The sequence below is a fragment of the Trachemys scripta genome, chromosome 9 (assembly GCF_013100865.1).
Source record: "Trachemys scripta elegans isolate TJP31775 chromosome 9, CAS_Tse_1.0, whole genome shotgun sequence".
NCBI lineage: Eukaryota > Metazoa > Chordata > Testudines > Emydidae > Trachemys > Trachemys scripta.
In genome coordinates, this window is record NC_048306.1 from 51,921,981 (window position 1) to 51,994,069 (window position 72,089).

The 72,089-nt window shown below is 43.7% G+C and overlaps 1 protein-coding gene across 2 annotated transcripts; it reads right to left on the reverse strand.

The window, feature by feature from the left end:
* Nucleotides 1-3,256: 3,256 nt before the first annotated feature.
* CLDN18 (claudin 18) lies at nucleotides 3,257-42,728 on the reverse strand. 2 transcript variants are annotated; one of them, XM_034781901.1, is made up of 5 exons: nucleotides 42,466-42,728; nucleotides 11,211-11,375; nucleotides 8,125-8,233; nucleotides 7,127-7,237; nucleotides 3,257-5,848 (listed from the first exon to the last, which is right to left on the reverse strand). In XM_034781901.1, exons 1-5 carry the CDS (start codon nucleotides 42,683-42,685, stop codon nucleotides 5,671-5,673), a joined length of 783 nt encoding a protein of 260 aa, XP_034637792.1. In that variant the 5' UTR covers nucleotides 42,686-42,728; the 3' UTR covers nucleotides 3,257-5,670. The 2 variants fall into 2 exon arrangements, with proteins under 2 accessions (XP_034637792.1, XP_034637791.1); XM_034781900.1 differs by lacking the exon at nucleotides 42,466-42,728 and adding an exon at nucleotides 20,252-20,533.
* Nucleotides 42,729-72,089: the final 29,361 nt, after the last annotated feature.

Genomic DNA, 72,089 nt, shown 5'->3' on the forward strand with positions numbered 1-72,089 from the left:
TGGTTAATGGGAGTCATCAAGATTCCAATTGTCCTGGTTAATGGCCCACACTTTGCATAATTACAATAGGCCCTCAGAGTTATATTTCATATTTCTAGTTTTAGATACACAAGTGATACATTTATACAAATAAGATGACCACACTCAGTAGATTATAAGCTTTGTAATGATACCTTACAAGAGACCTTTTGCATGAAGCATATTTGTTACATTATATTTAAACTCATTAGCATATTTTCATAAAATCATATAGAGTGCAACATCACAGGACCAATGTTCAAAGCCTTCCCCCCTCCCCAGGTAGAGTGGTGACTTGAACCTGGGTCTCTCACATCCCAGCTGAGTGCTCTACCCGCTGGGCTAAAAGTTATAAGAAAGACATCACCTCCTACTTCAGATATTTTGTGTGTGCCAAGGCAGGTGTCTAATTCATTCCAGCAAGAAATGCCTTAGGCACTAAAGTCATCTGAGTCCAGGATGGTGGTTCCCATTTGTGGATTGCTAAGCAGAGCTAGGCAGCTCCCAAACTTAGGTATGGATCTCTGAGAGAGGGGCATGGCAGGGCTTAGCACTCACCCCTCTGGTCACCATTTCTCAATGGCTAGCTGAGGCAGCTCCCCACTTTGCATGTTGGCTTTTGTAGATCACATTCTAACATGCCGGTGTCTCCCCATTCATTGTATGGGGAGCGCAGGCACTGAACTCAGATTTGTGGATCACCCTGCTGTTCCCTGATTTTTCTAGGTACCTAAAAGTTGGGGGCTGTGACGCTCAGCGTTGCAAGGCCTAAGTCCTTTTATGGATCCCATCCCACATTACTATGGCTGCATCATGAAAGATGTAGCCCAGCCAGGGAGTGTGGCCAATAGTGGATAATGAGGCAAGGAACACCAGAACTACAACTCACATGAGGCACTGGAGCGAAATAGGCAGATGCAGTTTAATGTTGAACAGATTTGGAATGAAATATTTTGATACACCTCTACCTCGATATAACGCTGTCCTCAGGAGCCAAAAAATCTTACCACGTTATAGGTGAAACCACATTATATCAAACTTGCTTTGATCCACCGGAGTGCGCAGCCCTGCCCTCCCGGAGCACTGCTTTACTGCGTTATATCCAAATTCGTGTTATATCGGGTCACGTTATATCGAGGTAGAGGTGTAGTTTGGAATTTAATGTTTTCAGAAATTTTCATTTCATGAAAAATGTTGATGTTTTCATTTTTCCTCCTGATTCAGGACAAAAAACAAATAATTAATTGTTGGAATTTCCCTAGGAATGGAAATTCCACTTTTCACTCCTCTCTGTTTCATCCTCTGTGACATATCTGTTTATGTTCTTGTTATTCAGATACTGTACTCATTTGAATCCTATTCAGAATTTTGCCTCAATAATATCAGGGTCAGCGAGCACTTCAAACTAACTGTGTTGTGTAAAAAATACTTACTACATTTCAGTGTGTTGTCTTGTAATTAATTGGGTTACCCTTTGTTCTTGTATGGTCAAAAATTTATTCGTGTGATTATTCCATGCCTTTATTATATTCCATTCCTCATTATTTTATGTACCTCTGTCATGCCACCACTTATCTGACTGCTATCTAAACTAAACAGTTCCAGTCTTTTCAAGTTCTCTTCTGATGGAATCTAGCAGCAGAAGTGGGAGCATACCAGCAATTTTTGTCCCATTCAAAGCACAATGAAGTATTCAGAAGTATTTGTTTTTCTAATGATCCCTTTCCTTGAATGGCTATTGAGTGCAAGTCAGGGGCAGAGCCTGAACTGACTATGGCCCAATCCTGCAAAGATATTTAACTTTACTGCTGCAAGTAGACTCACTGAGTTCAATGGCCCTATTCACATGGGTTTGGTTAAAACCGTGCATAAGGGTTTGCAGGATCAGGACCTACATTTTCTGTGATTCAGGGATTTTTCACAGTCAGCTGGTCATTGGTATTTTTTCCCAACTGTTTGATCTGGTGCGGTTTGGAGACCAGAGGCCTAATTCACCACTACGCTACTTCAGTTCTATGCTGGGGTAAATCCATTGGTTTGCAGTGCTGACTCAACCCTGTGGCGTTGTGATAAAGTGACTTCTGCCATCTTGACGGACACACTAGGGCCTGAACTGGGAATCTCCACAGATAAAAGCATGAGCTGTTGTAGGTAAAGCTAAAGAGTCAGCAATTGCTAGTTTGGGCTGTAATACACTCATATCCTCTGCAGATTGGCCACAGAGGAGCCCATAACATATACTCACCAGTGGGTTACAGTAGCATCTGTTGGATTTTCTATTAGTGTACCAGAATATATTTTTAACCGTTCATTAAAGGTAAATGAAGTCTGAGCTAGGTTGTTTCTCATATTCATATGATGATGAACCATGTCAGTAACAGTACAACTGGCTGAAAGATCCACCCAATCTCTTGGAGATCGCAGGTTGTACTTTCCAGTTGTATAGGATTAGACTCTTTAGCTGCCCAACAGGAAATGACAAGCAAACCCAAAATACCTTTTGCACTTTCACATAATGAGCACGTGAACCAGACTTGTGGTGAAAACTAGCAGCCATCTGAACCTCCGTTATCAGAAGAAACCTTTTTTGTGCTTTGCCGTTGCAGGTTCTCTGTGTTTACACAGTAAAAGCAGCCATCTGCTAATATGTGACTTATTTGCTTTTTAATAAGAGGCGCCCAGCATGGCTAGATTTCCTGGTAACAGGCAGCAATAGATCTTCTAAATTTCTTGCAAAAGTAATATGAGAGTTCTTTGAGTTTGTTGGGCAAAATGTAGTCATTGGATCTGATGCTCTGATTCACTTAACTCTTAAAAGTGCAGGTGTAGATTCCTGATTTATCATTACAGATCCATATGCAGCGTTCTGTATGGAGCACATATTGGAGAACATATTATTGGAGCTCAAAGCAACCCTCCATATAAAACTGAATTTCCAATGTAACAACAGGCAGGAAAGAAACTTTGAAAACCCAACAACAAAACCCCTTCTAGTTCTTCTTTATACACCTAGAAGAGGCAAAAAACAAGACCCATTTTTCCCTCTTTTGCAGATCACACCCCTCAGAGCTTGAGGAGTTCAAAGCTGGAATGAATCTAGTAATGCAGGGAAATTAATGGCTCCTGTTTACCTAGCTTCAGGGAATGACAAAACAAAAGCCAAATAAATCAACTAACACTTTTCAAACTTAAAGTCACTTTCTTTAATATTCAAGTAACAAAAACATAATGGAGCACAATATTTCCAGCATGCAAAACACAGACACAAAAGCAAAGTATGTATCAGAGCTGTATGAAAATCTAGTCTTCAAAGTAACAAACACATTAGTTAAAAAAAAAAAAAATAGCAAACATCTTAGTGCCATGTAACTAAATGGGCCTGTAAAAATAATGCTCCCAAACCTCCAGTGGTGTAAATCAGCATATCTCCCTTGAATACAATATTGCTATGCAGATTTATACCTTCTGTGGTTCTGGGTTTAAGGAAGTGAGCATTCTTTGTACTTAATTGGTGACTTTCACGTACTCCCACCCCAACGCAGTACAATAAGGCTTTGTTTAGGGTTCTGCATTAGGATTAGGGGATGCAGTTCGTCTCCACTGAGCCTTGTGGCTTCACCACAGCGCCTGTGCTGCTGATGCCCTTCCACAAATGGTGCATCCTTTCTGGGCTTCTGAATTCTTGTGGCTCCACCCTGACCCACCTCCAAACTCCCTTTACACACTCTCCTATTTGGAGCTAGTGTGGAGATACACATGGGGTGCATAACCACTCCCCCTGGGGACCTATCCAACATGGGCTCACTGCGGGGCTTCAGTCTTGTGATGGGCCATGTGCACATATGTGTGTGGACTACACGCAGTGTGAGTACGGAGATTCATGATATACTGTGCTTAGGAGTTTAATAGACACACAATCAGTGTGTGTTGAAAGGTGATGCTGTCAATATCTCCAGACATTAAAAGGATCAAATTGTTGGGGAAATCTTCTGCCTTCATTTCTGTTCCATTTCAGTTGAGTTCACAAGCTAGTGGATACATAGAACTCAGACTGTTACCAAGAACGAGAGCAAAATCCCATCACAGATAGCTATCAAAATGGCTGCTTGGGAGGGAAGGGCTTCTAGGATCCCTCTTTTGCTTATCCCTTTAAACCATCAAAGCCCCTCATGAGAAGGATCCTCACTCTGCCAAGGAGTCACTGTTCAGAGACCCATCAAAGATATCCCTTGAGTCAGACTTGCTCAGGTGACAGATGATGCTTCCCATCCTCTGGACTGAGCGAGGTCTCTTTTCTGTGCTCTTGGCCTTGATGACTCAAGCAGATTGTATTGTCAAATTGACCACTGAGAAGATGATAGTGACCCTTTAAGGGGTTAATATTCAAATCAGTATGGGAAGAATTAATACAAGGAAGCTGTAATGTCAGTGAAGAGAGTTACACATCTAATGCTCCATGGGATTCCTGCTCCAAATGTGACTCTAATTAATTCTAAATGAGAAATTCGCCTGGCTTCATTAAAGATGACATCTGCAGAAATACCAGTTGTGCACAAAGGTTCTCAGCTATCACAGAAAATACCATGCCTAGGAATAACAATGGATTATGTATATTCCCCGATGGGATCAGAGGAAATAAATACACTTTGGTATCACAGGTTACATCGAATGTCTAAGTAAGGTAAATCAAATTAAATATCACACCAAATCAGCATTATATAATACATTACAGTACCAGGGAAGGAAGTGTCTGGGTACAAGTGATGACCAAGCACAAATGTGGGATCTGCCGAGCTATGCTCACTATGCTTAAAGAAAGGCCATTGGAATTTCATTAAAGCACACAGCATATAACACAAAAGGCAATGATTTTTCATCTCTTTAACCTGCTGTGGCAAGGCTGGGTTACAAAGCTAGGGCAAAGATACACTATCGTTTAAGCAAAGCACTGTCACTTTATCTGACCGTAACTAGAGGTTACGTTAAGGTCTCCGGGATCTGAAAAAAACAAGAGGCAACTCTCTATACCTTGCGTGAAATTGAATGGGGAGATGAGGAATGTAGTGGTGTGGTGCTGTTTTTACATACTGCTCTGTAATTAAGATTGGCCACCAGCGTTTTTGGAGACAATTGCCTTTTGTTACTAGTCAGCACAGACATTTGGGTTTAGCAATCTGACTTTCAAAGGCCTTTCATGCCTGCTCTCAGTGCTATTTAGTTTTTAGTCACAAACACAAACATGATCATGATTGATTTACATGGGATTGCAAACACCAGCTGTGTTCTGTTATTAAATAGAAATGTAAATCAATTAAAAGAAACAAAATGGTGCATGGGAGAACCACGCTTTTGGCTTTCATAAGCTGTATTTGAAATACTAACCATCTCTTTTAAGGATGAGAACAACTAGAAGAACGCGCTGCTTGTTTTATGGACCTCATCATACTGGGGACACCAGTACAAAGTCAAATCAAGGTCACATTAGCAACCAATGAAAATGCCCCACACCTCACCACAGTAAACCAAACAAAATAAGAAAGAGTGAACCTATGTACAGGCCCATATGCCTCTTGTTTGAGCACTCTTTTTGGTTTGTTTTTGGACTGCAAAGTGTTATAGAACAATAGTGTATCTTTGACCCCTGAAGGACTTCTAGACATAGTCATATTTTGAAGGGTATGAGCGTTTCCCGTCATCGCTACGAACGGTGTCATCGTATGCTGAGACTTTTTTACTTTTGGCTTCAGATTCATAGCCAGTACCAGCCTTATATGGCGCAGTCTTGTAGGAGATATTCCGTCCTGATGCATTGTAGGAGACTGCCTTGTAACTGAAAGAGAAATAAAATACAATGTCAGCAATGCAGACTCTGTGACAACCTCCAATATCCACTCCCCTCTGAACTTTATTCCCGTGAGTTCCTGGATTTAATGCAACTGATTAAGCACTATATTAATTCCTATTATTTGTATTATAGTATCACTTGGAGGCCCTGACAAAAATGAGTGCCAAATGTCCATAAACAGATTGCAAAATTATCTCCTTTAAATTTGTTATTTGAAATGCTTCTTTCAGTTTCTTCCCGAATAATTCCTGGCCTGCAGATTGTTTGAATTGCAGACTGAAAATGTAACAATGAAACATGCAGGGACAGATTTGCATCTAGTGTAAATTGTCCTAGCTCCTTTGGCTTCCGAGATTCTATGACAAGTTATACAATTTGCAACTCATGCTGTAATTTATGTAACAAAGTTAGCTAACCAACATAGTGCACATTTTGAATTGTATGTTTGATTGTAAAAATCGCAAGTCATACCTTGCTGACATATATATCATCCAGTCAGGGAAGAGAAACAATATCATGAGACTCATGTAAGTAAACAACACTATACAAGTAAGTAGTCTGTATTCTTAGGGGGCCCACAGATGACATGATTACAGCTGAGCAAATAATTGAGTTCAAAATAATTGGAGTTACAGGGCCAAAATGAAAAATCCCTCCCCCTTGCCTCCCGCCTATTTGGTTCAATTCAAATCCAAACCAATCTTTTTCTAAATGTTTCACTGAATTGAAAAACTTGAGAAAATTAATTTTTGTGAACCCATTATGAATGCTTTTTGGTTTTTCATTTGGGATCTTTTTGGCTGTTTTTCACTGTTGTTTGTTTTTGTTTATTTTAAAAAGTGGCCAAATTTCAAAATGAAACAAAAAGTTTCAAAACAAAAAAATCAAAAAGAAATATTTTTACTTAAAAAAAATCATTTTTTGGCCAAACTATGCCAAAATTTAGCCTGAATTTGCATATAGTCTGCGCCCCAAAATACATTTTTCAGTCAAATTACTATTCTCTGAAAAAAAATTGCCAAGCTCTAATCATTATATCCTTCGTAACCTGGGTGTGCCATATGATTGCAGCTACTGTGCATCTGGTCCATGGGCTATATATGTTTTGCACATCCAGTGCTTGCCAGGGTAATCTAAGCTAGAGATCTGTGATGTGCCTTAAAATATTGAACCCCGCAGAAGAGTGTCCATCACTTCCTAGTGCACAATCAAACACTATTTCACTACAAGCAAAGCTTCCAATTTAGAAGCATAGGGACTTACTTGGTTTCTTCTGGTACCAGTCCCCTGCAGGCAATGCACATCATAACGCCTCCTACCAGGGACAAGCCCCCAGCAACCCAGCCAACGAATAAGGCTGAACCAAAAGTATACCTACAAAATAAAAAGACAAAGGGCCCGTAATGCTGTGGGGGTGCAGGAACTCTCCATGCAATTTGTTTTGAAGTGTCTTTAACATACAGAATTCTCTCCTGGAGCAGGACCTCTCTTCTACCATGTTGGTCTTTCTTAGCAGAGGTCTTTCTTAGTTTTTACCTTCAGATTTCCCTCTGTCCCAACAGGAATGAGAGTGACTATATCCCACCCCAGCCACACAAGTGTCGTCCATGTTGTAGAGGGGACGGATGCGTTCTCCCTACTCCTTTGGTTTGGCTACGTGAACATGGACATCACTCAGTTACATTGTTCTGGTTGCTTGTTTATTCATTTCAGTCTTCAAAGTGCCCACTGAAGGCAATTGACAGACTACCATTAACTACACTGGACTTTGGATCAGATCTTAAAGCAGGACCTCCACCCCTCCCCAATCCCACTCCATGCAGGGGAATAATCAAGTAGTGTATCACCACTATAGTTACTTCTACATCATACCCCCTTCCCTACAGACATACTAGAAAAATGACATCACTGGGCAGCCCTGTCCCCAGCTGCTGTAATAGCCTCTGGGGACCATTAGCAGCTGGTACAAGTTACAGAAGGCTATGTGCTTGGGAAACTGGCTTTGGATAGAGTAGACCTGATAACACGGGACCCCCAGGATGGTTTAAAGCTATACTGTGCACTCATCATAGCTAAAGATCTGGCCTGATAAATCCATCTAGCCATAGCATCAGAATTGATCTGAAAACACAGACTAGATACCATCACTACATGCTTGTTGATTCTGGGGCAGCTGTGGCTACTGCATGCCAATGCTAACATTCTACTCCTGAGCTATACCGATCTCGCAATGACTGCTCTTCACAAGAGGAGAAGGTTACCTTGTCTGGATGGTCTGCATCGATCCTTGGTACATATTGGCTGTTGACATCCAGAAGTTTGTGACTAGCATGTTGGCAAATACTGACACTCCGGCAATAGCACATAGACCTGGGAACAGAGAGAATGTGGGACTGGGAGCAAGATTCCTCACTGCCTTATATGTCAGGGAGTCATTCAGATCTCTGAAAAAATGGGAGTAAAGTGCTACCTACCACTCCAATTGCAATCACTTTGCACAAGTTATACAATGGCAGTAGCATTGAGACCAAGAATTGTCAGGTTTCCATGTAAACTGCTCCACAATGGAGTGCTCCAGAATCAAAGCATTCATTACAACCCAGCCTTCCCCTTCCCCTACCCCAAAAAAACCTTCTCTAGTAGAGCTGGTAGATTTTTTCTGTTCAACCTTTTCTCAGTGGAAAACCATTTTGAGACATGTAAATTCTGATTGCTGAAAACCACCTTTTTTTCTGTTTTTGAGATTTCAGTTTTTCAATGAAAAACTTCAAAGAAAGAATTTTCATTGTCATTAAATTTTTCATGGAGAAAAAAATCTTTTCACAATCATTGGGATATTGGAAAAGGGTGCAAATAGCAGCTATGAAAGTTTTCTGGGGCTGTTAACGCGGAATCCAAACATCCCTCTTGCAAATCTGAAGTCACAGATATCCCTGCCCCAAAGCAGGAAGGAAAAAACTCAAACTCATCACATTACCAAAGTCCTCAAAAGTCCCCTGCTTGCCAACCAGCAACACTGACTCTGACACCTTCCAAAAGCCCCACCTATCCTTTATCCAGCTGCCATAGCCTCTGGCTACCCTACAAGACCCTCTATTTCCAGCATGCTGACAACTGAAAATTTGGGGGCTGTGGAAATCAAATGGGTTTTAATACCCAAATAAAAATGTAAGTAATACTTTATTGATGGCATGAGTGGGAGAGCTTGAGGAGCCAGGACCACAGAAATCAGTGGTGTTTCCATCTTAGGTATCAAATTACTCTCATTAGCCTAGTATCTGGGCATGTCACAGTCTTTAATGCATTTATCCACCTAGTGCCTGGTGACTTTGGGAAGTGCAATAATCTCCATTTTACAGAGAGTTACTTGAGGTCACATAGCAAGTCTATAGCACAGCAAGGAATCAAAGCCAGGTCTCCTGAAGGCTAGGCTAGATCTAACCATTGGACAATCCTTCCTTTCGACTTTGCTCACCAGCTCTAATATGCCACATGATAGCTGGGTCCTTGCCTGTATTTTAGATAGATAACTCTTCCATTCATTGTCTTTCAGTGATTTCATAAATGTAGAATATATGGGTGGGATTTGCACAGACTTTCACTGTTGGCCTAACTCTGCTCCCTGTGAAGTCAGTGGGTAAAATTATATGTATTTTAAATGCAAAAAGGAAGCCACATTATACGAAGCCCTTTCTTTCATCCAAACAGTGTATATTGTACATGCTTGAACTGTTTTATTTGAGGTCACTGGGACAATCTGCCTGAATAAGTGCTCAATCTGAGTAAGCATTGCAGAAATCAGGCCTTCATAGAATGATAGATGTGAAGGCTTGGAAGAGATCTCAATAGGTCATCTAGTCCTACCTATCCTCTGCATTCAAGGCAGGACTAAATAATAACTAGACCATTCCTGACAGGTTTTTGTCTAACGTGTTCTTAAAAACCTCCAATAATGGAGATTCCACAACCTTCCTGAGCAATTTGTTCCAGTGTTTAACTACCCTGACAGTTAGGAAGTTTTTCCTAATGTCCAATCTAAATCACCCTTGCTGCAATTTAACCTCATTGCTTCTTGTTCTATCCTCAGAGGTTAAAGAGAAAAATTTTTCTCCCTCCTCCTTGTAACAACCTTTTATGTACCTGAAAATTGTTATCGTGCCCCTTCTCAGTCTTTTCTTCTCCAGACTAAACAAACCCAGTTTTTTCAATCTTCCCTCATAGGTCATGTTATCTAGACCTTTAATCATTTTTGTTGCTCCTCTCTGGAGTTTCTCTAATTTGTCCACATCTTTCCTGAAATGTGGGACCCAGAATTGGACACAGTACTCCAGCTGAGGCCTTATCAGCATGGAGTAAAGTGGAAGAATTATTTCGCGTGTCTTTGGGCTGGTCTACACTGGGGGTGGGGTGGGGGGATCGATCTAAGATATGCAACTTCAGCTACGTGAATAGCGTAGCTGAAGTCGAAGTATCTTAGATCGATTTATCTTGGGTCCTCACGGCACGGGATCGATGGCCGCAGCTCCCCCATTGACTCCACTACTGCCGCTCGCTACGGTGGAGTTCCGGAGTCAACAGGGAGCGCATTCGGGGATCGATATATTGCGTCTTAGTGAGACACGATATATTGATCCTCAATAAATCTATCGCTACCTGCCGATACGGCGGGTAGTCTGGACGTACCCTTTCTTACAACAATCCTGCTGAATCATTCCAGAATGATGCTTCAGTGAGACTATGGACTCAATTTCTTTACTCACCTGCAATGGATTGTGGGTAAATCTGTGATGAAGGAATTCCCTTAGGCAACACCACTTTCATAGTTGGTTGCTTAATGCAAATACGGGGTAAATTCTGCTGATTTATTCATGCAAGTCATGTTACTAGAACCTCTGGGATTGCCCACATGAGGAAGACAAGCATGACTGGATTTTATTGGCAATCCCAAGTATTCAAAAATCATGAAACTGTCTTAAAAATCATGAAACTTTAAAAGTAATTTCTGGGCTCTTTTTATTTGTCTATTTTTTTGAGCTTTTAGGGTTCACATTTTCGTGCTGTTTTCCATCTCCATGAAGGCTAGAAACTTACTTTTTTATCAACTGAAAACTGAGGTTCTCATATATTTACATGACTCTCGGAGCTGAGGCCTTAATAAAAACAACAGAAATATTGCCAGAGTTGGTAGCACTGCAGTTTGCAATTCTGAAACATTCGTTCCCTGTGCATCTTGACTGTATTTGTCCTTTTGCTTTTTTGTTTTACAAAGACTTCCTCAATCTTAAATTCAGCTGCTGGCTGAGCTTTGCACATAATAGAAGAAATTATGTAAAGCACAATGACTTACCAGCCACAATAAACATGATGCCAGAGGTCAGAGTCATATTGGCTTTTGCGGAGTCCTCCATATTGCCAATACGAATGCATTTCAGGGCGAAAATGGACACAAGGAGGCCAATGGCACCCAGGACGATGCCCACGATCATTAGGGCTCTCACAGCCTGGAACATTGCTGCAAAACAAGTCAAGGAAAAAAACATTTGACTATATAACATGGGGGTGTAGTCCAAGCTGTGGCTGGAAGGCTGGGGACAGCCAACATGGGCCACAATGAGCATTGCTGTTTCCAACCACATGAATTCTCAGAGAAGAGCTGAGAGCCATGATGAGGCTGATGGAGCTATTCGGACATTTTCCATCAAAAACATTTTTTTCAAAGGCACATGGCTTTTCAACAAAAATGAAAATTTTCACCCCCAAAATTCTGTTTTTGTCAAACCATTTTAGGTTTTCATCAATAAACAAAAACCCAACATTTTTCTTTTATTTTTAGCAGCCAAAAAAAACTGAACATTTTTGGTTTTAAATTTTAAGCTTTTCAGTTGCCAAAAACTGAAATATTTTCAGCTTTGGGTTTTTTACTTTTTTAAGAAAAATCTTTACATTTTCAAAGAAAAATATTTATGAAAATGAAAGCATTTTTCTGGAGTGAGGGGAAACAATCATTTCTTGAGTCGCACCAGAGGCAGCCCTTTCATATGCAGAAGGAAAGATGTTAAATCTATGTCCCCATGAACTATTCCCATTGAGCATACTCTGAACCTGGCATGTTGACCTTCTAGGTGCTCTTCCACATAGGAGTGAGCTTCCTGTCCCACACTGTAAGAAGCAAGGGAAGAATGAGATTGGCCCACAGATACATCACAAATGGTCCAGTTAGCTCTAAACGGAACTTGGGCCAGTTTTATATAGGCGTTTAGACACCAATGGTGTAGATAAGGGCCTGTCAGCATCTTTGAGCACCTAAATACCTTTGCAAATCTGCATCTTTATCTTTACCATTTACAGGGTTCCCCCTTTTCAAATGATGTTAGTAGTCGGTTGGAATTTTATTTTTTTTGTCAAAACAGTTTTCCATAAGAAAATGCCGTTTTTGACAAAACCAACATTTTTCATGAAAATTTATTGATTTTGGTGAAATTTTACTTCAAAAAAATTGGAACACAGTTACAGAAATGTCAGACATTTTGGGAACAGAAAGTGTGATTTTTCATTTTGAAACAATGTTTTGTTTTGAAATGTACTTTATTTTATATATTAAATTAAATTCAAACAGGTGGAAATTGAAACAAATTGAGAGACAGCATGGGCCAGATTGTGAATGGTTTGCGGGAGTGGAGCCCATGGCTGACAGATTTTAAGCGCCACTTCCCGCAGCTCCTATTGGCCGAGAACGGTGAACTGCGACCACTGGGAGCTGCGGGTGGCTGTGCAAATGTAAACAAACTGTCTGGTGACGCACCAGCAGATTACCCTGATGGGCTGAGTGCGGCCTGCGGGCCGCAGGTTGCCCACCACTGATCTAGAGTCTCTATTTACAGCTGTGCAAGGCTAGTGCAAAGTATGACTAAAATCAGGAAGTTAGGATTTCACACTCACTTTTCATGGGTGTGAACGGCAACACAAGGTGCAGGGCCTGGGGGACAATCAGATCCACTGTCTTTCAGGTATTAGGTATTCAGGTATGTCTTTCATTGTTGGAGATCCAGAGACAAAGCTAAAGCTTAACCAGGTATAGCAATTTTTAAAATGCAATAAAAAGAAATATGGCCACCTCGCGGTGGCTTTATTCTCTTTGGTGGTTTCTTACAATAAGCCAAAGGAGTGTGCCATATTTATTTCACTGGCTGGCAATGAGATAAGCAGATTTGGATGGTACCAGATGTTGCTCATGGCAAGTGTGCGTGTGAGCAAAGAGTAGCAGCTTGTGATTTATGCAGAAAGTTATGCCAATGCTGAGAAAAATCCCACAAACAACTCCTTTTCACATAAGGCTTCAACTGAGCAAAAAAACTGTGAAAAGCAAATTGAAGAGTTGACACATGCTCTCATACAAAGCTACTGTACGTTGGTTCCCAACTGTAACCCAACATATTGTGAATCATCTATAGCAACACCTCTTAACATCCCTCAAGCTGCCTCTCTATCAAGCAGGGAAAAAAGGTGTATGGTGTTTGAATATCAAGAAGTCTTTCTAATGAAATGGCATCTATTTCATCTCATCCACAATTTAACACTTGGCTGCAGATATTTCTTGGCAATAATGTCTTTGCCAGTGTCCATACCAGTTGTTAAAGACCCCATGAGAGATGAGAAGGTATCAGAGTAACAGAGATGGTCAAATAATGGGAGGATGCAGTCACAAATGTGTTTGCAAAGTACCATTTGTGATTTGATTTTGGTACATTTGTGCCTCTTTTTTTCATTCCATGAACATTCCAATGACTGAGTTCTATTTATGTCAATGCTGTTATGGGTATGAATACCTGTGTTTCTGCAAGAACAACAGTACCTATGTGACCAAGAGGACGAGAGTTTCCGGTCTGATCTCATCAGACCGGGAATTCTCTTGCTATGCAGGTATTCTCAGCTGGCACAGAGGTGGAATAACCGTCTTCTACACCACTCCATATCCTAGGCTCAGCACACAGAGTGAGCCTAGTGAAGGAAGGGGGAGTGGTTGGAGGGGTACCGTGTTCTGGATGTTCCCAGCTCATGTGTTGCTCCTTGTGGGCTGCTATTAGCTGGTGTTAGGGTGACCAGATGTCCCGATTTTATAGGGTCTGTCCCAATTTTGGGGTCTTTTTCTTATATAAGCACCTATTACCCCACACCCCCGTCCTGATTTTTCACATTTTCTGTCTGGTCACCCTCGCTGGTGCTGGCTGTCGTAAAGACTCCTATTGACCTGAATGGCCATCGGTTGATGGTGTATATGAGCTGACAGTGAGGGAGAAGGTACTGTATGGAAACAAGCCAGAAGTGAACTATATGGCATTGCCCAGAGGAGAAGCCATTGTACAGAGGGCATTCTCTTCAGTGCCATTCTCTGGTGATTTGAACATTTTTAAAGAGTGTTTAAAGAGAGTTTTGAGGTAGCCTTTTTTCAATAATTCTTTTCACATTTGATACCACCAGGACAACTTGTTGTCCCACAATCACAGAACTGCTGACATAGCTACCTTAGAAAAATTACATTGCAGAACAAGTTGGCCAGGAGTGAAAGGGAAATATTTGCAATTCTGCCAGCCTTGCCCTACCCGCTTGATCCATGTTAGATGGGGAGGTGGTCAGGGGACCATGTAGAAGAACATCAGATCTCCATGGCATTAGTGGGTTACCTCATGTTTGGGTAGAACCAATAGCTTTATCAGCTTGGCGCAGTAACTCACCTACAGATGAACATGACAAGTAGCACTGAATGCATGGAGAGACCCAACCTGAAATAACCATGGCTTTCAGTGGGATTGGGCCGTATTGACAATCCCAGGTTATTGCTGCTCTGACTCATTCTGATCATCAGGTATATCCTTATCAGCTGATAACAAGTGTTAACAAACCAGGTATTTTCAGCCTCCCACTCATCAGCACAGAGGTGTGATTTCATTATTATTCATCAGAAATCAAGAGACTGATGGATAAGTGTTATCAGTCCCAAAGGGTGTTCACAAGACATTTGGTGCAGAGCAGGAGGAAGCAGTGAGAAGAAAAGCACAATGTTCCTTTACTCATTTTTCTTTACAAAGGCTGAAGTTTCATTTCATCTGCTTTGGTTTCAGTGAGAGTAGAACTAGCCTGTGATATCACCAAGCAAGGTGTGTGCTGCTGGCTGAGTGACAACCAGTGAAATTAATACTCCATAGTTGTGAGTAAGCCACTATTGAATAGAATCTATAGCTCTGGTTTCCTCTCAGGGAGTGATAAGCTCTCCCCTGAGACACACTTTTACATCCTACAAATGTCCTATAAAAGATTACAATATTTGTGTGCAAGTAAGATGATAGGAGGGGTGCTCTGATTCTCAGACGTCACTAGCACATTCTGGATCAGATAAACTGGTACATTCCAGTTGCTTTGTGTGCCTCTGATATGGTGTGAAGCAGCCAGAGTACAGCCATGGATCTTGCTCTCTGTTTCAGAATGCTTTAGTCCCAACCCTGCAATCATTGTGGAGAAAAATCTCTCAGTGAAATCCAGCATGGGCTGGAAGATTGAGGCCAGAGTTAAGGAATTGACTCCCTTGAGGTGGTAAGTCCTTTATTTTAAAAACAGCAGTAGAACTCTGTCCCTGCGTAGCTGAGCTGCAGAAGACCAGGCAGGCAGGGACATTGCTTTGCTAGGGGATGACTGACATGTCATGAGTTTTTCAAATACATTGTTCATGCCAACAGAAGAAAAAAATGAATTATTATGCACTAAATTATATCCCACCCCACATGGGTTTGGAAGGTATGTGGGAGAGAGAACAAGATACCTCATTATCTTCTATCCCACATAGGGACCAGGCACAACTGTTGTCCTTCCATTCACCTCCCTCTGGCATAAATCCCTTTGAAGGGTGGAGCTTAGGCTCCTCCACTCTCCTTGGCATTTCCTCCTCAGCTCAGCCTACGGTCTCTTTGTGGCTCAAGTCCCTTGTCCTTTGAAATGGAGAGTGTTAGAGAACACGTGATGGGCCAGATCCCCAGCTGGTGTAAATCAGCATAGTGCTACTGAGAGTGGCCATTGTCTATGTGACTGCAACAGAGCTATGGAATGGAACTACCCAGACATCTGTTTGGAAAATAAAACAGCAGGGCACAGATTATCCAACAAGTTCTCAGAATGTATTGGAGACTTCTTTTATTTCAGAAGGTGGAGAAAGCTACTAGGTGGGAGGCTGTTCTAGATTTGATTTTGACAAATAGGGAGGAACCTGTTGAGAATTTGAAAGTGGAAGGCAACTTGGGTGAAAGTGATAGTGCAATGGTAGAGTTCACGATTCTAAGGAATGGTAGGAGGGAGAACAGCACAATAAAGACAATGGATTTCAAGAAGGAAGACTTTAGCAAACTCAGGGAGTTGGTAGGTAAAATCCCATGGGAAGCAAGTCTAAGGGGGAAAACAATTGAAAACAGTTGGCAGTTTTTCAAAGAGACATTTTTAAGGGCACGAAAGCAAACTATCCCACTGCATAGGAAAGATAGAAAGTATGGCAAGAGACCACCCTGGCTTAACCAGGAGATCTTCAATGATCTAAAACTCAAAAAAGAGTCCTACAAAAAGTGGAAACTCGGTCAAATTACAAAGGATAAATATAAACAAATAACACAAGTACTGTATGTAGGGACAAAATTAGAAAAGCCAAGGCACAAAACAAGATTAAACAAACTAGGGACATAAAAGGAAAAAAGAAAACATTCTACAAATACATTAGAAGCAAGAGGAAGACCAAGGACAGAGTAGGCCCATTACTCAATGAAGGGGGAAAGACAATAACAGAAAATGTGGAAATGGCGGAGGTGCTTAATGACTTCTTTGTTTTGGTTTTCACTAACAAGGTTGGTGGCCATTGGATGTCTAACATAGTGAAAGCCAGTGAAAATGAGATAGGATCCGACTCTAAAACAGGGAAAGAACAAGTCAAAAATTACTTAGACAAGTTAGATGTCTTCAAATCATCAGGACCTGATGAAATGCATCCTAGAATACTCAAGAAGCTGACTGAGGAGATAGCTGAGCCATTAGTAATTATCTTTGAAAAGTCATGGAAGATGGGAGACATTCCAGAAGACTGGAAAAGGGCAAATATAGTGCCGATCTATAGAAAGGGAAATAAGTACAACCCGGGGAATTACAGACCAGTCAGCTTAACTTCTGTACCTGGAAAAAGATAATGGAGCAAATAATTAAACAATCAATTTGGAAACACCTAGAAGAAAATAAGGTGATAAATAACAGTCAGCATGGATTTGTCAAGAACAAATTATGTCAAACCAACCTTATAGCTTTCTTTGACAGGGTAACAAGTCTTGTGGATGGGGGGAAAGCAGTAGATATGGTATATCTTGACTTTAGTAAGACTTTTCATATTGTCTCGCATGACCGTCTTATAAACAAACTAGGGAAATACAACCTAGATGGAGCTACTAGAAGATGGATGCATGACTGGTTGGAATATCATTCCCAGAGAGTAGTTATCAGTGGTTCACAATCATGCTGGAAGGGCATAATGAGTGGGGTCCCACAGGGATCGGTTCAGGGTCCGGTTCTGTTCAATATCTCCATCAATGATTTAGATAATGGCATAGAAAGTACAAAGTTTGTGGATGATACCAAGATGGGAGGGGTTGCAAGTGCTTTGGAGGATAGGATTAAAATTCAAAATGATGTGGACAAACTGGAGAAATGGTCTGAAGTAAATAGGATGAAATTCAAAAGGACAAATGCAATTTTACCAGAACAGGCATGAAAATGGAACCCTACTACCAATTAAAATTACCAGAATATGGATATCATTGGGGATTTTTAAGGTTGGACAAACACCTGTAGGGATAGTCTAGCTAATACTTAGTCCTGCCTTGAATGCAGGGGACTGGACTAGATGACCTCTTGAGGTCCCTTCCAGTTAGGGTGACCAGATAGCAAGTGTGAAAAATCGGGACACGGGGCGGGGGTAATCGGTGCCTATTGTAAGAAAAAGCTCCAAATATCGGGACTGTCCCTATAAAATCGGGATATCTGGTCACCCTACTTCCAGTTCTATGATTCTATGATTTCTATGATCTTTAAACAAACAAACAAACAAACAAACAAAAAAAAACAATTAAAAGCCAGGTCATTCCAACTTTACATTTCAGCAATGCACTATGGAAAATAATACTGATCAGACCTGTTTTTGCAATATGACCTTTCTGTGACTGTTAAATACATTTTCTTATTCCTAGAGATGGGTGAGAAAGTTTTCCATCCTGCAAAAATTTTTGAAATTTTGAAAAATGATTCCCAACTTGAATTGGGATGAGAAGTCAAAAATCTCAAAACTTTCACAAACCAAAAATCCAAAAAACTCAGATCACATCAGTGAAAATGTTTAATTTTATTAATTTCCAAATATATCATTTTGATTTTAACCTTTTAATTTTTTTTATTATTTTACTATAAATTAGTTTAAATTTCAAACTGAAAAATGGAACTTTTTGTTTCAAACATGTAGACATAGGAAATTTGTCAAAATTGACCCCTTCCTGCAAAAAGTTTTGGTTTAATGAATGGACATTTTTCCTACAAAAAAGTGTTTCATCAAAAAATTCCTGACAGGCTCTACTTATTACAACATTACTTAAAGAGTAATTTAATTAAGAACTGGCTCTTGCCAATGATAAATCAGCACAGTGAAACCTGATTATCACTGTTGCTAAGGGAAAATATATTGCTGTCTTAAACCATAATTAGTCATGTACAGCTTTGGTAGAGACATTTATTAAAATAAAAGCAACTCCAGGACAGCTAGCTTCAAATGTTTTTTTTCTCAAAATGGACAACACATTGTCTACCAGTCATAATGCAGAGTGAACACAGGTGTATTTATTAAATCATATCTCTAGAGAGATGCCTGGAACTTTTTGAACCAACAAACACAAAAGCAAAAAAATTTGTCTTCAACTGTACAGTCTCTGGTGACTTCTCAGAGACGAATCAAGTCAGTCATCAAAATGGACAGAACAGGTGAGAAACACTAGGATCTGTTCTCTGCTCTCCACATGTCAATATGCACACAAAAGGCTGTGATTCGCCACAGCTCTGCATCCTGGGCAGTTATTTGCACCTGTGCAAGGATAAATGGGTGTCAAATGCCACTGAATTAGTGACGCAATATTAATTTTTTATTCCACATTGCCCAGGTGTAAATGACTGCATAAAGTAAAGGAGAATCATACTGGTAATTCCGATTCATTTTAATGTTGATCCAGCCTCAGCGCATGCTAGTGCTTTGTAAATTACTCAACTGCTCAAAGGCAGAAGTGACTTCCCTGGTGTAAAATGTCTGGATATTTGTTTACAAAATGGTTTTGGCAATAGGGATTGTACCCTGATTTCAATGCTCCTGAGTTTGCTACTGACCCCTCTCACAACCTTGCTCCGAGTTCTTTACTGCCTTGCCCATTTACACCTGGGCAAAGTGACTGTAAAATGCTACTGGATCAGAATGATTTTGCACCAAATTTGCATTCACTTTGCGTGGGTGTAAATCATTATACAATGGCTCGGCAGCAGAGAATCAGGCCCCAGGATAAATAACACGGTAACCAAATAATCCAATGGGATGTGGACTATGCCGTATTTTAACAGAAACTTTCATACACCTGTCCCTAACCACCAAGTTAGCTTTAGATGAGATGCCTTAAAGGCCATAGATCAGCTTGATCAGTTTGTCCCAATTAAAAAAAATTGACTGAAGAACCAAAACCAAAATAAAAAACAATCAGCCAACCACAACCTTCCAGTAAAACTCCATCTACAAAAAAGAGTTATTAAAAATACCCTCTTGCACTCCAATTCCTCTATGCCCACTGTTCAGCACCAGCTTTCTCAACAAGAAAATTCAGCATATCCTCTTTCCTTTGGGGGAAAAATGTTTCCACTGGTTTCTTGCTGGAAATTACCAATATGATCAGCCAATAACAGTTACATTAAATAACTGAACAGCTCTTATCCACCATTTCATATGTGTTTAAATCCAAAGAGCCAGAATCTCAGCTGATTTGAATCAGTGTAGCTCTATTAACATCAATGGAGCTACGCTGATTTGCTTCTAGCTGAGGACAATAATATAGGTACCAGACAAATATGCAACATTCTGTAATATTTGCCATGCAAAATTATTATTTATGGTAATACAACATACATGTGTTGCTATACTCATATGCTAAGTATTTTTGGAGATATTTCCCCCCCGCCCCGCAAAGCGCTTTAAAATATCAGCTCCTGCTATTCAGTGAAAACTGTATTATATTTATCCTTCAAGAAAACTCCAGGGGTTCACCTGGGTCCATCTTTTGCCCCTACCTGGTAGCCCAAGAATGGTGAAATAAGGCCGGCACTCTGTGAAACCTGAGCTCTGCCTCACGCAGCTCCTCCAGAGTCCCTGATACTGGAACACGGCTGTGACTGGGTTGTCATATAAGTCCTGTGTGCTCCACATGTCTATTCCAGTGGCCGCGATGCATCCAGCAAAACCCAAAGATGAGACAACAAAGCCCATCACTTGGCAGATTGTTGTTGACATGGTGTCTCCCCTCTGGACAGGATTGAGTTAGCTCTGATGAAGCCGTAGACCTTACGGGAACACTCAAGTCCTCTCGACTGAGCCACCAGAAATGCAGCTGCTCTTATCAGATGGTGCCCATTCAGCGACTTTGTTTGCTCAAAGTGTTTTTGCAAGATAGTCCAGTTTCGCTCTCGCTGGGTAGGGTTGTGTGTTTTTTGGTTGGTGAGTCAAGAGATAGGTGCTTTTGTCCTTTAGAAGCACTTGTTCTCCCAGAGCTAAGCAGTCACTCCGGTCAAGTATAGGGCAACCCATTTTGAACAAAGTTATGAGGAGCATTACCTTTCTTGAATTCACCTGCACCTTTCCCCATATCTAAATACTCTGGAGTCTGCTACACTTATTCTGTGTAGTTGGCACATTACTGCTGAGAGGGATCAAGGGAGAACTAGACACACAAATGAATTCTTCATTTTTGGGTAGACATACCATGCCAGTGCTTCCCAACACGGCATCCCCCAAAGGTCTTCACATACAACATGGGTCTCATTCTCACTGCTTTGTTCCTTCTGTTATTATTTACCCCTATCCAAAATGGGAGTAAGACACTCCCAAATCAGGTTTGTAGTAGCAATTTATCCCCACTCTACATTCACTTGACACAGGTGCAGATGTCTACACAAGGTGAAAGGTGGTGGAGAATCAGGTCATATGTCTTTTACTTGAGTTCTTCAAAAGATCTGTCACCAAGAGAGGAAAAAGCTAAAGTCTTATCAGAACAGCCATGAAAAACTAAAGGAGTTTTAATAAGAACAAAACAGAATGGACTAGATACCCTAGGGCACCAAAGCTGTCCTCAGTGCACCTGACGGGAACAGCACAAGTGAGTTTCAACCATCATCCCCAATGCTGAGGTCAGGCAGGAGCTGAACTGGGGCTGCCTTAACTCATGCTGGCATCAAACAGTCCCCAAGAGTCTGTTCTGCAGAGCAAAGCATGTCCTGGCCATGCCCACCACCCATGGAACAACTCCCAATAACAGGGCAGCAAGAGCGGGTGTGACCTAGAACCAGTTTTACACCATCTGGGGATTCCTCTATATAAAGCCTGGTTACCAAAACTTCTTTACTGTTAATTGATACAGAAATGATCCAAATGGGGAGGTCAGTTGCCTACCTGTCTATCTACCTAGTCAGGTATTTCTAAGGCGCCCATCACTGTGATACCTCAGCCCCAACTATACATGCGTGACACCTGCCAACATCAATGAGTATGCACTGAGGGTAAAATAGACCGCTCGGAGAGCGCCGTTTTATTGGTAGTTATTTACAAAGGCTGAGGGGAAGCGAGAATTAGGAAATTAATTATCTCTTCCCACAGTGGTGAAGTGCTCTGCTCAGGGGAGCAATATAAATTTGCCATGCTGCTCTACCAATGCATTGCTGTGAGTTACAGGGACCTTCCAGACTTCACGCTCATCAATTTTGATCTAATATACTGTTCCAACTGATTTACTTCAACCCTGACCTAGAAACAAATTCTGTCTTTATCCAATCAAGATACCTTTCTTTGCTGCAGACATAGTCAATATGATCGCCTCGTTATGAAGCAGAATGAAAGCTACCAGAAAGAGAGGTGAGGTTATCACTAGGATGGGTGATTTACTGGGGTGTTATGTATTGACTATCGTCGCTGTATCCTATATAATGACTACCCAGGACATCCCTTTTAACACTTCACGTGCACTGCTGTACTGGAGCCAATACATCCTGAGCTTGACAATATATATATAGATTTACATGCAGGAATATTGGGAGACGATTGTATAATCTTAAACCATACAAAATCATATGTAATCCTGGTAGAATAGCCACAAGATAGCAGCTGTGCCTTTTGTTTAGATCACTCTCCCTGAAAAGGGTGATGTTAGGCTGCTCTTTGAGCCGATTCACATGGCTTTCTCTTCTTGCTCTAACAAAGGCCACAAAGATTTGCTTCAATTGTTCATGCCAGTTGGGAACATCTGCTCACAGAATGGTCCCCTGTTCTTTTGTACAATCCAAGATATCTAACTTTTCAAATTACAGGTAGTTGCTAGTTTCTGCCTCCAACTACTGACTGGCAGCAGACAGAATCCTTTCTAGCCTGTATTTTAGAGTTTCTGTTATAGTAGCTGAGAGTCCTGTAAAAGGCCCGGTATGAATCTCTAGCACAATCACAAATCATAGGTAGTACAGTGAAATCATCATGTGAATTGCTTGTGCACTAGTTGTAAACTTGCATAGTCTCATTGATTTTACTAGAATTGCACCAGTTTACACCAGGTGAGGGTCTGGTTCCCGATTAGCTAAGGTCAGAACTGGACCTTAAATTTCTACAATGAATGCAACAAATGGGGATGGGGTAAGGGTAGAAATGCTTGTGAGATGAGGACACTGATTTTATGGCTGAAATATTGACATCTTTTATTAACCCGCCAGTTCAGCATCTGAACAAAAAAACAATTGTTTCAAATTGATCTGAAACAACATTTTTTTTTAATTTTCAGCAAGCTGAAAAAGTACAAAACCTTTGGTTTTGAGTTGAACAAAATGTTTCATTTGATCCAAAACACATTGTTTTGTTTCTTTTTTGAGGTTTTTTTTTTAACCTTTTTTATAAAACTAAAGTAAAGGTCAAAACAAAAAGTAATTTTGAATAAAAATATTGAAACATTTAATTTAGAAGACAGAGAAATGAAATGTTCTGATTTTTTTGTTTGTTTTGGACCAACAGAATCTGGCAAATTCAGCAAACATTTGCAAAATGTTTCAGTCAACCTGACTCTGCATTTTTGACCATAAAAGTTTGTCTGAAAAATTTCACCCAGCCCTAGCTTTAGCAAGGAATTACAGAATAATTTGAACAGGTAGGAAGCAAGGACATCCCAGTAAAAATGGTCATTGATATATAAAGCACATAAGGGAATACTTGAAAAATCTGAACATATACAAATCAGCTAATCTGGGTGATCCATGGTCTTGAACCCAAGCCTACAGGCAAATTTCATCTCCTGGCTGTATACTTTTAGCTACTGGGCTGATGGCCAATGGAACCCTGACCCCACAGGTGTCCTGATTGGAGGAGCGACTGTCACTACTTATTGGTCCAGCTGTGCTATTTAAACCAGAAGGAGGCACAGGAAGTTGTCTAAGCAGCTGAGTGAATTCCTAGTTGACTGCTACTTCATTGGACCCTGACTTTTTGCCTGATTCCTGAGCTCTGCCCTCCTGCCTTGCTCCTGTTTTCTGCCTTCCTGCCTTGTTCCTGATCACAGCTCTGACTGTGATCCTTGGTTTGATTCACTGACTATAATTCCAGCTCTGACCCTTGACCCCTGACACTGACTCCTGCTCTGACCAGTAGGAATGACTGGCCAAGCTCTGGTTATGACACTAGAGTATTAAAGGGATTATTTCTGGAACATACTGAACCACTGACAATTCATTTTGAAAACCTATGGCTGGCTGAGGAAGAACCACAAGATGGGAGAACAACAAATGCCATACAGGGTTAGGGTGGGGACTTGTCTTCTAAGGGACTTGGTGGAACCTCCAGTGCTCAGGGCTATTACAGTTAGCCTGGAAAAATCACTGGTAAATGCACTGGAGGAAGCAATCCTGCATTAGCAAGGAGATGGGCTGGGTGACCTAACACAGCTTTTCCTTCAGGAACATCTATCAGAACAACAAATATGTGGCTAGCACTTTCTCTGGCCCCCTAAAAGACCAATCCAGATAGTGACCTCCCACCAGCAGATGAAGAGAGGACTGAGCACTCTGCACAGCTGTTATGAGGGTTACAGGTGTTTGTATACACTTGTCCCTTCATTTTCAATTTAAATGTTTCTGTACCGAAAAATTCTCAGGTTTTGCAAAAAGTATTATTCTTTTTCTCTTATATTCACCCTACTTTTGTATCATTCAAATATATTAAAAATAACTTGTTTTATTAGGAAAATATAATACATTACGTCAGATGTATTACGATAATACATTAGTCTGTGTGTATATGCAAAGCTTCCTGTTAAAGTATGGCTATGTATTAGTCTAGAAAATACACACAATAAATAAACAGGCACGCAAGCTCTGAAGTGCGTGAGCCTCTGAATGTACTGATGGTTCTCACACCCACCACGTACACATTTCAAGCTGTTAGCAGATAACTGTTTAAAGATCTGACACCCTAAAATGGGAAGAAAATGAAAATCTGTATCAGAAAACGTTTCAGAACACAAGGAAGGATTCAAAAGTTTAAAAAAACAAAAGCTGGAGAAAAGGATGAAATTGAGCGTATGCGCTGCAAACGGTGTGGCCCAATTATTAAATGTAAGTATTTATAGACTAATAGTTCTAAGTCTACAACAGTAAACTGTTTATTCAAATGAAAAGTTTTATTTGGGGATTAGAGATATATTGTTTTCTTAAACTCAGAGGTGATGTATTTTGAGTTCTCTTTTAGTTTTACAGCAAACCAAATTGAATTCCATTCGTCAAAGCATTAATCTACTGAATACTTTTTTCCCCTGTCCTTCCATCCACCATAATAAACCCTGATATTTTTCCAGGAAAAATATTTTTGTTTTTTTCCACCGATTTTTACTTTTTTTGTTGTAGTAATAAACACTGATATATTTCCGGGAAATATTAAATAAAATAAAACCCAAAAACGAAGGGCCTTCTATATACTCTACATCTACCCTTTTTACCAGCAGGATTAGCTTTCCCTGGGGTCCTTGCAAGGATTCTGTTTGCCATTCTCCCTTTGCCCTCAGAGAGTGCTGTGGCCTACAACTCTCAGCATTTCCTACTCTCTTCGGAGGCAGATCTGCCTCTAGCTGTTCCCAGTCCAGAGATTGGGGCCATAGTCCGGGTGTGGGGGAGGGTGCTACAGACATCCAATTGGAAGAGACTCAGAACACAAGACCCACAGTTATCCACAGCTCTGCTATGGCTCTCTCTCCCACTACAGCCTAGCCACATGTGTGCACATACAGGTACCAAGAAAAGGCAGATCCCCGCTGAAGGGGTTGTTTTTGGCATGAGCCCCCCTGCCATTTTCTCTTGGCCCCCCTGCACCTGCTCAGACACAACGGCCTAGCATATCTGGGATGCTCAGCTCCCAGAATAGTCTCATGAATGGCTTTTCTTCCACTGGCCATGCCCTAAGGCTTGTGCTGCTGTCACCATCTAGTGGTAGGAAATCATATGGCTACCGTTTTGCCTTGCATCTAATTGATCCTGGGGAAAGAAAGGGTTAGATTGTGATAGGCTGGTATAGGGGGCAGAGCAGAGACATGCCACCCTATACAGATGTCTAGAGGAACTGTGCCACAAGGAAGCACAATCCTACCCCAGTGGGACCAGGGCAGGGGGATCTGAGACAGCTGCCCAGGTACACCTGGCGTATTCTGCACCTCAGCGTGAAGAGATGTGGGGCCCAGACCTTGCTTCCTGCCCACCCTCTCTGTGGTGCCTAAGGAAGAGTCTCTTTGCTCTCTCCATGGCAGGCACTGCAGTCATGGCAGAGGCTGTGCCAGGGTTTGGAGAAGGAGCTCTTGTGCATTCCCTCACTGCATGGTGCCATATGGACCTGTCACAACCTGACCCTAAGTAAGCAGGGAAGACGGAGTCTTTCCAAACAATGTGTTCATATATTTGAAGGCCAGAATGGATGGTTATGGTCATGTAGTCTGACCTCCTGCATAACGACTGCCAGAGAACATCACGCAATAATTCCTGCATCACACCCATGGCTTCCATTTGAGCTAGAGCAGATCTTTTAGAAAGATACTCAGGTTTGATTTAAAGACTACAGGGACTTGAGAATCCACCATGTCCTTAGGCAAGGGGTTAATTACTAGAGCTGGTCAAAATTTCTCTGAAGTAAAAGGCTGATTCAAAGAAAGCGCCAGAAGGTATCAAGTTTGCTGAAATGTTCACAGGAAATGATTGAACTATTTTTGGGGGGGATAGCTCAGTGGTTTGAGCATTGGCCTGCTGAATCCAGGGTTGTGCGTTCAGTCCTTGAGGGGACCACTTCAGGAGCCGGGGCAAAATCAGTACTTGGTCCTGCTAGTGAAGACAGGGGGCTGGACTCAATGGCCTTTCAAGGTCCCTTCCAGTTCTAGGAGATGGGATATCTCCATTTATTTATTTTGACTATTAGATTAGATTAGATATAAACCTGGTGGCCCTAGAGAGTTGGGAGCTTGCTACTGACCCCTATTGGTGGAGTGGGAGAAGAGTGTTTCAGAGCTGTTTGAGAATGCCAGATGGAAAGGAACTCCCTATGGGAGGGAGCTCTCTGCTGCCATCTGTTGGTGAGCAAGATAAAATGACCAAATGGGTCAGGCCTACGTTATTCACGTAGCTGAAGTTGCGTACCTTAGTTCGAATTAGGGGGGTAGTGTAGACCAAGCCTCTGATGCCAGAGGAGGACTGAGGTTCGGACTATTGCTGGCAGGAGAGGGTGGAGGAGGGGGAGGGGAATCTTACCTAATATTGTTCATTTATTAATTGCTGATTGTTCCAGGTTTGTTCTGTTCTCCCCTTATTCCTCCCTAAATAAAGTTCTCTTTGTTTTAAACCCCTGGACTCAGTGCTTGTGAGTGGTATAGTGTTGACTATCAAGCCTGCCAGGTTGACGGTTATAGTTTCTCAGGTTTCTGCATGGGAGCTCGAGCCAGTGTTATTTAAATTTTTAAAAGGAATCCCTCAATAACTGAACCTGGCCCTTTTTGCTGCGAGCAACACCTGGCAGAAGGGTTACACATTATAAAATAAAAGGAGAAATGATTACATTATGATGAAACATTTCAACCTTATCCAAAGGAAATTGTTTCAGAATATTTCATGGAATTAAATTTTTTTATTTTAAATTTTCATACCAATTTGGGACAAAACCAAAATTTCAAAGTCTTGGAATTTGTTTCAGGACGGCAATTCCAAATTTCAGTTACCGTCACAGTTAAAAAATAGCATCCTATTTCCAGTTTGTACTTTATGGACTTCATCTTCCAGCCACTGGATTTCATTGTCTTTGCTAGTTTAAAGAACCTTCTCGTAACAGATATCGTCTCCCTGTATAGGTGCTTATTAACTGTGAGCAGGTACTTCTAGGCCATTCACTGCAATAGCTTTACACAGAAGTGTAGGTAGGTGTTGAAAAGATATGGGTAGCAGTGAACATGGGTACAACTGTTATCCACACATGTATTAGAACGTTAATTTAAAACCTGAGCTCTCCCCTACTTAACAGCGCTATGAAAGCTGTTCACACCATAGAGAATGTTGGAATTTGTATAGAGATAAAGCTCCTTTTAACAACTATTTTCAGACAATTGTACATGCAACAATGTGACACTGTATTATCCCAAATGCAACATAGTCAGATCATAGCCGGACTCCGCACTGCCCAGCACATTGGGCCTGCATTAACACTACTGCAAAGTGAACATAAAATATCACAGGTCATATTCTCTCCTGCACTGAGATACTCCTGGCACAAGAGTGGGGGAAAGTCTCAAACTGCTTCAGCCCTGGTATAAGGTAGAGCAGCCCAGGGGCTGCTCCAATTACATCAGCTGGCATGGGTCTCTAAGGGCTTGTCTAGACTAGAACAAAAAGGGGTTGTTTTTAAAAAGTACTAGCTAATACGTTATAACTAGAGCTGGTGAAAAATTTTCCAATGGAACACTTTTCCATCCAAAAATGCTGATCTGTTGACAGAATGTGCCAATTTCAATGAAATATTTTGCAGAAAATAGAAGTAAAACAAAGCATTTTGATAACCTGTCCTTTAAATCGGCTTCTGTACCCAATGACTGGAAGATAGCTAATATAACGTCAATATTTTAAAAGGGCTCTAGAGGTGATCCTGGCAATTACAGACGGGAAAGTCTAACGTCAGTACCGGGCAAATTAGTTGAAACAATAGTAAAGAATAAAATTGTCAGACACCTAGAAGAACATAAATTGTTGGGCAAAAGTCAACATAGTTTCTGTAAAGGGAAATCGTGTCTTACTAATCTATTAGAGTTCTTTGATGGGATCAACAAACATATGGACAAGGGGGATCCAGTGGACACGGTGTACTTAGATTTCCAGAAAGCCTTTGACAAGGTCCCTCACCAAAGGCTCTTATGTAAATTAAGTTGTCATGGGATAAAAAGGAAGGTCCTTTCATGGACTGAGAACTGGTTAAAAGACAGGGAACAAAGGGTAGGAATAAATGGCAAATTCTCAGAATGGAGAGGGGTAACTAGTGGTGTTCCCCAAGGGTCTGTCCTAGGACCAATCCTATTCAACTTATTCATAAATAATCTGGAGAAAGGGGTAAACAGTGAGGTGGCAAAGTTTGCAGATGATACTAAACTGCTTAAGATAGGACCAAAGCAGACTATGAAGAACTTCAAAAGATCTCATAAAACTAACTGATTGGGCAACAAAATGGCAAATGAAATTTAATGTGGATAAATGTAAAGTAATGCACATTGGAAAAAATAACCCCAACTATACATACAATATGATGGGGGCTAATTTAGCTACAACAAGTCAGGAAAAAGATCTTGGAGTCATCGTGGATAGTTCTCTGAAAATGTCCACGCAGTGTGCAGAGGCGGTCAAAAAAACAAACAGGATGTTAGGAATCATTAAAAAGGGGATAGAGAATAAGACAGAGAATATGTTATTGCCCTTATACAAATCGATGGTATGCTCACATCTTGAATACTGCGTATAGATATGATCTCCTCATCTCAAAAAAGATATACTGGCATTAGAAAAGGTTCAGAGACGGGCAACTAAAATTATTAGGGGTTTGGAACGGGTTCCATATGAGGAGACATTAAAGAGGCTAGGACTTTTCAGCTTGGAAAAGAGGAGACTAAGGGGGGATATGATAGAGGTATATAAAATCATGAGTGATGTGGAGAAAGTGGATAAGGAAAAGTTATTTTCTTATTCCCATAATACAAGAACTAGGGGCCACCAAATGAAATTAATGGGCAGCAGGTTTAAAACAAATAAAAGGAAGTTCTTCTTCACACAGCACACAGTCAACTTGTGGAACTCCTTGCCTGAGGAGGTTGTGAAGGCTAGGACTATAACAGCATTTAAAAGAGAACTGGATAAATTCATGGAGGCTAAGTCCATTAATGGCGAATAGCCAGGATGGGTAAGGAATGGTGTCCCTAGCCTCTGTTTGTCCGAGGGTGGAGATGGATGGCAGGAGATAGATCACTTGATATTTACCTGTTAGGTTCACTCCCTCTGGGGCACCTGGCATTGGTCACTGTTGGTAGACAGGATACTGGGCTAGATGGACCTTTGGTCTGACCCAATACGGCCGTTCTTATGTTCTTATGATAAGGAAACAAATGTTTTTGCTTTTTCAGTTCAAAACAACTTTTTGATTCAAGATATATTTTATTTTATATTATAAATTATAAAACAAAATAAAATAAAATGTAAAATAAAATAAAATAAAAAAATCAAAATCAAATCAAAACATTTCAATTGACCTAAAATGAATGTTTTCAAAAATTGTATTTTGCTGCAAATCTCAATTATTTGACTTTTTGTACCAATTCAGAATTTCCCCCCCAAAATATTGGGCTTTCCTGCAGAAGAGAAATTCTGATTCCTGGCCACTTCTACCTATACATTTTCTGTAGAAATAATCACATTTTGCAACCAGCTCTACTGAAAGTCTCCACCACTATGAATGGAGAAATGACAAACAGCATTTTTTCTCCCAGCAAACCAACCACAAAATCAATACAACCCCCCTCTCTTTCTCTCTGATGCACACCAAAGAAGGTTTTTAAAATAATGTGTTAAGACTTTTATTTCCAAAGGAAGGAACACTCAAAAATGTATTTTCTGCCTTTGCTGGGAGAGGAGACTGTCTTATGTATAAACCTCAGGTGAGCAGGACAGCTGAACACCAGCTACAAGCTCAGGAAGGTGTTTTCCATAGCATTTACTTCCAGTTGTCCCTGTCTGTACACCAGTGAATACGATGGGGTTACTGGCATGTGAACTGTAGCCCAGGTTGTCTCCTGGCATAATTCTCGTGACATTGAGAGTTATACCAGGAGGGAGTTTGACCCAGACTGTTTATTTTACTCAGCCTGCACACGATTCCCCCCTCCATTCCTACCCCTTGTAATGCTGCCAAAATGCTGCCAGAGGCTGGAGGTAGATTGCTGGAGAGGAACTGTGCAGGCCAGGAGGGAGGGGTCAGTGTCACTCCTGCCTTTTTTCTCCCCTCAACCTCTCCTGTCGGTTTGCCATTCTCTGCCAGCCCTCAAAACCCCAGTCCTGACATGGAGGCTAAGCTGCCATGGTGCATCCTCTCCCTCAATTCCCCGATCACTGGCAGCCCCTGCTGCGCCTAAAATATATGCCCTGAGCAGAGACACAAGTGAGCTAGAGGATAGTTTTATTGGAAGGATTTATGTCTCCTTTAGCTACTGGAAAATCTCCACCACTTGCTTGTTGGATGAGCGAGTGCCCCTTCCTGTCCTCTATTATGTCTGCCCATTCCCTAGTGCTCCCCTTTCTCTATGGCATGTACCCATTTCCTCCTTCCTCTATTGCTCGACTCCCCCGTACCACTCAGCCTGCTGCCCCGCTCTGTTCTTCAAGGGTGCTCTCTCCTTCCTCTGCTCTGCGGCTCTATTCTTTTAGCTCCTCTCACACCTCGCTCTGTGCCCTTTTTCCTCTCCCCTCACTCAGTTGCACTGTTGGTATCTTTTGTCTCGTTCTTTCCCCTCACTGTACTATCTGATCCCAATGCATCTCTTTTCTACCTGCTGTTCATTTCAAACTGAAACATATAGTCAGAGATGAGCCAAAACACTGTGATCCTTCTGCACGCACCCCTAAAATTTTGGTCATGAATTGAATCCCAGACTGTGAGGGGCATATTTTTGGTTTCCAGCGTGGATGAAACCTTGCAAGTCCCGCTGATCTTTACAGGATTTGGGTGCTGTCGAATCCAGTGAACATGGCTACTAAATGTTTGTACCTGATCCCCAAAGCTTAGCCTAAATCTAATCCAGATCCAAACAATGCTATGTCAGCCCATTTCCACTATGTTGTAAGTTACACCAGGTACAATTTTCAAAAGCACCTAAGCAACTTCCATTGCCTTTCAGTGGGCTCCTTGGTCCCTTTGGCTTTTGAAAATGTTACCCATGCAACTGAGCTTGAAGGGCTCCCTGCATCACAGCATGGAGAACCAGTCCTGCTAAGGGTAAGTTTGGAATCCACCATAGAGAGGAAAAGGGTAGCACAGATGATGAAGGGAGTGGGAGAAAGGAGAGGAGATGCCAGGTCCTTCTGTTCTTTCTGCTAAATTTTCTCATTGGACAGCAGATCAGAGAGGGGGCAGCAAATACCCCCGGCCATGTGGAGTTGCAGGACTTCTACCCCCTAAAAGCAGATTTGTAGTACGTAGTGTGCAAACTAGCTCAGTGTAGCTGAGCTGCCTAACCTCAGAGGTCACTGCCTGAAGGGAGAAGCGGAGTAGGTGCATGTAGGGCAGGTGTGGTAGGGGTGAGTGGTCAGTCTGAATGCCTTTGGAAATCTGTGTTGGGCTGGTGATTTGCCACTGAGGCAGCACTAGCATAGGGGTTTCCTAGACCTCTCTAGCTGTCACAATCTGAACAGTTCCCTAGCTCTCATGCTGCTGCGGTAAATCCCTTCTCATTTACTTGGTGACTTGTGACGAGATCCCCATCAAACAAATGGGGGTATAATATACTAATACAAAAGTACTGTCCCCCAGCAACATCCTCCAGCCGTGAGCCACTGCACTGATTCTAAACTGACTGACATACTACAAGCTTTATGCTGTTTAACATCTTGGGGCCAAATTCATCTGTGTTGGGGGCACAGCTCCACCAACATCAGTGGAGTTGTGCTTCCTTACACCAGAGCTAGACGTGGTCCCTTTATTTCTGTCTCCTTCCTCTCTTCATAGTCAGTTTTCTGTCCTCAAAAGCTGCAGCGGAGGAAGGAATTCCAAAAACAGGGTCATGGGGGAGTTTTCAAGCTGAATGGCAAATCTACATCCATGTCAGTCGTGCTGAGTGCACACCCCAAGCACTGCATTTTTAAAGGATTATTGCAGTACTCAGGGCTTCAGCTCACTCATCCTTGAGCCCTTAGAATACTGTAATAATCAGCCAGAATTTAGCTGGTTGCCATTTCTTATGCCTTGATTACCATCACAGCTGTGAATACAGGAGACTCAAAGCCCACAGGAACACCTATCGCAGTGGTCGCTTGTACTAAATGCTGCAGTTAAAGTTGTAAACCAGTTTCAGTTCTTTCCCGTTTTCCCTTGCTGTGTCCTTTCTGAAAAATTCTCATTTTAGGCTGAAATTGTCTACGCTCCATCTCAGCTGCAATGTGATTCCCCCACCTCCACCCACCCCAAAATTTGAGGAAAATCCACGTAGTCATTTCTGAGTTACTTAAGATGGAAAAAAATTTTCCTTTTGTAAAAATGCATTCTCCCTCCCTTCCCACAGATAATGCAAAAGCAGCTGGGTTTTTTAACTTGCACATGTGCTCCTTGTTCTGGAGGCTCACAACAAAGCTTAAAAAAATTGGTTGGGTAATTATAAAGCTATAGGTAATTGGCAAATTATTACTGAGCATGCTCAGTGAACGTCTGCTAAAGATTTCTTTGCTTGACATTCATCTGTAACAGCCCCTAGAAGGCATTCTGCAGCTGGGAATAGCTGGAGCTCAATAGAGAGTTCTGGCCATACCCCTCTCTCTAAGCATGTCCCTGGGATGTCCTCTATTCAAAGGGCTGAGAAGGTCAGCTGATAGATTTTAGGAACATAGGAACTTCCATAGTGCATCAGACCAATGATCCATTTAGTCCACTGTGCTGACACCAACAGAGTTCAGTACCAGCTGCTTCAGAGGAAGGTACCAGAAACCGTGAAGCAACCTACCCAAAGATGAAGCATCTCCATCACCTACGCAGATAGTGGTTGGCTTTTGTCTTGAGGCATTAAGAGCATTTACAGGGCTTTACCAAAATTGCAAAATGGGAGGTGGCTTTGTAACTGCACCCTTCAATAATCTTTGTTTCATGACACACCTCCTTTATCTGCCCAGTGTTAATTTATCTCAAACCTAATCACTGGGCCCATTATAGCCCTTGAATGTTATCACTGCTACTCCCATGAAATTACTTATAGCTCATATTTATTTTGTTGGCAAATACAACGTACACCCATAATAGCAATTTCCAAATTGTTCTGACTGTATCAAAGGAAATCCACCCTCTTCTCCTTCTCCATATGACTTGCAAAACTAGTCAAGGTAACATGAGGGCCTCACAGTACAAGGTATTTGCGGAACGGATGGGCTGTTTTTTCTGAACCTCTGGGTGGGGTTTTCAGAAGTACTCAGTGCTAGCTTAACTCCCCTCTGTCCCCCTGTTCTTCAGTGGGTTGGTGCCTTTAACTTCAGTGGGAGGAGAGTTGGACCAAAGCGGAGTGCCTTCTGCCTGCCCTCTGTGAGCACTCCATGGGGTTAGATGTATCATGGTGAACCTGGTGGAGATTGATGGCACCTTTCCCCCCTCCTGACCCCAGGCTACTCTGCAGGCTGGTTTCATCTTCGACAGCCCCAAGAGCCTGTGTAAGTTACAGCCACCTCCCCAGGGTGCCCTGCGGGTCTCAGTATACCCCAAATCTCCACAGCACTGTGTGTCTCGAATTCAACCCCAACATATCCCCTACCACCTCCAGCCACACCCCTGCACCAGAGCTGGTGAAGGAATCATCTTATGGCAGCCCTATTGCTCTTTCCACAGTGCCTGCACTAGAGGAATCTCCCCCTGGAGCAACCAGGGCTTGTAGGGTCCCTTTACACCACTCCGGCCCTTTTACACAGCGTAAAGGGACTGGGATGAGGGTGAGGATCTTGTCCAAAGTGTCTAGCTTGCCATCCACCCCGCCTGTGCTCATAGCCATCTCTAGCCATCAGCACCCAGAGCTCCTGCTCCTTGCAGCCAGCATCTTTCCTTCCCATGGTGCAGAGGGATGGTTGCTGGATGTGTCCCATGGGGCTGAGCCAGGGCATGAGGACACACAATGATACACTGCCCCAGGTGCCTCTGCCAATTTCTGAAGATTTTAAGCTTTCATTTATAAACAAAGGCCCAGGTCTTAGGCTGGTGTCATCCTACACACGTCAGTGGAGCTACACCGATTTACGGCAGCTCAAGATTTAGCCCCCCCCAAATTTCTAGCTATTATAGATGTGAAGAAAACCTTCTGAACACGATCCACTGCAGAGAGACTGAAACAGCAGTTCTAAGTGAGTCGTGAACTGCCCCGTTCATCACAACAGGTGGTGTTAATTCCAGATCCTAACAATGACACTGTAAATGTCAATGTAACTATTTAATTATGGTAATTTGTGCAGAAACATCCAGCCACACTGTGGATGGGAGATTGTAGACAGAGCGTGAGCAGAGTACCACCATGCCCTCTGCCACTCGACCTCTTGGGGTATCTGAGACAAGGCAGTAGGGAGGTACGATTGCTTGAAAAAGCAGAGGCACTGTTCTTATGCTTTCTGCTGCAGGGTGGGAGGGGATGTGTCATTTTAAAAATGGCTTGTTAGAGAAACATCGGGTTTGTTTTTTTCTCTCGGCCTGAATGAAGCCTGGTGCCATTGAATGTTTTTGGATAGGTTGAGCGGTTCATTTTCAAGTTATTCATTATGGCCCAGATCATGTCCCCTTAGCCTGTACTCAGTTAGCTCTGTCCCCCCTAACATCCCTCCTTCTAAAGATACAGCAATTTTGGGGGAGTCCCATAGATTCATTATGGAGGGCCTACTACTTGACAAGGAGGAAGATACCCTTGCTGCATGATCCAGGCTATTGGTCTCTTTAGCCTCTGATAATTCTGAGAGCTCCCTATTATAGTCCATAGACTCCCTAGCAGACTCAAAACCCTGCCATCCACAAGGCTTGTCTTGGAAGTTTTTAAACTGGCTGCTGTAGTTGCCCGCTGATGTTTTAAAATCAGGAGCTGAACTGACTGGGGTAAACAATTTTAAGAAGTGAGCAGGCACAGCTTTGAAGAAACTCTGTTGCACTTCTTGCCAGTTGAGGATCAAGATATGCCAATTAGTACCGTTGTGATCACTTACTATCTCACTGGATAAAAATAGTCCTACACAGCAGAGTTGCCAGCAATTTTCCTTAACGTATGTACCACCCTACTACCAACATTCTCAGACAAAGTGCTTTATTAAGGCTGAATTTTAAATATGTATCAATTACATAAGAGAGAAATCTTATTAAAATGTTGTAGGTATAATACACACACACACACACACACAGAAGAAATTCTAAGTTTCAAAATTCTAAGGACCATATTCTGCTCCCAGGGTCTATGAGGTCGCTCCACTGACTCACACTGGTATAACTGAGATGAGAGTTTTGCTCCAAGGGTGTGAAAGCCTGAATATTCATAGTTACGATTCCACAAGCAAGTTTAACTCTGATCAATGCTTAGCCTTCGCCCATCCACTACCAACCCCTTCATACCCTACCTCCATATTGCTTCTCGACGCTTCCCATACAGATTGCAATCCACCTTCCAGAGTGTAAATAGAGATCTGCACTCACATAAGCTCATCTCATATGAGCCTCTGCTTCATCTACCCACAAATTGCCAAAGAGAACTCAGACATTGTATCTTCCAGACATATTCAAGAAACAATATTTCTATCCACCAGGCTGCTATTAGCCAGACAACCTAGTGTATATAGGACCAGTTTCTGCCACCTTTACTCACACTGATTAATACCCTACTCCATGAGTAATGCTACTGAAATCAGTGGAGCTACTTGCAACATAGATACTATTGAACATGAGTAGGGTGGCAAAATATGGCCCTTCGTGACTGTAGTACTCCTCATTCACCTCCTGATATAACTCAGACACTGCACCATAGAACACTTATCATAGACCTACATGAACTCCCAAACAGATGACCAAACACCAGGGGTGAAATCCCATCCTCAGCTCAGTCAATGGGAGTTTCACCATTGATCTCAGTGGGACCAGATTTTTACTCCAAAAATAATTATGATATACTTTACTAGACCTCAACCCCGGGTAAATCTTGGGTACACAGAATGACAGGCAGGGATGGGGAGCTAAGAGATAATGTTTATTGAACCTTACCTCTGAATTCCTAGACTCTCAAACATTTGCTATTCTAGAACTAACATGCTCTAATAAGTCTTAGTGTTAAGTAATCAATGTGCATTTTGAAGATTGTTATTTATTATTACATTCAAAATACTATGTTAAAAGGATGTTAAGGTTGCAAAATCAAGGAATTGTCATTTGTTTAGGAGATGCCAGAATCAGGGCCGCCCAGAGGATTCAGGGGGCCTGGGGTCTTCGGCAGCAGGGGGTCCTTCTGCTCCAGGTCTTTGGGGCACTTTGGTGGCGGGTCGTGGAGTGAGTGAAGGACCCACTGCCGAACTGCGCCGCCGAAGACCTGGAGCGGAAGAAGCTTCGGGTCTTCGGCAGCAGGTCCTTCACTCGCTCCTGGTGTGTTTGGCGGCACTGAAGGACCTGCCGCCGAAGATCCCCCAAAAACTCTCATGGGGGCCCCTGAAAACTTTTGTGGGGGCCCCTGCGGGGCCCGGGGCCTCGGGCAAATTGCCCCACTTGCCCCCACTCTGGGTGGCCCTGGCCAGAATTAAGTTTGTCCTTATGCCTTTTACACAGGAAACCTTAATTTTGGCATTTCTGTGCTTGACTTGCAATATTATTGTTGTTTCAATGTAGAATTTTAATGTAATTTCCTAATTAAAAAAAAAAACAGACTGAAGATATAAAGATTCTACCATGTGACACCGTACTGACACACAACCTGTCTAATCAGCAGGATTGGAACTTTTAGATCCACCACACAGAGCTCTGCCACTTGAACTAATGATGTAACTGGTAGCAGTAGAAGCTGTTATCCTCTATGTAGACTAGCCACTACAGGGAGATGGGACACACTTTTTCCCAGTGAATTTCACAAGTCTTTGCAGATAATAGAGGAATATAGAGATTAAGGTCTCCTGGGTTTAGTTCGAGGTTTTGGAGGGAGTGTGATCTGGTGGTTACAGACTATTCTGTCCCTGTGCTCCAACCTGTCCCGCTCCCTCTCTCCTTCTGTCCACCCCAACCACCCTAATTTCTGCCCCCCTCTACCTGTGCTCGAATCCAGCCCCACTCCTGTCTCTCATCCTTTGATCCCTGCAGCCACCTCTCCCTTACCCCCACCTCACCACTCAGCATTAAAATCAAGCTGTACTCTCCTTCACTTCCACACTGCCTGTCTCCCTGCTCTCAGTTTTGGTACCCAGCACCACATCAGCCAGGAGCAGCAACTGCAGGGAAAGTCCTGCTCAGCTCCTGCAGCCCTGGGATGGAGCATGCTCAGTCACTCTGTGGGGATGGCACATGCAGCGTATGGTCACACACAGCAGCTGTGAGCATGATCAGTGCAAATGGAATCTTTGGAGAATTTAGCTGCCAAATGCTAACAAATCTCTACTGAGTATGTATGAATTTTATTTTGGATCAACTTTTGTTGGTGGAAGAGACAAGCCTTCGAGCTTCATAGAGCTCTTCTTCAAGTCTGGAAAAGGTAACTTGTCAGAAGTCAGTTCAATAAAAGATATTACCTCACCTACCTTGTCTCTCTCCTATGCTGGGATCAACATGGCATCAACAACACTGCAAATATGTATGAACTGAAATTTTTCAAGACTTATAGCTTGTCCAAATTTGGGCAGATTTTCACAGGGTCAGCAGAAGGCACCTCCCTGACACCAGGGTGACCTCCTGCCCCAGCTACATTTCAAGACCCTGCTCTAAAGCACAGAAAAACTAGAGCTTGTCAACAAAATAATTGTAAGATTGTTTTTAGCACGGGACAAACAATCTAATTCTCCCTAATCCCCCATTCTCAGAAACAGCCAAACCAATTTTGCTGAACGTCTCCGAAAAATTCAGCCTGAAACAGACACCTGGCATTGAAAATTTCATCCTGAATTATTGAAGTTTGGCATTATAAACAACTGAAAACTGGGGTGTATAAAGGAATGTGTCTGGCAATATATATTACAGACAGCGCTAGTAGCACTGTCTAGAATTAGTAATGGTTATTTCTTCATTTATTTATTATTTGTGTGTTTAAATCCAGATGATGTGCCTCAGATGATCATAAAAGAGTATTTTTGTCCACAAAACCAAACAGCAAAAATAATGTTCATAAACAAAATGAGAACAAACAAGCTTGGTTCTTGGGTGACAAATTTCACATTAGACTGAATGTTTATAATTGAACTGATATAGTAAGAGCAATACATTACAGAAGTTATTTCTCATTTTCATATTTTCTGTATTGATTTTTCCTCAGTATATTCAAAATGTAAATGTCCAGATAAATTAGACACACATTATAAGGATGGAAAATTACAGTTCCTCTATTTTTGTTATGCTCCGGGTTGGGAAGTGAAAAGTAAAATACAGAAACCAAAAATGTAATGATGCACTCAGGGTCACCTGGCTGATATACTACAGTTTTACTATTTTTATTCACTTCGGCACTATTGTTCATAATATAAATTGCCATTGTCAGAATAATAAATAGGGGTTTATAATGGAAATGCTGACATACCATTAATTATGGAACGGCTAGCAAGATGGCTGCAATGCAAATCAGGGTGTGACACAGTTAAAACAAGCACCAGGATGATCAGCTTAAATAATATAGATAGATTTTTAAAAAATATGTTGGTTTCGTTTAATTTTTAAACTCCTTTTTTCTAGTTAAAATACAATTGCCCTTTGCTAATTGCATGTGCAAAGGTATTTCTGTGTAGCAGAATAAGCTCAAATATTAAGCCAATCTAGAAGCAATGGTGAAGTTGTTTTTGTTCCACTGTCACCAGAGACTTGAAATGTCATGCAGTATATAATAGGGGAGAAAAGTCATTTCCACTTCCCTCCCCCTTAAGAAAAGCAAGGTCTCCCTAGTAAAAATAGATCATCACTCTTCACAGGGCAGTGCTGATAATGCTTGCCATAGTGATCAGCAAGTCAGAACTACGGAACATAAATATCCATATATACACACACGCATATGCACACCCACCACAGGATGATACCCTGAGGCCCCATTTACCAGGGCCAGGATTTCAACCACATTTTTACAAGAGATTTGTCCTTATTGTCAATGTTTGCAATGTGCCCAAGACTTCTGATATGGTAATTAACTGATTCAATCTGTTAGGACTTGAAGATGATGAGTTAATTAAAAGCCTGTAGACACTGTGGAATACTATACAAGACCACTCAGCATATTTGGATTGATTTTATTTTGGCCTACCAGAAACTTTTTCCTTTCTGGTGATTTTTAATACCAAAATCTTCCAATGTTTGATGAATGGATAAGGTCTGTCTGATCACAATTGCTCTATGTTTGCAGACTGGGGTAGCTTCATCTTGCAGGTATCAACCCAAGATCTGGAGAACCAGGGGAAATTTGGGGAATTGAAAAGCTTTGCAGTTTTTCCTAAAGTGCTGAGGCACATGATGAAGCAATTTTAAATAGCTTTTTGCTGCTTTCTTTGTATGGGAAAGATGCACTGTCTTTTCAAGAATTGCATAAAAATAATCCTCAGTACAGCAAAGCAAGCAAACAAACAAACAAAAAAACACGTTTTCAGTCTTACCTTGAAAATTTCACTCGTATATCCAAAGTTAAAAGCAATTTTCACAGATGAAGAGTTGCAAAATGAAAATTGGTAGTTTCATACAATTCTACATCCTTCTCTCTATATCACTAATCACAAGCATTTTAAAGGTTGAGAACTCTAGAACCTACCAATATTTAATGTTATAGTTTTTGTGTTCTCCTGTCTCCGTTCATTATGGATCTCACTGATTTTAATCTAATTATTTTTGAATAATGTGTTAGTGGATTGAAGTTATGTTAAAATATAATACCAGCCTACTGCATCTCAGATCTGCCCTTCTTTGCTGATTGCATGGTAAATGGTGCACTTCAAACATTCAGTTGGGTTAACATGTCACTTTTAGGGCCAAATTCTGCCCTTTGTTACATCTGTACCACTCTGCAGTCATCATTGGGAGTTGTATTTGCAGGCAGAATTTGTACTTTTTGTGGGATGGGCAGCAAATTTTCAAAGGGGCACTATAAATGCACACTTGCGGGGTTTTGCATGAGCAAATGTGTGGCATCCAAACATGCAAAATATTTCACAAGGAAAATTATGGGACAAATTAAGGACCAAGTCGTTCAGATCTTCTTCAGGCAATTGCCTAAGGACTCAGTAAAGACTGCAGTGTTTGGCTGCTAAAGAGATTTAGCTTGAAAATGTGGCTCTAAAGACGTCTGACTTGGAAACACAGCTAAGGGTATACAACAGACTCCTTGTCTGTTCCTTATGTTGTAATTGTTTAATTTATGTACTTAGAGAATGAATGCACAACCCCAAGATATGATTCTCTACACTTTCATGAATAATGCTCATTTCTGTGTGTTCTGAAAATGTTGCTTTTTTAAAGTTATGCAGTGATCTGGTGATATAATTGGTTTCTTCTCTTCACGCTTATCTCATCAAAATCTAGAGATTATATGTGCATAATGCTACAAGAGCAATATTTCCTTTTTTCTTTGTGCTGATGGAAGAGTAGAGCCCCAGTGGTCTGGCAAAGGAGGCTGTTTCTTGCACATATGGACACTCTGTGCTAAGCTACATGACTTTGGAATGATTTCTAATAAACGGACGTCTGACAAGGTGGTCCCAGTCCAGTTCCATTTGTTGCCAGGCCACATAAAGAAAAACACAATGAGATGAATTTTCAGTACAGTGAGTGGCAATTGAGAAGCTCAGCTTTTATTCTCATATCTGCCTCACCTGGCACTGAACATATAATATGAACTAAAGTTTTCTGCTCAGAGCTGAGTTTTGAGGCAATAATAAACAGTTTATCATTCTCCATGATGTCCAATTTCTGTAGGAAAGTCACCTAACTTTTATACACAGCAGATAATGTCAATGTACAATACAGCAAACTCTTCACATCTATGGATGCATCCTCTCAATCCCCACAAGGGTTCAGGTTGGGCTTTGAGATAACACACATTTTTCAGTGCTAAACAGGAGATGGGGAATTCTGCATGGACAGGTTAGAATTATCAACTCTTCCCATGTAGAATGGATAGTCCGTGTTTAAAAGGGTATTATGAGGGAATTGGTTCTACAAAATGTAACCTTGGGAAAGCTCTTCTCCGTGAGCATTAGTCGATCCATTTTTGAAAATGTTCTTCAAATAGAGCATTCACAAATCATTTGTTTTCATTACTTGGTCAATATGTCCAGGTGTCATGGGAACTCTGGAAGAGGAGAAAGCCCCAATGGAGGACGAACACGGAAAGAGTCACGGTAGGGCATTTGCAAATGGTAATTTGTGTTATTTTTGACCATCTCGTCTCCCCCTTTCCACCTCTTCAATCTACAACCACTTCACGGTATTCATTAAAAATGGAGTCTTAATATTTCAAGAAAGCCAAGAACTAAAAGCCTTTAATTATCAAACGTGGCTAGTGCTTTTTGGATACTCAAACTCAGGCATCTTAATGGGATCTGCAATTCAGAAAGTGCTGAGCACCCCTCCGCCCCCCCCGAACAGAGGGCCTTTTAAACATGCCTCAATTTGGACACCCAAAATCACTCTGGAAGACTTAGGCCTCGGTTACTACAGAAATCATGGAAAACGGTAGGGGAAAGAGAAAACAGATGGCAGGCCCAGGCCTTTTTGATCTAGAGCCCTCCCAACCCCCACCTCTGCCCCCAGTGACGTTATACGACCAGCAGGCCCCTACCTGGCAGCCCAAGGATGGTGAAGTAAGAGCGGCATTCGGTGAAACCTGAACTCTCCCTGACACAGGTGCGCCACAGGCCTTGGTAGTTATACACGGCTGTCACGGGGTTGTTGTAAAGGTCTTGAGTGCTCCACATGTCCATTCCTGTTGCCGCTATGATTCCACCTACCCCTAAAACTGACACCACAAAGCCCAGGGACTGGCATATTGTCACAGACATGACGGCTGCTAGATCTCAAAATGGGCCTTGGAGGTGCAAAAGCACTATACAAATCTTGTCTGGGCAGCCCGGCCAGCACAAAGGTACTTTTAGCTGGAGCCGCTGGCCACGTCACTAATGGAGTCAGGAAAGGTCTGGCCTGTGCTTCACAGACTTGCCCTGTTCCCTTTATCTGTTTCAGGGAGATAATTTTGCTTAATCGGTACCAAGAGCCATTTGTTACTCACAGTGTTAACACCTTGCTCTCTGTTTACTTTGCAGGGTAGTTTCACTCTCACTAATGAGGTGCACTGGCAACTGCAGCTGTGTTTGGCAACGTATTGAACAGAAATGAGAGAAAAGGCATCAAAAAGCCCAGCAGTTTCACAGGTGGTGGGCCAGATATTCCCAAGGGCTGCTGGGGCTCCTGAAGGATATCCATGCTGGAGGGAAAGGCACCTTCCCAGCTCTGTTGTGCTTTCCTTTGTCTCACAGTCAGAGCTTTTCTGCTTCCCTTTGATTTTGGCTGACATGAGCAGTGTGTGGAGCCTAGGTCTGAGAGCATGAGACCTGTCCATGGACAGGATTGAGTATTTCAGTGGGAAGGCAGCAAGGCATACCCAAACTCTGCCTCCTCATCTGCTGCCCTCAATGCTAAGTCCTGGGAAGGTCCCCTGCACTGGCCACTTGTCTGGATTCTTTCAAACTAGGGAGGACAACTCCACATCCTTGCACAGGCGCTGGCTACTATTGCAGTCCCCATGTTGTCCTGGTCTGCTAATGAGGCAGGGCCATGGCCACACAACTAATTATTAATTAACAGCACAGCTAATTATTAGGCATACAAGGGAGTGTTTCCTGCCTCCCATTAGAGAAGGTGGGCTTGTCAACGCTTGAAATCCCACAGCGGCACAGCAGCTGTAGTGCTTCTGTGTAGACACTCACTAAAACGATGGGAGGGGTTCTCCATCTCCTTGAGCACCAGTAGCGGGATCAATGGACGAATTCTTCCATCAACCTAGCACTGTCCCCACCGGGGTTCGGTCGGCTTAACTGTGTTGCTTAGGGGTGTGGATTTTTCACACCCCTGAGCGACATAGGTGGGTCAACTTAACATCTGAATGCAGACCCAGTTGCTAGCATCACTGCATCACACTGCTCCGGCATCTGCATTGCTTTCAATGCCAGGCTGTGGATTTGGGCCACAATGTCTGTGACAGAGGCTTGGTTCCGGGCATAGCATTATCTCCTTATAAAGACAAAGCTGGTTTTACAAAACAAGGTCCAATCAGTTGCTTTAGAACAATAGCTTGTCCCGCACTCTGTGGAGTTTGTGTGTGTTTTGGGGTAGGGGATGAGAAGCTAAGTACTAGGCCTTCACCATAATTCAAGTGCCTCCAGGCATGTGAGAAGAGCCAGCTTCTAAGCTCTTCACGAAGGGCCTGGGCCAAATGGGTAGCTTCCCAGTCTCTTCATTGGGCGCTGGGTCAGGCCCAAACACCTACTTGCCATAAAGCGTGATGACATGCACCACCTCTCGCATGTCTTGGCTGTGATTACTTTCGGTATCAGTCACTGCAGAGAGCAGGTTCATGAATCACGGGAAGTTTCCCTGATACCACACAGCTCAAAATAGAGACTAAAACTAGAGAACAAATACGGTTGTCTCTGTTTGCCTGTGCTGGGCTTTCACAGCTTGGGGAAGGGCTCACCACATGTGGGGTTTGTTTGAAATAAATACGTAAATAGAAATACGCCCTGGCAGCTGTGACACCAGCCCAACATGCTGGGCATTGGTCACCAGCAGGATGCTCCAGTGTAACTCAACCCGGCCTATTGAATCCACAGAGGCAGCACGGCATATGGGAATGAATATGTGAGAGGGAGTCACAAGTCCCCCAAGTTCTAATCCTTGTTCTGACACTGACTTGTGTGGGGACTTGGACAAGTCCCTTAGGGTCAGAAGATGCCTGGTCCTTGTACACATGTGAAAAGGGACTGGAAAGGTGGCTCTCCGGTTGGTGTGATACTCTGCACAAAGGGGTCATGACAATGTGTGTGGGGGGGTCATGTCTTGTACTCAGGAAGCACAAACAGTGCTCAGGGCTGGTGGTACTATCGGTGCCATTCTCAACATGCAGTAGGGAGGGGCCAGGGGTTTGTGTTCCTGTCCTTTCCCCAGGGTTGCGACAGCAGCAGAACGTCCACCACTTCCAGGAGGATATACTGTGCCTTTCCGAAAGCTCCAGGTGGAGCACTGTGCTGCTGCAATATCTCCAACATTGGGCAGCATTTTGCAAGCACAGCTGAACCTAATGCCTCAGTTACCCCATCTATAAAGCAGGGTTTAAGTCTTACTTCCCATAGGGCTGTAAGGCTTGAGTCATCAGTTGTGAAACCGTTGAATTCCTAGCGCAGAGAGTGCTATAAAAATGAGAAGGGTCGAAGCCTTAGCTGAGGTAAGTGAGCGTGGCTCCATTTGTTTCAATGACTATGCCGATTTATACCAGCTGAGAATCTGGTCCGAAGTAACATTGTTATCATTCATAACCAGAGGTCTCCATTGTAGCAACCCAATGCAGTTTCATCAGTCTTACAGTGAGACTGATCAAAGATTTAACCCTTCCGACCACCTAAAACTTCAAAACTTGATATTACAGTTCCCTTTGTTCTCCTTATTCCAGCATGAACAATTCATTTATGTGCTTGAGTCATTACCCAATACTTCCCCTCCTCCTGGGAATCAAACACCATGGTGGATTCTTGTGATTTCCTCTTTCCTCCATCAATCTGTGACAATATCTCTGTTCTGAGTGATTTCTCATTGTAATTTGCTGGACTATCGCAAAACAGGTTCAGAGCAACTGAGACTTTTCTTAAAAGCTTCTTCCTTGACTTTATATTTTGAGGAGCTTCTTCCAGAAGCCTGGGGCCAGTCATTCCCCAGTGAGCAGCAGCAGAAGAGACTCCAAAATCAGCAGGTTCTCTCATTCTAAAGGAGCAGATTTACGGAGTGGAGAAGAGGGGATTAAAGTTCTGTTATGCTACGGGAGCGCTTTTCTGAGATTTCATCTGTCATCTCCCAAACCACTTAATATTATAGTTTAATCTACCTGAAAAACAAAACTCCCACTCCCAGAGTGAACTTTCCTCTGCTGTTTTTTTTATTTCATGTATAAAAACTAGAAGATTTGTTTTAAAAAAAGGTGATTTACTCCCAACCACCTTTAATGAGAAGAAACAGCAAGACGGTAGATCTCTCTCCTAGGAACATCCTAGCAATCAAACACCTCACGTTATCCTTACTCTTCTCTACATGTAACTACAGCATCAGAGAAATGGCTGCAGATATATTTTTCTAAATATAAATAAGATTAAGGGATTGAGATGTGACCATGAATATTCATTGTGCCTATTCAGTGGGGACCTACTAATCAGGACAATGGCTCAGGGTATTTTGATATTTGTTCCCCTTCATTCTCAGAATGTGGTTCATCTGGCAATGACCTAGTAGATTGGTGATACAATAAGTCTAAAAGAAGATGGTAGGCATAGTATTTTAATATTCTTTCTGTATGTCTCTGCTCAAGTGGACTTTCACAATCAGTGGCTTGTGGGGAAAGAGGAGTTAAGAGGTTCCAAAACTAAAGGAAAATTAAAAAAAAAACAGAATTTTGTCAAGCCTGTGCTACAGTTGGCCAGGACATTGGAGTTAACAACCTTAACAATGTGAAAAAGGCCTTATGATGGGTATTGACCACATGTAGCTAGGGCTTCATTTATAAATCACATCCAACATACGGCACCTACATCAGCACAGTGCCCCCTAGAATCAGGATAGGGCAGATGCTGCCAAGATGTGGTTTATGGATCACTGTTGGCTTGAAGAGCACTTGTTGATGGTCTACAGAGGTCTATGGCTCCTTCTTGCTGCTCCATTGCATTAAAGAAAGCTATCTACCAGGGTATTCATAGAATCACAGAAGATTAGGGTTGGAAGAGACCTCAGGAGGTCATCTAGTCCAACCCCCTGCTCAAAGCAGGACCAACCCCAACTAAATCATCCCAGCCAGGGCTTTGTCAAACCGGACCTTAAAAACCTCTAAGGATGGTACACCACCTCCCTAGGTAACCCATTCCAATGCTTCATTACTCTCCTAGTGAAATAGTGTTTCCTAATATCCAACCTAGACCTTCCCAACTGCAACTTGAGACCATTGCTTCTTGTTCTGTCATCTGCCACCACTGAGAACAGCCGAGCTCCATCCTCTTTGGAACCCCCCTTCAGGTAGTTGAAGGCTGCTATCAAATCCCCTCTCACTCTTCTCTTCTGCAGACTAAATAAGCCCAGTTCCCTCAGCCTCTCTTCCAGGCTCATGAACATTTTGTGTCAAAACTTTTTTCAACAGAAAACTGGATTTTTGACTAAAAAGAATTTTTGGGTGAAAGTGTCTGCTTCCTTCTTTTTTTTGGTCAATCCCTTCTCCCTTCCCAACATCTAAAATGTTTTGGGCTCTGGGCATTGAAACTAGTCCCTAATTTGGCAAAAAGATTTTCCAAACAAACTGAAAAAAAAATCAAAAATGTATAAACGGTTTGTTTTGACATTTTCGAAACAAATCGTTTCATTTCCTTATAAACTGACATTTTCCAAATGAAATGCCAATTTGAAGTGACACTTCAAAACGTTTCATTCAACCCAAACAACATTTTTTTTTTTGGCTTTTGAATTCACTGAGAAAAGCTGGAGGGAAAAATCAGTTTTGGTTTGAAACAAATCTTTGTTTGTTCAGCCACCTATCTGAAAAATCAATTATTTGCTTTGCTTAACTTACCCATGTTGGGTCTTGTGACTTATGCTCTAAAGTGCCTAAGGCAGTTTTGAAAATGGGACTTAGGCTCCTAAATCATTTGGGTACTTTGAAAAATGTCACCTGCAAGCTATTGCTGTAGGTGCAATGTGGGAAGTGGTATGATTGTGAATGAGGAAGATGGGCTGTGTGATCACAGCTGGTGGGGAGGAGACAAACTCTTGGTGGAGATCTGGTCCTTGCTATGAAAAGGGTGGAGAACCGCTGGGCTAGGATATTGGTTTAATGCTGACGGAGCAAGCAGTGCTATTTACTAAGTTACCCACACAGATTCCTGCAGCAGCTGGGTTACATTTGGGAGGGTTTCCATCCAAATACAAAGCAGCCCCAGCCTTGTATAATGTATTCAGGTGAGTTCGTGCAGTCGACAATTGATGTATACATCACATAATGGCTATTGAAATTAATTATGATAAAACTCCCAAAAATAAGTTACTTTAAATAGCGAGGTAGGTGCTCAGATACTACCACGATGGGGACCATGTATGTACCGAGTGAGAGCTTTGAAGAAATCCAGTTCAGAAGCTGGTTGAAGGATGGGTGGGCCTGAGGTTTTCCTCTGGACTGATTTTTTTTCCTGAAGGATGAAAGCCCATTAATTCCTTCCAAATACAATTGCCTCCTCCAGCTTAGGGCCAGATTTTCCAAAGTGCCAAAGGCATTTAGAAGCCCAAGTCCCATTTCAATGGACAATCCCTTAAAATCTTTCTCTTTAACAGGGGCTCTCCCCTCAATACCACGTCATCTCTTAATGACTTTAGACAAATATCTGGGGGGGAGTAACTCTTTAAACCTGGCTTGTTATAGTGGCTACAGTGACCTTAGTAAGGGGGTAAATTGAACTAGCAAGGTGAGACTCAGAGTGCATTCCTTATAATGCTTTATGGGCCTAATCCAGAGACAAGAGTCCATCAGCAGTCTTTCCATTGGCTTTAATGGGTTTTGGATCAAGCCCTGTACATGTATATTTGCAGCCAAACATTGTCCAGTGTTTCCATTTGCCAAGTTTCCCTGTGACCCTGCTAGGTTTCTTTATCCTGCCTTCCCCTGTGTCAATGGGAGTGGATCTCTCCTGGATACCAGATTTGTCCCAGCAAGGGAGGGTGCCTGGGATGACTAATTATTTTATTCATAAGTCAGCTGTAATTTCAAAGACATCTTGTTGACTCATCTAAAGCCAAGTGAATCACTCACGCTGGAGGAGGCTCTTTCGGCTTGATCCCTCCGGGGACACAGCGACGTTGGGTGGCAGGAGGAGCCGCAGAGGGAGTGATATCCAACCGGACAATGAGGAGCACAGTGATAAAGTGTTCACATCATTGGCTGATAGGTCTGCATCAGTCACTCATTCACAAGCACAAGGTCTAAATTGCAGAACCAATTAACGGCACTAATAGCCCTTGCCTGAATTAATCTTTGAGACAAAAGGGAAGAGAAGTGGAAGTGCTATTAGCAAATCAAGCTGTACCATCCCTGCTTTATTGCAGGAATCTAAGTGTCTGCATTTGGCTATTATGAACTGACTGCAATTACAGCCCTCATTTAAAATGATTAAATGGTTATAATTATTTTTCAATTAAAACTTAGATCTTCCATTTATGCAATATCGTAGGCTTCAATTAAAGTTATTTTTTTTTTCCTGGAAAAAAAGTGCTGCTGTGCCAAAAGATTCCTGCTTCTGCTCCAGCTGCTAAGAGCCAAATAACTTGCTAATAATTCTTTTGTTTTTATCCCTTAGTCCCAGCCGCACTGAACTTGTGCACAGTGAAGCGGATTAACCACCAAGCACAGCATTTGCAATACCTGCTGGTGGTCAGGAACAATACACATGTAGAGAGTTTTACAGGTCTCAGCTGCCCCTCTGGATCTAAAGCACCTTCTGGACATGGGCAGGTGAAAGGGCATCATACACCAGCATAAGGATTACACATAAGAAGCTAACGAGATCTTGAGCACCATTCCCTTCCCATGTCAGCAGTTGCTGCAGTTGATGTGTGACCATTATTCAGTCACCAATGGGAGGACAGGGTGTCCGAGTGACCATGAATGGCAAATGCCAAGGAGAGAATGGCTCCATTCACATGGCCCAAAGTTGGACAAGATTTGCCCTAGAAATTGGAGAAGTTCATCTCTGGGGGGAAGTGTGTGGAGAGCATAGACGAGGGGTGTTGGAGAAGAACCCTAGGGGGGAGATGTGGGGAGAATGGAAGAGGAGAAGGTAAAACAGGGGTAAAGGGAGGAAGTGGAGAGACAATAAGAAACAGAAAAGAGGGAAAAAAACAAACAGCAGGAAATCTTCAGCCAGCCCAAGTAGCAGCACCCTAAGGGGGATCGCAGAGGGAAGAGAAAGAGGAGTCTGTCTCCACAGGGATGCAGAAAAGTGGTGCAGCTGCTCCACAAAGGCTTCTTCAGCCCAATGAGTAGAACAGCATCCACAGCCTAGCACCACCACCTTTCATACAGCAAGGAGCAGCAGACTGCCCAAACGTATCCCTGCCTTGGCCCATCTGCATCACCCCACACTTCCCTGCATGCTGCCAAACAATGAACCTCTGCAGAACCTGGCTTAGACTTGTAGGGAAGGGAGGGGGTGCACAGAGCTGTGCACTCCTCAAACTCTACTCTCCCTCTGCAGCAGAACCTCTCCAGTTGTGCTTCATTGTGACCTTCCTCACTTGTGGAGAAGGAGTTGTGATTTGCCCCAGAAGGAAGAAAAACAGGGACAACAGAGCTCTTGACCATCACAGGCTGGAGGAGCTGCTTAGAAAGAACTAATTAGGCATCATAAAGCAGAGGGGAAATAGGGAAGGTAAGAAACTGAAAAACAATTCAGTTCTCACACCCCTCAGATTGAGGTTTGTCCAAGAAATTCAGCTTCTTTTCCTTCTTAACCTTTCCAAAGTGCAAGAGAAGTTTGCAAATAATGGCCCGATTCCTGAAAGGCACCAAGCACTTGTGATTCCTGCTACAATTAATACTAGAGCTTAATGGAGAACAAAAATTCCATTTCACAAAGGATTTCAGAATTTGTTTTGATTTTGATTTGGAACACCACCTGAAAATTTTGAAATTTTCAAATATTAAAATAAAAAAAACCCCTTTCAGATAGATCAAAATGCTTAAATTTGATTTTGGCTTTTTCTATAATATGTAATGTAAAACAGCATAAAGAAATTCAAAATGAAAGATTGTTTCAAAATGAAAAATCAAAAAGTTTCAGAAAATGTCAAAACAACATCAGAACTATTAGAATTGTTTTCCTTTTTTTCCCCTCAGAATGAACTTTTGGCAAAATTTGCATGATTTCACAAAGTGCTTTGATTTTGTTGGGACTCCAATTCCAATGGAAAATGGTTCCATCAAAGTTTTTCTGACCAGCTCCAATCAATAAGTTCAGTAGCAGCTCGGAGACTTCTTGGGATTTGTCCTTCTGAATTAAGGACACACACAGTTGTATTGGACCAGATTTCCTGAACTATGAGTTATCACCTTAATTGCATGTAGAATCATATCATAGTAACCATGACTGGGTATGCAATAATGGTAATTGTGCATGCAAACTAAGGTCATTAATTCCAGCATTTTATTGGAGGAGTTTTGTAAACCATGAGCCTTGAAATGAATGTTTCACAGGGATTATCAAATATCCCAATTGGCAGTGCTGTTTAAAAGCACTATGAATCCTGAAAAAAAAATAACTCCACATGCTAGTTGTCCACTAGCTTGCTCATGGAGATTATAAACACTGTGTTCTCTGAAGAGAAATCCATGACAATTATAAAGACTTTCCACTGCAGTTTGTAAGATCTGAAAGTCCTGAACTGAGAAAGAATCAGTTCTATCACCTTGTCGGCAGTTATTCTAGCATTCATGAGACAAAAGTTGGATGGCTAATGGAGGTTATACAGTTATATTAGTTTACAAGAGGATCTTGAACACAGAGCTAGTCAAGAACTGTAGCTGTTCATAAGAAAAAGAAAGTATTCAAGGAAATTTTCATTTCCAAAAACTTTTGGGGAAAAAATGAAATTGTTAAAATGTCCTGTTTTGACAAAACTGAATTTTTCTTTTCAAAAATTTCATTCACAAATAGCTTTTTGTTTTGAAATGTAAGCTAATTATAGTAAAATAATTAAGAAAGGTCAAAATCAAAAGAAAACATTTTGATTGACTCAAATCAATTTTTTTTTTCAGGTTGTCTGTTTGCAAAATTGTTTGAGAAAGGGCAAAATGTTTGAAATCTCAATAATTTTCCTAGGCAAGGAATACCATTTCCTGCCTGGCTCTCCCTTTGTAAACTTTCTGCACTGAAACAATCAGGGAGTATTGTAATTAACAGAAGAGGTCCTACAGATGGTATTCACAAGGTTCTTAGGCAGAGAGTTACCTGTTTAGCTAACTAAATATCATTTGAGGGTTCAATTTTAGACACCAAGCTTGAAAATTTTGCCTCAGATCTGTAGTATTATATATATATATGTATAAAATTATGTACAACTTTCTTTAGCAGATATTAAGTCTGCTAAGGAAAGCACATGGTTTGAAAGTAGACACTATGCTGACATAGTTGATAGTTACTGTTCATCTCAAATGATGGTGAAGCAGGGAATGGGTGACAGGATGGATCACTTGATGATTACATGTTCTGTTCATTCCCTCTGAAGCCAAGGCCGGATTAACTTTTTGTGGGCCTGATGCCAAACATATTTTTGGGCCCCATGGGGCAAGGTGCAGGGGGGCAGGATGGCCAGTCTCCAGAGTGAAGGGCAGGCTGGGGGCAATGAGGCACAGAGTGGAGGGAGCAGCCCCGCTCCACGCAGCCCAGCAGGAGGGCACTGTTTATGAACCTGCAGCTGCCAGATGCACACTGGCCTGCCCAGCCCTGTGCTGCCAGCATGCCCCTTCCTCTTGAGGGCGGGCCCACACCACACTGCCCCCCTGCCCAGTGCCCCACCCTTATGCCCAGCGCCCCTCGCCCAGAGACCTCTACCACAGATCTCTATGCCCAGCCCACACCCCTCCCAGAGACCTCCCCTGCTGGCCTCCCACCACAACTGCACAGCACCCTGCCCATACCACGCCACTCGCCCAGCACCCTCCCTCCCATAGACTTCCCCACTGCCCACCACCTCCTTAGAGTCCCACCATCACAACTGCACAGCACCCATATTCCTGAGGGGATTCTACACAAAAAAATTAAAAATTCTGCGCATATTTTAAAATTCTGCACATTTTGTCAATAAATAAATGTGAAGGCTTCAACATGGTAGTGGGGAGCACAGGCCACTGGTTGCATGGAGGTGGGAGATTACGCTGCAGCCTCCCCCACCCAACCCCAGGACAGGGACTCGGCGGTGAGGCTGCTTCCGACCCTGACACAGTCCAAGGGCCAGGCCTGCCCCAGAAACACCCTGGGGCCCTGCCCCCCTGTGCGTGGCGCACCAGGTGTGGGTGATCAGGCTCAGCCCGGCAACAGGATCCAAGTGCAGAGGGACTTAGTGACTTCTAAGCAGCACCCTCTTTTTTCAGCCATGCAGCTCTGTGCTTGCAGAAAGGGGGGGAGGCAGTGGCATGTGACTCCATGTGCCCCCCAGCACTCACCATCGGCGCGGCTGGGAGCCGGTGGGGTGGAGCGGAGCGGACTAGGGCTGGGTCACTCCACTTCCCACCGCCCGGTGAGTGCAGGACAGGCCCGACCTCTGCTGCAGTCCCCCGGGGTGTAGCTCAGGGGAAGGTGTAGAGTGGGGGTGGGGCAGGGATGGAGCAGGGGTGGGAAGAGGAAGGGAGTGGAGCAGGGGCGGGGGCAGCTTTCCCAACAGGCTCAGCCAGCCAGGGGATCGGGCTGGCCACTGGAGGCTGGAGCAGCAAGTCCTGACACTGGGACCCCTTCTGAGTGTGGGCCTGGTGCCATGATGCCACTGGCGCCATGGTAAACCTGGAACTGTCTGAAGCACTTGGCTTTGGCCACTGTTGGAAGACAGGATACTGGGCTAGATGGACATTTGGTCTAACTCAGTATGTCCATTCTTATGAGAGTGGATAACTGGGACCTAGGATGATCCTTGTGTTCTAACTATGACTAACCAAATTCTCAACTTCTTTGTGCTTCAGGCTCCTAGATGGAAAACTGGGTAAAAAGTAGGATGCTCATGGACAATCAGATTTTGCATTTCAGTGAGATTTTCTTTAAAGAAGGAATTTAAAAAAAAAACCCTCTCTTGTATATTCCCATCTGCCACGGGATGTTTGATCCTATTTTTTAAAAAAAATAAAGTTACTTTTTGACCTCCAAACCTTTGTGTGAATTTGATGCTAATGAAATGAGGCACTGGGGGACCTGACTACTGCTCTGCTGGTCGGTGTGTGAAGAGCTGTGCACCTCAAAGCACTGCACTGTAACTCCTCTGTGTGGACACTGTGGGTATGAACAAAAATATTCTTACTTTGCATTCAGGTAGCCCTGTTTGAAGAAGACTGTGTTAACCCAAACTAGGAACCTTTTAGTTCACACCCACAGTGTCCACATGGAGGAGTTACAGTGCAGCCCCTTGGTGTGCACTGTTATTCATACCTCCGTAGTCCGAACTGCAGGGCAGCATAGACATATCACTAGCTAAGGTTTTTTTTTTTTCCAGGTGCATACACATATCTGTACTGCAGCTCTGTCAGTTCCACATGCCTGACTGGATCCTTTGTCTCCTTCTCCCTCCCATGTTGACCAATTCAAGCTCGAAATGAGATGGAGATGTTTAAACAGTGAATGTAATGCACCCCGGAACAAGATACTGCGGGTTGTGGGAGATCCTCCAACAGGAGACTTTAAATCGAGACTATCTCTCCAAAAGACATGCCGTAGCTCAGCCCTAAGCTATTGGGCACAAAGCAGGATTCGCTGGGTGGGCCTGTGCTATGCAGATGGTCAGACTAGAGGATGGGAGTGTGTCATTCCAGATGAGTAGTGCGTGGAGAAGGAGACATGTGGCAGTGTGGGGAGGCTATGAACAACAGGCAACACAGGTATTTCTGATACAGGACATGTCCTTTGGGAAGGGACTATTTTACAAACACAAGTGCACTGATGGCCTTGGAGACAGAAAGCAGAAAGATCAGCATGTTAGCATAGGAATTGGGTCTAGGGGTTCAACGAGAATTGGGACAGCAGCGATTCCTTTGAAAACGACAAGGCTGAAGTTTTGCCTTTTGAGCTGGGTGAGATGTTGCTTGTGTGGATGGCGGCAGAAGGGGAGACGATTATGATGGGTTTATGGTTGGCTCTATAGTACCTGTCATGGGAATCCCTGCTGCCTGCTCAGCTTCAGACAAGCTGCTAGTCATGAGTGCATCACGGCAGTGTCTGTGTTCCTCCTCGTCCAGCACATGAAGCCCAGAAGCTGCTGTGATAGCTGACTGAATGTCTGCCATTTTCCCTTGTCCCCAAGTGTTTGCTTCTAATTGCTTAAAAAGTTACAAGCAAGTAGGCTTTAAAAAATTAGTTTATGTAAAATGCATGTGACTGTCAAACAGTCAGTGTGGTTTACTTGCATCAGTTCTATGCCCCCAACTGGATTTATACATTCCTAGTGCTGAGTTCTAAAGACCTTCGCACTCACTTTGAGCAGCAACTATTAAATGAGGTAATATATTTACTCCTGGGGGAATTCTGTGCCACTGCGCATGCACAGAATTTATGTCCCCCACAGATTTCTTTCCTTCCCCACAGAAAAATGACTTTCTGATGGGGAAGCTAAGGGAAGCCACATGAGCGGACACACGACTCTCCCCAAGCAGTATGTTTTGGGTGCCCAGGGTAGCCAGCAGAGAGGTAAATCACTGTGAGGCAGAGGGCAGGACTGGAGAAGACCCAGCTGGTGGCTCCTACCCTGCTCCCAGCTCAGCTGCTAGTCCCGGCTGGGCTGGAGAGGACGGAATTTCCTCTTCCACTGCATGGCATCCGGGGCTGTGTCAGAACCACCCCCAGATTTCTCCCCTGGCTGTAGGAAGCTCTGCAACCTCCCCTTCCCGCCCATGCACTTCCTGCACCCATCGCGCCTCAGCTGCAGGGGGAGGGATCACTGTACAGGGAGCTGCTCCCCTATTTGCCCAACCCCCGTGCATCCAGACCACCTCATGCTCAAACCCTCCTGCTGAGCCTCACCCCCCTGCACCCAGAAGCCTCCCAATAAGCCCCACTCCCCCTGCACCTGGACCACCCTGATGAGTCACCTTCACCAGGATCCCCCCCATACTGAGCCCTAACCAGCTGCACCAGGAGCCACACCCCACTGAGCCCCACTCCCACAGCATCTGGACCCCCTCACTGAGCTCCCCACACACAGACGCCCCTGCTGAGCTCTATCCACCCCACCCCCAGATCCCCTGCAGACCCCCTGCAACTGGACCCCCTGCAGAGTCCCATTATTGTTGCACTCAGAACTTTCCAACAAGCCCCTGTGCATCCAGATTCCCCCCCCCCCCCACACACACACACACCTGGATCCCCCACTGAGCCATCTGCACCCAGAATGCCCAACACAGAACCCTCTCAACCCACACCTGGATCCCCCCACACCAATCCCCCACACACTTGGATCCTGCCTTGCTGAGCCTACCTGGCGCACCTGGCATGGAGGCGCAGGGCCCTGGTCTGTTTCTGGGGCAGGCCCGATCCTTGCACTGTGTCAGGGTTGGGTGCAGACTCACTGCTGAGTCCATGTCCCGGGGAGGAGTTGTACAGTGATTTGCCACCTCTGTGCAGCCAGTGGCCTGTGCTCCCCAATGCCATGCTAGAGCCTCCACATTTATTTGACCAAAAAAAAATAATTGCAGAATTTTGCAGAATTTTAAAATATTGTGCGCAGAATTTTTATGATGCAGAATACCCTGAGGAGTATAGATTGACCACCTACCTTTCTCTGCTATGGATTCACAGTTCAGGCCAGCAACAGATATCTATTCTTCTGCTTCGGCTCTGTTCACACCTGTCCTACCACCGCATGTTCAGGATGATTTCTTGTTTACTTGCTTATTACTGTTACTAGTGGAAGCAGTATCAGTATTAGGTTTCCTTTATTTAGTATGAAATGAAAGTGTTTTTGTAGATGAAAATAGGACTTTCTGGGCCTCTTCACCACTACCTTCCTCTAAATATAGGGTGGTGTAACTCCATTGTAGTAATGAATCAAGCCCCTCATGTATATACAAATGAATGCAGAGACGGATCTAAAGAAATGAGTTACTTAGGTCACCTAGTCTAGGATTCTCCAGTAATGAAGGTTTGTCCTCTATACTCAGATTGTGTTTCTGTCTAGTCTGCTTTTAAACACCTCTAATGTTATTGCCCCAGCTATGTCAATTCCATTGTCAAAATTGACCTGTCTTCAACACATGCTTTTCCTAATATCCAGTTGGTGTTTCTTTTTTCCAGGTTTGGATCCCTAGTTCTTCTTTTACTACCTTAAATAAATCATCTATCACTTTAGTGCTATTTCCTCTCAAGTGTTTATATACAGATATCCTATATGCCTTCTTTGTTATCTTTTCTCGAGGCTGCACATGATAAGATTCCCTTAATCTCTCTTCATGAGCCATACCCTCTAATCCTTTTATCATACTTGTCGGCCATCGTTGGATTCCCTCCAGTTTAACAATGTTTCTTATTTTAATAATTAGATGAAAAAAAACCCTATGCTAGTGCAATGTTAAGGTTGCACACTTAAACACCCCAAAGCCAGGAAATGCCGATATTGAGGTTGAATGGACAGTCACGCCTACAATCCCTTGCATGCGCATTAAGATACAGGGACCAAGCCTGCAGTCCTCACTCAAGGTAAGTGTGACGAAGTGTGGGATTTTCTTGTTTTTTTCTTGTTTTCGGTGGGGTTTCAATGGTTTGCATGCGGAGGGGGTGGGACTCAGTTTCCCTGGGTGTTATTGGTTTAACGAGGTGAGGAGAGAGGGAGTTTGTTGTTACAGAGGACCAGAGAGGGAACTTGGGACCCCAGCCAGTGGCCTGGAGGATGGATACCCCAGAGACCAGTGACCTGAGACCCCCAACCCGGAGACCCAGCTCAGGAGTTGCAGCCGGTTCTGGCCAGTGGGAGAACAATGGGCTGCAGAGTGAGGACTCAGTGACCTAACCAGCCGGTTCCAGCCAGAGGACAGAAGCGAGGAGAGGAGGCCCCAGTTTATGACCCTGTTTACCTGGAAAGAAGACAATGGACAGAGGCGGGGCTTGGGGCCGGGGACCTCAGATGACAAGCTGGGAAGCAGGGGAGCTCGGGGCTAGAGAGGGGGATCAAGCAAAGCCCACCTGGATGCAGGGAGACAGGGATGTGCTGGGCTGAGGGAGGCCAGGCCTGAGGCCCTGAGAGTTTCCTATGCTGTGTTCAACTCTCAATAAACCTTCCTGTTTTACGCTGGCTGGGAGTCACTCCGGTCTAGAGAACAGGGTTGCATCAACCCCTTCAGGGGTGGAGGCCCGGGGGGTCCAGAGCGAGTGGACTCCCTGAGGAGGCCCACGGCAGAGACAGGTGTGCTAAGGCTCAGAGAGGTGCGACTCCAGGAGGTGGAGGGGCCTGGTCCCGAGAGAGAGTGGACCCCCGAGAAGGGCTGTTGCACTGAAAGGGGCACCCCCCATAGACTGCACGGGGCCACAAGTGGACATGATCTATGAGTCTGTGACAGTAAGCTCCTATTAAAGGTCAATAATAGTTTCACTGGGTAAGAACTACCAGCAAAGCTGTGGGCCCAGTCATTATTATATGATCACATGCTAGTTCTCAAATACTGCAATATTATATAATGCACTTTATTCTTACATTTCTCTTAGGAGTTGGCTACATGAACAATCAGTTTGCAGCAAGCTGGGGTGTTAATATACCCTGCACTAGCCTGCCTAGACTAACTATCCATGTGGACTTTGCTGATGCGCATTAATAGTTGGTTAATGCTCTTGGATTTAGTTCTCTTTTAAATGGGGGGTTTGGCAGGTACCTTCACAAGTGTTTTGCTGTCCAGATTCATTAATGGAATTGGATGATATGATTTCCAGTCATCCAGGTTCCCACCCTTTTTTGGCATGACAACAGTACAGAGGTGAAAGTAAGCCGGTCCAGTCCAGTAAAACGTACTGGCAAGAGCCGTCACACAGCCGACTGTAGCGGCACGGGGCGGCTTCCCCAGGCAGCGATTTAAAGGGCCTGGGGCTCCCTGCAGCGGCTGGAGCCCCAAGCCCTTTAAATCGCTGTCAAAGCCCCAGGGCTCCTGGCCGCCGCTGCAGCTACTGCTACCATGGGGCTCCGGAGGTGATTTAAAGGGCCTGGGGCTCCCAGCTGCCGCTACTGCAGCCAGAGCCTCGCGCCCTTTAAATCTCAATTTAAAGGGTCCGGGGATTTAAAGGCCCCACCCCTTCCGGTTGAGGCCCCGCCCTCTGCTCAGGACTCCAGCGTGCCCGTAAGTCCGTTAAGTTACTTTCACCCCTGCAACAGTACCTCCCTACTGAGATGTATTTGGAAGTTAGCCTTGTCCAAGAGACGGCTCAAACATCTGGAGGATCCCAGGAGAAAGGGACTCTCTGAAGCTCTTCTAAAATTGATCTCTAAGACTTGGTCTGCACTTAAATGTTATATTAGCATAGCTGTGTAAGTCAGCGGTGTGAAAAAATCAACCCTGACCAAACTAGCTGTGCCAACAACTCCCCTTGTGTAGACTTAGCTATGTCAGTGAAAGAGGGCTTCTGTCAATGTAGCTAAGATCTTCCAGGGAGGCATTGTTCCTAAACCAACAGAATAACTCCCTCTGTCAGCATAGGCTACGCCGGCATAGCTGTGGTGACATAAGCCCCATAGCATAGACACGGCCGAAGGCTGTCGGCAGTTGGAGAGTTGCCAATGGAAGATTCGCTACTACAAGTTCGTGTTGTCTACTGTCACTCTGATTTCAAATTGGATTTTCTGTCCTGAAGCGTGTGAAAGGCCTTCAAAGGAACTATTGATGTTGTGAAAAGGCTATGGGGAGACAGAAACCTCAAACTCTTTATCAAAAGCTGAGCATATGATTCTGAATGGATTTGAGAAACATACGATGGATATTTTGCCAGAGACTATCATGTCTCATAGGAAGAGATACCTGTAGCAGACATAATTGTGGGGGAATGGGCACACACGGTCACTGAATGCATCTAAGATACAAAGGATCTGTCATGATAATGAGACCAAGAACCAATATGGCCTCCATTCAAAAGGAGAAGTATAACAGATTTAAGATATTTAGATGGTAGACTGTATCCCCAGGCCAGCAAGGTACTTAAGCATATGTCTACTTTTAAACACGCTTAAAGGCAGACAAGAGCTCAAGTACCTTGCTGAATGAAGGCCTATTTCCCTTGAACTTTGAAGAAAGATCTAAAATAATTAAACCAAACTCCTGCTAATGAGGACCCTCTGAATGCTGGGAGCTTTTTCTGAACTTTGCTTTCAGAACTGCATTCTTGTCCATATGTTTGCAGAGAGAAGGTTGCCCTCTTTTTGCAGTTAAAATTATTTATTTTAAAAAGCTTGCTAAAAAACTTTGACAAGAAGTGCTGTAATGAGTGTGTATTTTTCTATGGACTACAGAAGTTAGGAAAATTAAAAAGATTCTTGGGAAGTGGTTCTTGTTGACAGTATTTTGATATCTACCCTTTTATTATTTGTATTACAATAGCACCAAAGGGCCCAGCTGAGATGAGGGCCCCATGTGCTAGGTGCTGTATACTACCTGCACTGAAGAGTTTACAGTCTAACCAGATAAAGGCTGGGAGGATTATTATTGCCATTTTACAGATGGGAAACTGAAGCACAGAGGGATTCAGAGGATTGGCCAAGATCACACCGGGAATCTGTCGTAGAGCAGGAAACAGAATCCAGGACTCCTGTGGTCTCACCTAGTGTTGATCTGATGCTGTCTCATCTGGTTCCTGCCATGAGGAGGAACTTAGTCTGTTGACTGGATTTTGCCCCTGATTTAGTCTCTGGTCTGACAACCTTCTGTGCTTCTAGCTAGGACTCTGCTACCTGAGGCAGAGGAAAGAACTCACCTGAGAGGGGGATCGTTGCTTTGGCCAGAGATATCATCATCCCAACCACTGTGGGCCTTCTTTTCCCCAGTGCTGGCTGCCCCACGGTTGGTTGAGGAAACTGATTTCATATTTCCCCATGTTGTTGTAACCTTTTTGTCCTGGGATGTTAGAGAGATAAGGTGGGGGAGACAATAGCTGTTACTGAACCAACTTCTGTTGGTGAAAGAGGAGAGCTTTGTGCATCTCCAAAGCTTGTCTCTCTCACCAACACAGGTTGGTCCAATTAAAGATATTCCTTCTCCCACCTTGTTTCTCTAATGTTTTCCCATCATTTAGGAAAATGTCCAAGAAAACAAAACTGGTTTTGTAACCTGTAACTTTCCTATACACTGAGCGTGACAGAGCAGGGAGTTCACGTCATTGGGTGCTTAAGGAGAAGATAGAATTTGAAATATGGGAAAGGACCCTCAATTCAGCATCTGCCATGGGGTGAATTCATGTAATGTCTAAATAATGCTGAGTGGGAAAGACCTTTTGAAGTTGTCTGATGAAAAAGCCAGAGAGAGCAAGAGACCAGAATGGCCTGATGGTTAGGCCAAGCTCCAAGTCTTTTCTTTGCCCGATTTAGAGCAGGGACTTGATCGTCCCATGTCACAGGTGAGCGCCTTGACCACTGGACTATTGGCTATTCTGGTGTGGGATGCTCTGAATTCTGAGGCACCTTTCTGACAAAAATTTCATCAAAACTTACCCCTTTGTGAGAAAAATTTCCATTTCAATGAAGTTGGTGTTTTCCAGTGAAAAACTGTTCAGTTGACATTTTCCTGACCAACTCTACTCTATAACCTCAAACTCCTCACAGATCACTGACTTTCACTGGGAGGACACTAGGCCAGGAAAGAAGATGACACCAGCCTGCAGACTAGAAGCTGTCTCCCCAAGAGGCTGCCAAGCCAAAGGATCAGAAGGAAAAGGAATAAGCTGGAGGGTGAAATGGTGAATGCATCACTAATGGATGATACCACTTTCCCCCCATAATGAGGTGTGGATGTACCTGTCTGAATTAGCTGTTGCAGAGGCTGTAATTAGATAAGTTATGTAGATTCTTCCCATTTGATTTTCTCTCTCTGTTCTTCATAAATCTGGAGTCAGATTTCCAGTATGCTCTGGGATGCCCTTTCACACCCAGAAGCTAGCAGTGACTCCTTTGCAGGTGCTAATGCCATCTCTCTCTGTGGCTTGCCAGAGGAAGTTACATCTCTTAGTCTCCTACTTGATTGCACCACCAGCGAAACCCTGATCAGCTTTATCCTTCTCCTCCTCCCACTGCTGCAATGGCTGCTACTCCAGAGATGGCACCACCTCCCTCGTATCCTGCTGTATGGCAGGTCCAGCACCTGGATGATGTTCCAAGATACCCAAGGGTGACTGCATGGCCTGCCTGGCCCTGAGGGGGCTGCCAGAACCAAAGCTATAGGAGCCATTGGGATGCCTGCCTATCATGCTCCCAAGCCCCAATTAACCATCTTCTGGGCAAACTCCATGTATGTCCCCAAATCACCCCCACTGCTGTGGGGAGCTACCCAGGGTGGGGCCAGCAAGGTGAATGGCTGGGGGAAGAGGCACATGGCAGCACCCAAGGAGCCTGACTCCATGTGGGCTAAACCCCTGTTGGAGGCGGTCACTCCACAGTACTGAGAGGGACAGGAGAGAGGAGGTCTATCTGCGGGCTGCAGCTGTGTGAACAGCCCCACAGGTGCAAGCCACTGCTGCCCTAAACAAAGGTCCCACATGTGAATTCACAATCATTCTCAGCCCAGTCATCTCACCTTCTCGGAGAATAGTAATTTACTACACAGAGTCCCATTGATTTCATTGAGACTATTTGTAAAGTCAGACAAGTCAGAGCGGCACAACTGGGCCCTTTATTAACATCCCTCCCAGCACATCCTAAACTGCATTTTTTTCCTCACATGCAGGAGTCCATATTGCACCCAGTGCAGCAGCGATTACTGTTAACTTTAATTCTAAAGCTTAACCAGGCAGTAAATTCCCTGCTTAAGGTTTTGTCAATAAAATATAAAAGCTCAAAGCATCTGTCACAAACACCATTTCACGCTTGTTTCTTCTCCAAGCCTTTGTCTTCACTCATTGCTTTGGTGCCATCAGATTTCCCTTGGAAACCCAGGAATTGTACTTGCAAATAATACAGCCTCAGCCTTCCTGAGGCCATAAGCCTGGCATTGAACAAAACAGTTGTCTGTCTCCCAGCTTTTTGGAAAGACAAAATACATGTTGGCAGCATCTCTGAGTTGGTGGACAGAGGGTGCCCAGCACTAGTCCATGTCACTTTCTCTCTCTTAAATCTTCCCCGGTTTTGCATTGATATTTCACCGTCAGCAAGGTTTGTGCTACATACTAATAGCTGAAAGCTGTGCTGATGCATGGGTATAATTCATAAGGTCAAAACAGCTGAGAACTTAAAAATTGGATGGTAACAGCCCATGAATCCCAGTGATGTTTAGAATATCACCAAGTTTGAGCAAAGAGTTCTCAACCATGCTTGTAGCTGTTTCCATTGCTTCACACTGATTCTGCCAGCATTCTAGGCTTCAGAGTGACATAGACAAAGAGGCAATCCTGGAATCTTATTGTATATATAGTACAACAGAAAGAGCGAGAAAAAGTATGTTAGACCACAGAAGCAAGTGACTGAGGAGACACTTGTACTGTTGGCAGACCCGGTGCCAGCTCATGCCGAAGACACAGGCCAATTCTCTTGTGTATTGGTACAGATCAAAGTGATTGTTAAATGTATAAGAGCAGTGTTCCCTCTAATTTGTCCCACGCATGTGCAGAGTGAATTTTGTTATGTGATGTGCGACACATCACCTCCATATTGGTGCACATAACAAAATTCATGTGGTGGGGGTGGGGCCGAGGGGTTTGGAGTGTGGGACGGGGCTGAAGTCTGGGACAGAGGGTTGGGGTGCAGGGTGTGAGGGCTCTGGCTGGGGATGCGGGCTCTGGGGAGGGGCCAGGGATGAGGGGCTCAGGGCTGGGGCAGAGGGGTTTGGGGTTCAGGAGGGTGCTCTGGGCTGGGACTGAGGGGTTCGGAGGGCAGGAGGGGGAATCAGGGCTGGGGCACGGGGTTGGGGTGTGTGAGGGCTCCAGCTAGGGGTGTGGTCTCTGGGGTAGGGCCAGGGATGAGGGGCTTGGGGTGCAGGCTGCTCCGGTTCTATGGCAGGGAGAGAGGAATCCCCCCAGCTCTCTATCCCTGCAGCAGCACCTGGCTGGGGGATAGGCCCTTCTCCCCGCTGCTGCAGCTCCAGGGCTAGTTCTGCAGGATAGGTGCCTCTCCCCCAGCCATGGCAGGTCTGGGGCTGGGGGAGAGGCATCTCTCCCCAGTGCTGCTCTGAGCACCTGCACAGTGCTTAATAGGCTGCTGTGCAGCCACGCAGCTTAGAGGAAACTTAGTATAAGAGTTTATTTGGTGTTTAAGCTTCATGAAAACTAATGGGATGTTACATGCATTGTTTTTATTTATCTGTGTCCTGTTATAATAGAGTAGCAAACATTTACATTGTGTGTTCCCCCTGTAACTAAATAGCCCATCAAATGGGAAGAAGCCTTGTAGAATGCAAATGAAAAACTCCAATAGAAAAGAGCTAATTTCAAAGCAAGTGGTCATTGTGTGATGATGATTGGAGGTCACAGACTCTAAATGCATTCCTCACTCTCTGTCCTCAGAGGAAAAGGCCATGTGGGTAGTGACCCTGTCAGCTTGTTTTCTGGGAGAAGAAACTATAAGTATGGATTCAGGGAAAGATCCTGGATCTCTGGACTGTTTGGACTCTTAAAAGGAAATGTACCAAATGAAAAGCGGGGAGCCCCAGAGACAATCTGGATACCCTGAAAAGACTTTTGGGAAACTGGCAGTTTATTACATCACTGCCACCATTTGGAATTACAAACTGTGACTCACCTGTGCATATATTTTATCTGCTTTAACCTCTCAATAACTCATTTCCTTTTCTTAGCTAATAAACCTTTGGTTAGTTTGCTATAGAATTGGCCGCCAGCTTGTCTTTGGTGTAAGATCTAGAGTACCAATCCATCTGAGGTAAGTGACTGGTCTCTTGGAACTGGGAGCAACCTGATGTGGTGTGATTTTTGGTTTAAGTGACCTTTTATCACCATGTCCAGTTTGTCTGGGCGGTGAGATAGACTGGAGAGCCCAAGGGGACTGTCTGTGACTCCATGAGGAGACTGTTACAGTGACCCAGGAGTTCATATTTGTTACTAGGTGGATGAAATCTAGTTACAGAACACACCACGCCATTGGAGCATCTGCCCTGCTTTTTGACACTCTGCCCTGAGGTCAGCACTCATGGTCGTGAACAGCTCCAAATAGTGTAGCATCTATTTCTCAGTCTTTGTGTTTAGAATGAAAAAGGGAATAAAGACAAGAAATGAAGGTGTTCAGGCCAAGAGTGTCACCGTGGTGCCAGCAGGGGGTATCCACCCCCTGGGGGCAGCGTCCATGTGTCTATTTTAACCTCCTGGACCATGGGGGGCAACTGGGGGGGAGGGGGTGGAAAAGGGGGGAGCATTAAAGTGCAGTCAGCACTTCAAAGGACTCTGGCAAGAGGGGTTGAGTCACTTGGCACGGTCTGGCAGAAAGGGGGCTGCAGGTGGCTTGTGCTGCTGCATGCCTCTGTGTGAACTTTCCATCTCTGGGGGCTTGGGTTCCATAGAACATCAAGCCCATAGCATCTGCCTGAGAAATTGCAGCCTCTTTTTTGTATTAGAGCAGCACCTGAAGGCCCCAACTGGGGGCAGTACCCCATGGGGCTGGGTGCTGTATTACACCTAGTAAGAGACAGGTCCTGACTCTGAATGGCTTGCAGTTTAAATGGACAAGACAGACAAAAGGAGGAAGAGGAAACTGAGGCACAGAGAAGGAAAGTAACTTACCCAAGGCCAAAGAGCCAGGAATACGATCCAGGTCCCCCAAGTCCCAGTGCATTTTTGTCACTGTCCCCACTAAACTTTAGCTACCAAAATAAACTCCAGTCCAGCTAGGCAGGTCTAGAGGGCTTCCCCACCGGTTCTATCACCATCTTCACCTGAGGCAAGGACTCCTTTCCAGAGTCAGGTCTACTTGCTTTCCACCCTCCCCCACAGACAGCACAAGAGAGAAGGCGCAGGCATGGGGAAATGGAGTGAGAAGATGGTGGGCAGGGCTGGAGGAAGGGGAGAAGAAGGAAGGAGACCCTATGACTTATATCCTTGCCTTCTGCTTTGTTGGCTTAGCAACCCCTGAGGCAAGAAAGGGGCAGCTGCTGGCTTCTAGGATCCTGCCTCCAACCAGTTGCAAACCTTGTTTTGCTAGAGTTGGACTTACCTGCTCAAAGTGCTGCTCACAATTAAAATGCCATGATTCCTGCAAAGGGGTGGAGCGGTCACTTGTCAGCAGCTGCCTAGGCAGACAGGCCAGCTCTGTGAGGGAGGCTGTGTCCTTACCAATAAGAGATGCAGCAGAGAGGCAGAGATGAAGGAAAGATTTATTGAGCATGCTGATGGCTAGGTTTATATATTGTGGGGACTGGTCCTTTCCTAACCCAGGGAATGGTAAGTCTTGGGGAAGAGCAAGACACTCGTACAGTGTTTTATTGGTTTTAAGTCTGAGTGGGACTGGAGAAAAAACATTGGGTTTCAAGAGGGACATTGCTAGGTATGGCACCAAAGGCTCAGGAATGCAACTTCTCATCAAGCTGCTAGCAAATACAGGCCACTCAGCATCTGTCTTTAATGCTTTTGTTCTGAATAAGTGATACTTCGCTTTAAGGAAGCTGTTTGGTCACTGATTACCACTGTCACTGCCTGGGGGGATGGAGGGCAGACAGCATTGCGGGGTCTGGACACAAATGAGGTCTGCTGAGGTGATCACAGTTGACGTACAGAAGATGGCAGCTCAGAGCCTGACACGAGAGTGAGGGAATCATGGGATTACTTCCTGAGAGGGGGGCACCCAGAGAAAACAGGAGGGGTCAGAAGTACAGTTCACCTGATAACTGTGACAAATTCTTAGTGGTTCCCTAGAGGAAAATTCGGAAATGTAGGAAACCTCCAAATGGAAACAAAGCAAGAGAAGATTCGAGCCATCTGGAGATAGCCTCTCCTGCAGACAATACTGATGAGAAGATAGCCAGATGGCACTGAGATTAAAAGTGCTGCCAGTGCCAATTTAGCTGGAGTAGCAAGAGATGATGCCTAAAAATATATTACTGTCACAATACAGGTCTAGCATATGGAGTCTCTGCTTTTCTGAATGCCATGCAGGTTGAGGTTTCCAAATAAATAGGAGGATGCCAAATTATTGATAAGCACACGGTACACATAAAATGAACAAATATTGGCCAATTGGCTAAATCTGGGGGGAAATCACAATTTTTGCAGGAAGTATCTGCCTGCCGTGTTCCATTTAAACTTATCTCCAATCTCCCCTACTTAATTAGGCAATACTGTTGATTAGGCTTGTCTCCAAACTTCCCTTCCCAGTTAGCAGAGCTGTCTTCTCCTGCCTTGTTTAGGTACACCCCAAGCTTCCCACTCTCCAGCCTCAGCTAAGCATTGTCTTGGTTTAGCATGTACCTAATGTAGTAAAGTGATCAGATTCAAGGTGACAAGAACAATATTCTAATTACTTCATGTTTGTGAAGCACTTTGAAGAGAAATGCTATTACCCAATAAGAATATTTATAGAAACAACAGTAACAGTATTTATAGGGTTTTTTAATCTCCAAAGCAATTTATAAACATTAAACTAATTAATCATTACATAATACTCCATCTAGTGGACTCACTTACACATGGGAATAGACCCATTGATTTGAACAGGACAATTTACATGCTTAAAGTTAAGCCCACAGATACATGCTTGCAGGATTGTGGCCCAGGTACCTAGACAGAGAGAATATTAGGTGTATAGACATCATCACAGTGTTACCAGGTCTTGTGATTTTATCAGTTGTGATACTTGGTGTTCTCCTTAAATACCAGCTCCTAGAGTTATATGAATAGATGAGATTCTCAGCTTTTACTTTTATGTTGATAGCCCTTATGGTCACTGGAAAGAAGCTGGCAAATGTGACCCAAATTACCTTTACAAAAGAACATTTTAAAAAGCCAAATTTAAAAAAAAAATCTCAATTTGAGCCAAGCTCATGATTTTGGAGGCTTGACTCTTGATCTTTGAAAGGTTGGGGTTGGCAATATTGTAATCACAACAAGCAATGATATGAAAATAAATGCCCATGCCTATAGGGCATGATTCATTGCCCTATTTGTAAATACCAAAGACAGAATTAATTGCTACTGGAAACATTTTTTTCCCTTTCTTGCTTTGATGACTGACACTTTTAAAGACAGATTTCCTTCGGTGGGAGCAACAAAGCAACTTGTATCACAGCCACTAGATGGCAGCAAAAACTTACTGATGGCATGCTGACAGGGCCTGTCCTGAATTAGTCTGCACTGTCTGCTATGATGGACTCTCTCTATTAGAGGCAGTAAATTGAACCATTTCATTGTCTGGAAGAATTTTCTGCAGTTTTCCATCCAGAGGCTCACGATAACAAATTCTGCGTCAGAGTTTCAAGGAGACAGAGTGAAGATAAAGGAGTGTAATAGTACCCGCATGCCCCATGCCCCATGGTGTAAGATTTTCCTATCACGTGAAAGCAGTGCAACTAGGGACGTGCTGCCTACAGGTATGGAGGGTTAATTGATGGGAGGACTCGAATACCTCATCAGAGACATCACAGTGTCACTGAAATGAGAGCTAGAAAAGGCCTGTTCGGTCACCTTGTCCATCCCCTGCCAGTGCAGGATTCTTCCCTCTTCTGTTCCTGGGGCCAGACTAGTGTGAAATGGCTCAAACAGTGGGGCTTCCATCACTCGCCTGGGGAAACCATCCCAGTTAAATAGACCTAACTAGCGGGAGATTTTCCCTGCCATGCCCCTCAATTTCCTTTTTCTCCGTTGAATCCCTGTGACTCTTCAGCTACCTGTTGAGCACTTGCTCTGGCTCTAGGCTTTTGCAAGTTGCCTGACCCACACAGTCAGATACTCACTCAAAAGGCTCAGAGAGGGAGCTGATGGGTTTTTGGTCCTATTTGATGCCATAGGGAAGCTGCGCATTGTGACTCCATACAGAGCCAAGGCTGCATATCTCCCTTTAGCCACTGCTTAGCCAAGCTTTACATACTTAGGTCTTTCAGGCTTTCCAGCCCATTTCATATTTTTTGTTGCCCTTCCCTGGATTCCCTCCTTTTTATTGACATACAGGACTCTGCCAGTTGATAACGGCTAGGCCAGTGGTAAGTGAAATGTACACACAGCTAGGCAACATGAAAACATGCTCATATTACTGTAACCTCCCTCTCTCTACCCCAACCTGTTAGTTTCTTTCTCCCACCTGGTGCAACTAAGACGTGGGTGTCGTGATTATTGTACCTAAAGAATTTTGCAGTCATAAAGCATTAGTACACCTATTACTGTCCCTTCATCAGCTAATTATGTAATAATGTTGATCATCTTTGTTAAGTGATCAAGTTTCCTGCAATAATTGTTTTGCCCCCTCCCCAACCAAAACCAACACCCCAAGACCCTACCAAAACAAATCACTACACACATAGCTCTCCCCCAGAGCGTAGAAACAGGCAGGGAACGAACGGCACATGACAGATGTTAGTCATGTCGTTTAATGCTCTGCTGGAAGGAGCTCAGATACTATAGTATTGAGGGCAGTATAACAACATACACACAGAACAGAAGAGAACATAGCTGTATAATGGCTTATTGCGAGGGATACTTAAACCAAGGCTGGACCAAACAATAGGAAATGTATTACAAGGAATGTCAGTTACAGGGTTAGCTGCACCTCTGGCCTCTATAAGTGCATCCCTCTCAGGTACGAGGCCTTGAGTCTTTACCTTTCTTGGGGTGGAATTCAGCAATTCTCCCAGGCTTAGCCTGGGTCCCAGCCTACAGTACCGTGTGGATCAGCCCCAATCAGTGCTTACCTTGACATGTCCAACAGAGATCGGGTATCTGTGGCTCTTCTCTTCGGGAGCTTGTGACCCAAACCAGCCTTCGCATGCCAAAGAGCTTTTTGGATTACACAGCAGGGATAAAGCAGAACATAAGAGAATTTTAAATCAATAAAAGGTCCACAGGAATGCCATGTTTCAGCCCCACCACCTGGTATAATGAGGTTAGGAAGGCTTAGCTTCTTTAGATCTCTGAACACATATCTATGTGTGTCTGGTCTGGTCCCTGCAAACAGCTCCCAGAACACTGCCTGACACTGGGCCATAGAGGTTGCTTTAACTCTCTGTAACTTGGCTGGAGCCAAAAAGAAAGGCAGTGTGACCTACTTGATAGAGCACTGAAACTAAGAGAGTTGGGTACTATTTCCTGCTTCTGCACTGGCGTGCTGGGTGACTTTGGGCAAGTGGCTTCAATGACCTGTGCCTCAGTTTCCCCATCTATACAATGGTGATCATGACATTGACTTTCTGAATAAGACACTTTGAGATCCACTAATGAAAAGTGCTAATTAAGAGCTAGGTTTTAGTCTCTTCCCAGTTAATAGCTCAGGCACGCTTTCTTAGCCCTTCTGAAGTGTTTACCCAGAGGAGTCTTACCTGGAGCCAGTGTCTTGTTGCCCTGTTTATGTTTTCCAACAACCTGCTATTAAACTAATCCAGCCTATCCATACAGTAAACACCCCAGTCACCAGGCCAGATGCAATATTACTAATTCATTACAGAGCAGCTCCATAGGGAACAACTGTGCATGGACCATAGGGGCAGGCATGAAGATGCCATTTCTGGTCAGTTTATGTGTACTTGTGGAAGGAGCAGAAGGGCCTGAGAATGGGGTTGCTCACAAAATTCTGCCTTTTCTGACTCTGGTCTCAAGCTGAAAATACTGCAAGGTCCTGCCTTCCTTGTAATATACCTTCCATTCCAGAGAGAGCCCAGAAATGCCATTGTGCACAGAAATGAAAGTGTTACCAGGACATGTGTATTGTTACAAATGGTGGAGATTTCACCTCTTCTGCAGTTGACAAAGCTGGGACTTTTCCACATTACTGTGGATAAGTCTGTCCCTTTTAGGGTGACCAGATGTCCCAATTTTATAGGGACAGTCCTGATTTTTGGGTCTTTTTCTTATATAAGCTCCTATTACCCTCCACCCCCTGTCCCGATTTTTCACATTTGCTGTCTGGTCACTCTAGTCCCTTTCCACTTGTCTTACTACATAAACTTCCTCTCCTAACACTCCCTCTATGTTTCTCACCCTTCTCCTAAATCTCCACCTCATTCCCTAGCCTCCACCCAGATGCAAGGAGTATAACAGGATGCACTCAGCTCTCGGGCACCTCCACCTGGCTGCTCTGGGGATTAGCACCTTCCAGGTCCAGCTCCCCTTTCTGCTGCTCGATCACTCACCCTGCTGCTTCTGTGACTCTGGGTGCTCTCTCATCATGGCTTGGCCCTCTGGCCAGGTCACTACAATCCTCCCCTTCTGGGGTAGCAGAGTCCGATCAGACAACTGACCTTCTGCTCCACTGCCCAGTCTGTGCCACTTCCTCAGTGACTGCTAAGGGAACCCAGGCCCACCCTCTACTCTGAGTTCCAGTCTGGGATCCCTGTGTCTAGCACCTGTGGTCTGCTTGCTCCCAGACCCCATTGCTATTTCCCTAGACTCCTTCCTCCATCTCTCCCTGCCCTCCCGGTTTACCAGCCCAAACTCCCGCCCTTCTAGGGAGTAACTGCAGACTACTTAACTCCATAGCCTCAAACACAGCTCCCTTCTCCCAAGGGGTGACTGCAGCCTACTTCCCCTGCAACCTCTTTCTTCTGGCAACCTCCTGGGTTTATACCTGCCCCACCCCCTGGTCCTTCTCAGCTGGGCTCCATCATCAATCAACCTTTCAATCCCTGACTCTCCCCCAGAACCTGCTCTGCCTCATGTGGGTGGAAACTCTACCACGAAGAGGTATGTGATGACATTCCCCTTTGGTGGCTGGAGGCCTAGAAAACTGGAGTAAACCCAGTATTCACAGCTAATGGAAATTAACAGTGAGATTAGCACAACAGGCTTAACAACCAGGACAGGGATAACCACTATAAGGAAATTTCAGGTATCATCCCATACCCAGGGAAATCCTTCCTGTCTCCCTTTGGTGATAGATGTGTATGGTCACCTGACAACCTTTATTTTGGATCCAATCCTTCTGTTTGAAGATAATTACATTTGAATGAAGTGGTAACCAAACTGGAATCAAACAGTCAGCCAGCATAAAGTCAGTCTGCGTGAGCGCAGAAGGGAGAAATAAGCTTATTCTGTTGCTCTTAGTGTGGGGTGGATTGTCCCATAAATTTGGGTGGATGGCAAAGCCCAGGGAACTGGTTAAACTTGC

What these genes read in the sequence shown, in the direction of transcription:
- CLDN18 (XM_034781901.1), bottom strand. Translation starts at nt 42,685, where the DNA reads ATGTCTGTGACAATATGCCAGTCCCTGGGCTTTGTGGTGTCAGTTTTA. An exon ending in CACCATCCTTGGGCTGCCAG is followed by an intron (nt 11,376 to 42,465) that starts GTAGGGGCCTGC and finishes CTTGTTTTGCAG; the next exon opens with CAATGTTCCAGGCTGTGAGA. An exon ending in CATCATGTTTATTGTGGCTG is followed by an intron (nt 8,234 to 11,210) that starts GTAAGTCATTGT and finishes CTCTGTTCCCAG; the next exon opens with GTCTATGTGCTATTGCCGGA.